The 72,089-nt window shown below is 42.3% G+C and overlaps 2 protein-coding genes across 5 annotated transcripts in view; one reads left to right on the top strand and one right to left on the bottom strand.

The window, feature by feature from the left end:
- LOC147879982 (isoprenylcysteine alpha-carbonyl methylesterase ICME-like) overlaps positions 1–18,659 on the top strand; it is a 42,487-nt gene extending 23,828 nt beyond the window's left edge. For 3 of the 4 annotated variants that reach the window (XM_087371522.1, XM_087371521.1, XM_087371525.1), the window contains 9 exons: positions 4,530–4,599; positions 4,801–4,881; positions 7,107–7,181; positions 7,278–7,379; positions 7,470–7,649; positions 16,781–16,846; positions 16,928–17,071; positions 17,157–17,247; positions 17,608–18,659. In XM_087371522.1, the coding sequence (XP_087227648.1) occupies positions 4,530–4,599; positions 4,801–4,881; positions 7,107–7,181; positions 7,278–7,379; positions 7,470–7,649; positions 16,781–16,846; positions 16,928–17,071; positions 17,157–17,247; positions 17,608–17,769 (971 nt within the window). In that variant the 3' untranslated portion in view covers positions 17,770–18,659. The remainder of the gene's footprint in view (positions 1–4,529; positions 4,600–4,800; positions 4,882–7,106; positions 7,182–7,277; positions 7,380–7,469; positions 7,650–16,780; positions 16,847–16,927; positions 17,072–17,156; positions 17,248–17,607) is intronic. The other variant, XM_087371523.1, reaches the window with a different exon arrangement.
- A 30,284-nt stretch (positions 18,660–48,943) lies between these two features.
- On the bottom strand, positions 48,944–61,000 carry LOC147879981 (small COPII coat GTPase SAR1A). Its single transcript, XM_087371471.1, has 3 exons — positions 60,748–61,000; positions 50,663–50,794; positions 48,944–49,609 (listed from the first exon to the last, which is right to left on the bottom strand). Exons 1-3 carry the CDS (start codon positions 60,874–60,876, stop codon positions 49,289–49,291), a joined length of 582 nt encoding a protein of 193 aa, XP_087227597.1. The 5' UTR covers positions 60,877–61,000; the 3' UTR covers positions 48,944–49,288.
- Between the last annotated feature and the right edge of the window lie 11,089 nt (positions 61,001–72,089).

Raw genomic sequence — 72,089 nt, 5'->3', positions numbered from 1 at the left:
GCAGAGACCCGTGGAGAGAGTCAGATTTCAGCAGGACACCTGGCAGCCTCCTCTTCTCCTTTGGACAGAGGAAACACGATGGATTGCTTGAGAGACTAGACCGTTTCTATGTTGGGGACTGGGTAACTACACAGAGGCGGCTCTACCGGGATTCTGGCAGGCACCACGATGTCAGACCACTCTCCAGTAGTACTTCACTTGGATCAGCCCTGCCGAGGTCTCCCCTAGAAGGGGGTCCGCATTCTAGAGGACTTTCTGCAGGACGAGGAGATCTAGCAGGTCATGGTAGGGATTTGGGAGCAGTCAGAGATGACACCGTGCGAGGGCTGGGCTGCGTGGGTGGCCGATGCGATTCAGAGGAGCAGTGAGGAGTTGTAGGCTCATGCCCTTAGGTGGAGGAGTACTCTTCAGGAGCGTGAATGTAGCATCGCGGCCCCCCAAAACATGAGAAATTAATTAATGGAGGGGTTTTTGCACGGTAGCGGGCTTTAAGGAGAGACCTCGCCTCCATCAAGCGGCTTAGGGAGTAGGACCCAGGTTCTTAGTGGCTTAGCGACAGGTTCGAGAGCGCTCGCCTTGAGCTTCAGGACACGGAGATTCAGCGAGCTGAGTTCTCCTACCACTCCTCCTGGGCTTGCTGGGTGCAGCAAGGGGACAGGATGACGAAGTAGTTTTTTCAGACCACTCGGCCCCGATCGACAGGCACACAGCTGCAGTGTCTCTGGGGATTCGTAGGGCATCATGCAATGGCCCGCAAGAGATTCTAGACCTGACCATGGGTTTTTACAGCCAGCTCTTTCAGATGGAGAGGATGACCCCAGCTGGTCTTGTGGCTCGGGATGTAGTTTGGGATCACGTTTTGACAGTAGTCTCGCAAGATTTGTGCAGCAGACTGGAGGAGCCTTTCACAGATGAGGAGCTCTGGGAAGCCCTCAAGGCTCTCATGACCGAGAAGTGTCTGGGTGAGGATGGCTTGACTCCGGCCTCTTCCAAAACTTCTGGGAGATTATCTCCAACCCTTTCCGTTTAGCTTGCCAGAAGATATTTGACACAGGCTCCCTCCCTCAATCCTTGGGTAGGGGGTGGATTTGGTTGATCCCGAAAGGGGGAGATAGGTCAGATATCCGACAATGGAGACCGATCACTCTGCTTGATACTGCATACAAGATCCTTGCCAAGGTCTTGGGCTTGCGGTTACGACCTCATCTTACCGACATCATTCACGACACACAGACCGGGTTCGTCGTCGTCCAGGAGCGCAGCATCCTGGACAACATCTTCATGTTCTGGGAGGCAGTGAATTGGTCCAGGGAGGAGTCACAGCCGTTGGCCGTCCTGTTGGATTTTAAGAAGGCCTATGACAGGGTGGAGTGGTCCTTCTGGAGAGTATTATGCGGAGATTGGGTTTCTCAGACAGATGGGTCAGAGGAGTTTCAACGCTTTATGCGGGGAGCTCTAGTTAGATGCTTATCGGAGGACACACGGGCGAGGCCTTTCCTCTCTCTCGCTCGGTCCGCCAAGGCTGCCCACTCGCTCCCTTCATCTTCTTGTTTGTGGCGGAGGCTTTGGGCTATTACTTGAGATCATAGGTGGCAGGTCTCACAAGATTGAGGCTCCCAATTAGATAGGAGGAGGAGCTGCTTGACTCGGAGTTTGCAGATGACACGGCTTGGTATGTTGAGGGCACCACAATGAGTCTGGAGAGAGTCAAGGGCGCCCTGCGAGGCCTCGGGTGCACGGACCAACTGGACAAAATCCATAGGTTTCTTCACAAGCTTTGAGGAGACACAAGAGATTTGTGAGTGGGGGAGTGACTTTGGCTTTAGATGGATACCACGGGGCTAGACAGCGAGATACCTCAGATGCCAGGTTGGTATTGACATTACAACAGAGTAGCAGATCGCCCCAGTCCTTGAGAGTGTTCGGCGCAAGCTTCTATACTGGAGCTCAGCCAAAATCTCTCTAGCAGGTTGCGTCTTGGTGGCAAACCAGGTCCTTCTTGCCACGGCCTGGTATATCGCCTCCTGCTGGTGCTTCCACAGAGGATGCATTGGGCAGCTCCGGTTGGTTCCGAAGTTCCTTTGGGCAGGTTCGGACGGCACAAGGAACACTAGAGCCCGGGTAGCTTGGCAGACAGTGATCATGCCGCAGGCACTGGGAGGCTTGGGTATCATTGATCCGGAGATGCAGAGCATAGCCCTCCTGGGCAAGTTGGTGGTTCGCAGCCTCACCCTAGGTGCAGAGCCTTGGAAGCTCCTCTTACAACAAGGGTTTATAAGGAACACCCCACGCATTGGGGGACAGTGGTAGCCTTCACACAGATGGATCTTCTCAGAGGCCCCCCTTACGGGGAAGGGTTTCCCCTTGATGAGGAGCCTTCATAGGGTCTAGTAGAGAGACTGGTAAGGGGTCTCATTTGTGCTCTGCCCAGATGCAGAGAGCAGTTTGAGTGTTAGCCCGTCATGTGGCACCCATAGATCAGAGATCAGGAGGGGCGTATGCTCGGAGAGCGGACTCACATTGGTTGGGCACAGTGGGACAGCGGTCCGGCAGGGTCCTTTGGACGTTGGAGTAGATTACCCATGGAGGCAGAGGCGAGGCTTGATGCCCTAGTGCATCTGCGAGGGACAGGGCAGCGGATGTGCGAGATTGACTTAGCCATTCCTGAGTTCTGGTGGGAAGGACTTCGTGTATGGAAAGACAATAGATGGTTGGGGCAGTTTTCCCGTACTGGTGTTCTCTTGAGGATGTTGATGCAGCGAGGCAGCACACACCTCGGCTTCTTTTGGGTAGGACCTGGAGGTCTACTTCAGCCACTCACTGAGAGAGATCCCGAGATGGATGGGAGTCTTGATGGGATTCACTGGCAGATGATCAGAGTGGTGGGACGGTTGGGGAAGGAGTGGCACATTGACCCTCCCAGTATCTCAGAGTAGGATGCCCCTAGATGGCGCCTTTGGCTGTGGGAGGGTATATTCTGAGGGAGGTCCAGTGGGATCCGGGAGAGTGGTTGTGGCCTTCCAGGGGCAGCCTAGCCGAGGAGGTGGATGAGGTGTCCTTTTCCTACACCACACGGATTGGCAGGAGGCTTCAGATGGACTCGTTGAGGTGGACCCCCTCGAGGGAGAGGCACTGGGTGACTCAGAGAATGCCCCGGGATGTTCGCTCCAAGTTTTGGGCGCGGTTGTGGTCAAGTTTGTGGCCGAGGAAGATATCATACTTCTTTTGGTTGGGTGCCCATGGAGGCTTGCCCATCGGGCCGTGGTTGGTAGTGGAGGGGCAGTGCCACTCCCCCCGACAAAATTGGCAAATTGGATGCCCAGACAAAAATGTAACTTGCCCATATCTGTCGTAGTAGCAAATGATTCTGCAAATCAGCTTTGCTCACCGTTACGTCTTCTAACAACATGTTGTCAGGAGATGTAGCGGTGAGATACACTGTGCTGTTTGGTCTCTTATCTTGCCCCATGCTCGACATAACTCTGTAGCATCATAGCCCTGATCAAGTCTGGCAAAAGACCAGCAGTGGGTTTAGACTTCTTCATTCCTCTTCTCTTCCTTATGCTCACCCTGGAACTTCCTCTTCTTGTGTGAGCACTCAAAAGCCCTATGGCCCTCCTCCTTGCAAATGTAACACTTGTTGGCATCATAAAGGATTTGTTTTTCTTCATATGACATACGTGTATGACGGTACTTGCCTCTATCCTGCAACAAACTTTGCTTTCATAGGCTGCAAGAACTTTCTGAACTTCTTAGGAGATTCCATCTTGCTACCCTTTGACTTTGGTGTCTCCTATTGGCTACCTTTGAATACAAATACCCTCCCTTGCATGAGTGCATAAGCCGTAGTGGCATTCTCAATCAACTGGGACATGTTGGAGACCTTTGTCTTTGTGCGTAGTAGTCCCGAATCTCCTTTGGCAGCCCGCAGCAATACCTTTCAATTTGTCCGGACAGCGGTACATGCCTATAAGAATTCACTGGCAACAAGGCTTCCCAAAACTTCTTATTGTAGTCTTCCAAATTTTTGCAATTCACCGCATCTAGCTTATACCAAGCAGTCATGATATCACCTTAGGGTTTTATGGTTTGGTCATGTAGCCCTCTTATACTTCATTCTTGCAATATCATTTTAGCATAGATCTGCGTTTCTGGTGCAATGTATGCCTTCTATACCTAACAAAACACCCCTCCTTGGTAGCTTGGAGCTACCTTGCCCTCGAGCAATACACAATAGTTATTAGGAGATATGTCACATTTACTCAAAAAGTATGCATGCAACTTTTGTGATGGAATTTAATAAAGTTTACACGAGTATGTCTTGTATTCTAAATCAACAACAGGTCGAAGTTTGCTCACAATTATTTAATAGCTCCGAACAAGGTTGCCCACAACTTTGTTATGATAGTCTCACATAGTATTTTGATTGCTAGTTCATGTGTGCTAGAAGGTAAGCTGACTTCGAGTTTTGGGGTTTTATGTTGTAAGGTATGAGTTGGTGCTAATACTTTCTTGTTGAATGCTCTCAGTTGCTTGGTGCTACTTTTTTGACAAGCGAATTTACCGAAGTATTGTCTATGGACCAGAACCAAGAAACCGGTAGGGTTTTCAAGGAAGGAAAAGAAAGAGAGGGTAACGAGTTGTCTACACATAAGGGGAAAATTAGTTAAAATTTCTGCCTTAACTTTGTTCATATCTCTTATTTGGCATGATGTGCTTGGAATTAGAAAATCTATTGTATGCTTTTTTCTGAATCTCTGCAGGGCTGTTGAGGTGCTTTAGAAACTTTTGATTTGTCAGGTTGGATCTTTACTTACCAGAGAACCTTGAAGCTCCAAGGCCGGTGGTAGCGTTTGTGACAGGTGGAGCTTGGATAATTGGGTTAGTTTGTTACCTGATGTCAACTTAATGTGCTTGTTACTTTTATTCTTGAGTTATAAAGATAAAAGAATGCCCTATCGTTGCTCTGCCCACATCAGATATACATAGCATCTGCAAGGCCATTTAATCGCATGGCAATAGCTGTAACAGAGAAATTGTATCTTCACTTGACAATTTGAAAGTGTACTTTTCCAATAAGCAAGGTATATTACTCACAAATGTAAAGCTTACAGATAGGTTCAAACACTATCTAAGTTGATATTGAGAGGTTAATGCACAAATGAAATAAAATCCCAGTACAATAGGTACAGGGATCAAGAAGGGGACACCCTTGCCCAAGGGATCAAGTCTCTTTTCGGGAAAATAATGAAAAAGAAAATTGGGCCTCAGCTAGATGGCCCCCACTTTGACTTGAAATTTGGTTTCTAGATGGAACCATTGCAAATCCCAAGCTTTACCCTTTTCTTCGCAAATCAAACCGCCTTTGGATGGTGGTTGATAGGTTCAACAAATACTGACATTTTATTCCTTGTTGAAAATTGCTCAAAGCCCTGGAAGCAGCTCCTTGTTCATTAGTTATTATATTTTCAAGCGTCATGGGATTCCTTAATCAATTGTGTTATATAGAAACAGTAAATTCACCAGTATTTTTTAGTAGGCTCTGTCTAAAAACTTAGGTGCAACTCTATTAGCCATGAAAAGAGTCTTCCATTACTCCGCTACACTGTTATCAATGCCAGGAGGTTACAGCTCAGTGTTAGGGGATATGAGCTCTCCAAAGTCTCTCACTAGTAGAAGTTTCAGGTTTTTGTAGATTTGCAGAATTTTTTTAGGAGAAGGCTTTGGAAGTCTCTTAGGAATACAAAAAGTACTTTTTCTTTTTCATGAAGGGATTGTAGTAAATGGTGGAGGTCCAGGTTTGGGGCTTCCTCTTCTTGTCCACATTGCCTGTCTGCTTGGGATTGGGGACTTCTGAGTACATTTTCCCCCTCCCTTACTTATCACTCGGGGCTCAGTGTCTTGGCTCTCTCTGTCGGGGCCTGCTCCTCTTAGGCTTTTCGGTTAGACATCATTTGGTTGAGTTATGCTCTCTGGATGTTGTTCCATCCTCTCCCCATTACAGCCGTGCACATGCCTTAGTGGACTGGAGATCATAGTGAGTATTTCAGCCTGGTATACCTGGAGATCCACATGCACAAAGGCAATTGATGGTTCCCAAGTCCCCACCATGGCCATATTGGGACAAACACTGCACACATGGCCATTTTGGGACAAACACTGCACACACCTTTGATGGTCATTTGGTCGAGTATGTAGGGGTCTTGCAGGGCTGCATTTGCAGGAGGACTTTTTTCATCAAGGAATGGAGAGGCTGTCACTTCTTGTCGGAGGTCACTATAGGTTTGAGGTGGCACTTTCAGCCTCAGCCTTGTACCAGGCTTTTTTGTTGAGTACAGGTTGGCCCTCTCTCATTTTATACTTACTAGAATTCTGTTTCATTAACAAAAAACAACCTTAGGCACAACATTGAATTTTCTTACATCATTTCATCCACACACAAACTAATGGTCCACATGAGATCACTAGTAACACTCTGCTTGATCTACTCATGTTTATGAGCAGTAGACTATGTGAGAAACATATCTTTCTATGGTTGAATTGGCTTGCAATAGCATAGCAAAAATAGGATCTACAACAAAAGCGATCGATTTTTCAATTTAATGTTTATATTCTCTTTAAATCTGAATGCCACACAATTTGAAGGTTGCACAACAGATGGGAAGTTCCTGGGAGCAGCAGGCCATAAAGCAGAATTTAGAACACTGAAACTGTTCCAGTAGCTGAATGACTAGATAGCATGTGTTCACTTTATTTCAAATTGCAAGCATGGAAGGAAATTTGAATATAAGCTGTATAAATACCTGTTTTATCGGTGTTAGGTTTTTTGTCCCTTGGGGAGGTAGGCTGTCCTGCCTTGTTAATTATAGATAGAGGATCTACGAGCATGGACCATACGATCGGTTCTGGACATGAGAACATATTGATGCAGATGGACTCTTGAGACATCACTAACAATAAGTCAACCGTTTTCAATTCTTGCTTGGATTGTCTAAAGAGATGCATGTTCAATGTGCATGTGTGTGTTTTTGCACTTTTTGGAGAATCTTGACATCTTTGTCCTGCAAAATTTATGTTCACGTTTTTGTATGCATGCTGCTTTGCAGGTACAAAGCATGGGGCTCTCTTTTAGGGTTACAACTAGTGGAAAAGGATGTAATTGTTGCATGCATAGACTACAGGTGGGATGATTCCTGGTCTAACAACTGCAAGTCTTGAAGCAGTGGGCTTTAAGGTAGGGGCATTGGAAATGACATCGATTTGGCATTTTTGGACAGGAATTTTCCTCAAGGTACGATCAGTGAGATGGTGGAGGACGTCTCTCAAGCCCTTAGCTTTATTTGTAATAATATTACAAGTTACGGTGGTGATCTTAATAGGTATGTAGTTCTCCATTTCAACGGTAGACCTGCTTGCAGTCATGGCCTTTATCTTTAAACAATGAGATTTACAGTGGCATTTTTTTTCAGGCTATATTTGGCTGGACAATCCGCTGGAGCACATTTATCAGCTTGTGCATTGGTAGAGCAAGCAAGAAAAGAGTGTGTAACATTCAATTTGGGAAAAGAAACTGGAGAGCTTGGGGGGGGTCAGGCAAAATTGACATGGAGAGCTTCTCAGTTTAAAGCGTATCTTGGTATTTCTGGTGGGTAAGTGCTCCAATTGAGTTGGTCACATGCCAGAATATCTAACCATGCAGTTTCTGGATTCTTATGCAACTCGTCTAGATTGCATCATGCTAGGGAATCCTATCTATTGACGCAAAGAAAACATCATGCACAAAAACTAAGGGTCGTTGCTTGCTATAGGCCAACTCTCTCTCATGGGAACATTAGCCCGGGATAACAATGCACTAGATGAAAGACACAACTCAACTGTTTGTGCGTACTAAACAGTAAAGAAAGCAACACAGATCTGGAAGAGAACGCAGATGCACAAAAATATATAAAGGTAAATATCAAGTACAATAACTGCGGATAGATGTGCCAACACCTTCAGTAAATCAACCATTGAGGTAAGGTACCAAAGATCTAGAAGAGACTGAGACTGTTAGAAGTCATGGACCCACCTATGAAACCCCAAATGATGAGGAATAGCATTGGCTGCATGGGAAGATCAGCCTAGAATATCTAAGATGGTACAGGAGAGGACTGCGTGGCAGCAGGGCAGCAAAACGGCCCAGATATGGGACTGCCAGGGCCTATATGTAGCCCTGGCAGTGGGTGTCTACATCTGCAGCAGGAACCAAGTCAACTTGGGTCAAACAGTGGAGTTACAAGTTGGCAGAACAGTGTATAGAAGTTGGCTGATCTGGCAGCCTAGTCAGGTGGTCTGACAGACCCAATCAGCTGACCATTGGCAGGGTCCAGCCTATTGTCAGCAGGGTGATCAAGTCAGCAGTTGTGAGCCACACCTGGCCCTGACCATGCATCCACTCTCTAAAAAGTCCATGGCTGGGTGGAAACATGGCAAGCAGCCCTCTTTGTTGGTGATGTAATACTACAGCATGGATGGTGACCATTTGGACCGTGATAGCCTTGATGGTGGCATCTCTGCGGTGATTTTGATGGAAGAAGACGGAGGTGCTCGTCTGTGTCGTAGTACTTGCATTGCTATTCGTTGCCATAGAAGTCCTTGTTGATGTGTTCTTGTGTTGCTATGCCTCCTATATAGGCTGTGTTGAATCTGCTTGGTGTTGAAGCTATGGGTTGGCTTGCGCAGTTATCTTTCCTGCAGCAGTCGTCGCTTTCTTGAATTGGGGATTTTTTTTGCCTTTGCTCTGTGTGAGTTTTTGTTGTAGTTGAGCTTTCCAGTAGCCTCTGTTGCAGGGTGTTGCTTTTCTGTTTGGCTATGTGCTAGCCTTGCTAATTGGTCGCGGCTTAGTTGTGGCTGCCTCTCATTGCTGCTCTGGGTCTTTGCTTTTAAAATGCGTCTATTGGGTGTTCACACTTTTATTCTATGTTGTTTGTGTTTCGACTTTGCAAGAGGAATCTTTCTTCCACAGCAGTTTTTCCATAGCAGGTTTCTTTGCAGAAAACTTTCTTCGTCCCTGAGCAACAACTCTTCTTTCTTGCAGCTTTTCTTCCACAGCAGTAGTCGTCTTGCACTCTCTTTCAAGCACTCCTCTCTTTGCACCAGCAATCTGTAGTTTCCCCTTGTTTCTTTGCAGCAGCTTTTTTGAGCAGCAACTCAACAACCGCAGCACCACAACAGTCAAATCAATATGGGCAGCTCCGTTCTTCAAGGAACATAATGACTAAACTCACACTAATCTACAAATCTAGACTTAGTGGATAACGTACAGCTTTGATACCATGCCAAAATCTTGGAAAGGATCGCCACTAAGCCTAGTCTAACACTGAATGAGCATAAAGATCACGAAGGGTCAAACCATATAAGAAAAGCCATAACGGGAGAGACACATGATTGACAACACTCAATCAATGTATTCCAATGTCATTTCAATCATACAATGAGAGGCTTCATTTATAGATAGCCTTAGGATCCACTTTACTCATCATCATGCCAATTTTCTACCTTATCTCACCTCATCCTTATCCCTTTGCAACTCATCCTTATCTTCTAGATCTTTCTCACGTCTCTAGACCTTGTTCAAGCGCTCTTGTAGGCACCATTCTCTCAACACCAAATGAGGAGGACAAGGGGTCAATAGCCGCGATGATACAGGAGAGGACTGCGTGGCACCAGGTCAACAAAACAACGTGGACATGGGACAAACGGGGCGTATTCATAGCCCTGGAAGTAGGTGTCTACACCCACAACAGTAGGATCCAGGTCAAAGTCGCGTCAAACGGTGGAGTTACTAATCGGTAGAATGGTGTGTGAAAGTCAGCTGATCTGGCAGACCCGTTCTCCCCCCTAACGAAATCTCCAGGCAGATCGTTGCTTGCAGCTTGCTTTGGGATTCCGCCTTCACTGCTGCCCACTCCTTTCCTCACAATTCTCTTTCCCTTCCCTTTGGCCTTCAGAGCTCCTTCACTCCACATCCTTCATGGTAGATTTAGTAGACCCCGAGCTCGCTATGGGTGATCAAGATATGAACTACCATGGAGAAGATGACCAGGGCCTCTACGATGATTTGATTACGAAGTCAGCCTTCAGTGAATTCACCACTGCTCTTGATGGAAAGTTTGAGCAGGTTAACACGAATCAAACGGGGTTGACACAGCAACTCCAAGGGATTCAGACTACACTCACACTTTTGACTAGCACTATTCAGGCGCTCACGCATGTGGATGCCATGGCCTCAGTGTTAGGTCCGAACATCACTCCAGATCCTTTCTCCGAAGATCAGAAGTCTCGTACCAAGGAGGTTGTTGACACTTGGTTGCACAAGTGGCAAGTACACTTTCAGTTTCATTCTTACCCAGATGACAAGAAAATACAGCTTGTAGTAGGGTTTATGTCAGGAAAGGCTTTATTGTGATGGAAGGAACTCCAACCCAAGCCTGCAAAATGGATAGAATTCAAAGGGGTCTTCAGGAAAGAGTTTCTGAAGGAGGAAGATTACGATATCGTAGGCAAGCTTTAAGTCCTCGATATGTCCAAGTTGAATCTGACTTTTGAGGTTTATCTTCAGAGGTTTCGGGATTTGCAGACCAGAGCTACAAAGACAGATTCAGTGACCTTGTTAGGTTTCTTTGTGGATGGTTTACTTGACTCGTACAAGTTACAAATCAAGAACAACAAGTGTACCACTTTGCAAGAGGCCATGAATTACGCGCGCATCTATGATGATACCATGGCCAGCGCAAAGGGAACCACAGTTGCCGACATGGGTGGGAAGAACAAGAGGAAGTTCTTCCAGTCTACCACTAGTACCGGGGAGTCAAAGTCTATAGATAATGCCTCCAAGAACCATTCCACTCAGGCGAAGAATGGTCGTGCCCGTTTCCTTCGCACCCTGAAGCTAAAGAAAGAAGGACGTTGCGTCATATGTGAGGAGCGGGGCCACACTAGGAATGATTGTCCTAAGCGCAAGAACTAGAAGCAAGCGTCGGCCTGGCTAAGGGAGCTAATCAAGTTTCGATGATAGGTATTTTTGTAAATGTTATTACCACTTTTAATAATTTGTTATTTGGTTTCCATGATCTTTTCCGAGTTTATGTAGAAGTTAGGGACCAAAGAGTTCACATTCTCTTTGACCCGGGCAGCTCTCACAACTTTGTTAATTACAAATTTGTGCAGAAGATGGGACTGTCCACGATACCTAGCGATCACACCTACGAGGTGCAGCTTCCAGCAGGGAAGCAGTTTTGGGATCGCAAGATTGAAGCGCTTTCTATCCGGATTCAAGACTACACAACGGCTCTTACGTGCTATGTCATGTACTTGGAGCATGTGCAGTTGTTAATTGGAATAGAGTGGTTTAAAACCCACGATATTCGGATTGGATGGAAGGAACGTACCCTTTCTTTTTTGGATAAGGACACCCAATTTGTATTCAGTGTGATAATATTCCCTCTTCTCAGGGACCTATTGTATCTGCGATGCGGCTTCGGAATATATTCAACACTTCTTATTATGATGTGTATCACTGTGTTTTGATTCCGCTTTCTTCATTTGTCGTCTCTGTTAATAACAAGAATGATTTAAGTGTGTTTGAACACCGTGAATTGAGAACGTCGTTAGATGATTTCATAGATGTATTCCCTGCTCAATTGTCGGAAGGCTTACCTCCAGAACGGGCAGTAGACCATCGCATGGATTTAGTCCCTGGGGTTCAACCTATTAGTGTTCCACCTTATAGGATGAGCCAGCTTGAGGAGGATGAGTTAGCTTCACAGCTACAGGATTATCTGAATATGGGCTATATTCGCCCAAGTAAATCACCTTGGGGAGCACCTGTCCTCCTAAGAAACAAGAAAGATACTTCGTGGAGAATGTGTATAGATTATAAACGCTTGAATAAAGTGACAATTAAGAATCGATACCCTCTTCCTCGTTCCGATGATTTGATAGACCGTTTGGCCGGAGCGAAGACCAATGCTTTTGCCACCTTCTAGCAAATGATGAACGATTTGTTCCAAGATTTTTTGGGCAAATTCGTTGTCGTGTTCTTAGATGACATCTTGGTATATAGCCGAACGCTAGAGGATCACATAGGACACCTCCGGATTGTCTTAGTTATTCTAAGACAGCTTTATGCCAAGATGAGTAAATGTGACTTCTTTATGAAGGAGATCATTTACTTGGGACACAAGATTTCTTCCGAAGGTATTAACATTGATCTGGAGCGTATCCAGAAGGTTTTAGAATGGCCTATCCCTCAGACTGTGAAACAACTTCGTTCTTTCCTAAGATTCACGGTATTTCTACGGAAGTGTGTACGTGATTATTCACACATCACGGCACCCTTGACAAACATATTGAAAGGTCGTGGACGCAGGTCTACCCAGCCGATTTCTTGGAATGATGCATTGAACAAGGCTTTTGAAACCTTGAAGTTAACTATTAAGGAAGCACCCGTTCTTGCATTACCTGATCCTACCCGGCCTTATGTTTTAGAGGCCGATGCGAGTGATTTTGCGATTGGGGCAGCTTTATTCCAAGAGGGCAGACCTGTAGCTTTGAGAGTAAGAAGCTAGACGACACCCAATATTGTTGGCCAATACTAGAAAAAGAACTCTATGCAGTTGTGTATGCTCTGGAGGTTTGGAGACACTACTTGTATGGTTCGAAGTTTCTTGTATTGACCGATCATCAGTCAATCAAGTATGTGTGTGATGGGTTTGAATTGAGGGGACGGAAGGCTAGATGGGCAGAATTAATGCAATATTTTGATTTTGAAATATGTTATCGAAAGGGTTCACTGAATACTGTGGCGGATGCCTTAAACTTGATTCAAGTTTGTAAATGCTATGTCATTTACGGAAATATCCTCAGACCTATTTCAATCCTTGAGAGGGCTTTGTGCAACTGATAGTCATTTTAGTTCTTATTGGCAGAGAGTCTAAGATGGAAGCTCCATGGTTGGCCAGGACTCAGGGATTGTGCCACCTACGGTACAGGCGGCGGGAGGTTAGTGGATGATTAGGAACGGCTTGCTATTTCGGAATGGAAAGATATGTGTGCCAGATGTTTTGGATCTTCGATCCAAGATTCTCTTAGAGTGTCATGATGCTCCTAGTGCTGGACATCCAGGTATACATCGGACTCTGTCTCTTGTGAAGCATACCTTTTATTGGCCTAAGATGCGTGTATTTATTGAAAACTATGTGGTAGGTTGCCAGGTTTGTCAGGTTACTAAGGCAGAACGCCTTAGAAGCGCGGGTTTATTACAGCCATTGCAAATCCTAGGTAATAAATGGGAAAGTATTTCCATGGATTTTATTACTGGTTTGCTAAGAACGCGCAAGGGTCATGACTCCATTTGGGTCATAGTCGACTGTCTGACAAAAATGGCTAGATTCTTATCTACCAGAACAACTATTTCAGCTGTTCAGCTGGCTCACGAGTTTGTGGACCACTTGTTTAAGCTGTACGGTTTGCCCTCTGACATAGTCAGTGATAGGGACTCGAAGTTTACAAGTAACTTTTGGACACTTGTTTTTGAGAAGTTAGAAACTACTCTAAATATGAGTTCCTCAAATCATGCACAATTTGATGGCAGTACAGAGAAGGTCAACCAATTGGTTGAAGATATGCTTCGGGCATATGTTTTTAAGAGACAGTCTTCATGGGAAGATTATCTCCCCATGATAGAATTTGCTTATAATAGTGCGAAGCATTCGAGTACTGGTTACAGTTCTTTTATGCTTATGTACAGGTTTCAACCTAAGTCACCAGTTATGGTTGGGTTAAAGGGAATCCAAAATGATGCTACAAAGACATTCTTGCAAGACATGCAAGAAATGTTGCAGTTTGCCAAAGAGTCTATTCGAAGTGCCCAAGATCGGGACAGATTTTATGCTAATAGACATCGTTCACCTAGAGAGTTCTTTGAAGGAACGATGGTATATTTGAGAATTCCCAAGGAATCCAAGAGCCTAAGTACTGGTTTGGTTCCGAAGTTATCCCCCAGATACTGCGGTCCGTTCAAGGTTATTAAAAGAATTGGACGAGTTGCATATAGACTAGAATTGCCTCTTGATGTATCATGTCAGTAGACTGAAAGAGTTACTGGGTGTGGATGATCAAATTATTTCTCCTTAAGAAATAATAGAAGTTACAGATTTGACTTTTATTCCACACGAACCTGAGAGTATTCTTGAATTTCTGGATAGACAGATTCGTAATAGAACTATCACAGAATACAAGATCAAGTGGAAGGATCGTGTTGAGGAGGATGCAACATGGGAGACATTACAGAACCTCCAGAGGACATTCCCGGGGTTTTTTAGCAAACTCAAGAGTGAGTTCTTAGAGGAGGGGAAGTACGTCATGTGCACGGATTGGTATCTGACGTGTACTAGGTACGCAAGACTAACTCAGGTAGCCTGGGGAGGCTTAGAGCTAGGTAGGCTTGATTCTTGGGTTGAGTGGCAAGGGTACGAACCAGTTAGAGGTCTTTGCTATTTTTGGCGCTTGGGGCCCGAGTCTATATAAGGGGCCCAGAGGTTCAGTTCTCAGAGAGCCGATGGTAGCAAGTCTTGTTCCCAGGTGCTAGGTCTGATCTTGGATTGAGTCGCGGACGCGCGCCTGCATCATAGCGTAGCCCAAGGCCCAGTAGCAGATCCTAGGCTTCATAGCGCCACCTGGTGGTATGGGACACCAGGCTGCAGTAGCTCAGCTCGTGGCTCGAAGGGGACATCTCCTGATTCAGGATCGCATCCCGTAGATGTCATGGTTGGGTGGTGAGCAGCCTGCTCAGATTCCTCACGTTTGGTGTGTTCTTGTGTTTGCTTGCAGATCAGAGGTTTCAGGAGTGCTGGGGTCGTGTCACTTCTGGCTGGTTGTTTGCTCAGCCCATTTGCTCTCCCTAGGCCCTTGTACTAGACACCATCCTTGTTATACCTTCCGACCAGTACCTAGTGTATCTGTTGTACTTCCTATGTAGACTCGTTATACTGTTGACCTGTACCTTCTGTACAATCTTGCTGTGCTGTACCTTTGTGCTGCCCTACCCTAGTCCTTTGGCCCAAACTCTTTCCAAACACGTAGCCCAAACTCAGCCCTTCATGCTGAATTTGGTGGCCTCATGGGATGCCCTAAATTCATTTCAACAAGGATGCCTATGTTCTGCTTATGTGGCAACCAATATGATGCCCACATTGCAGCCCTAAAAGAAACCCCTTTTTCCCATCCTATATTGTACGTCTTGTCATATGGGGGCTCACAATTGGCGATGTGACCCTAATATTCCAACACCCACTCTCACTGACCCACAGTGGGCCCACACCTACATGTCGATGCAATTGCTCCTCTTGCTCCCTTGGACAAGCTCTCTGGAACAATTCAAGGTCGACTACTAATTCGGGTCCATGACTCCGCATCTCTTGCTCCATTAGTTAGACTCCAAACATGCAAACCAAACAAACTAAATGCAAACCAAACAAACACACATAAATGTGGAAGCTCCTTCCTTCTTGGCAAGGAAACCACTCTTAAAGTTTGGAGTTGGTCCCAGTCTTCGGGCTTTGAATCTGGAGCAAGTCTATCTGTGGATGGCAACCTTGGACTTTGATACAATGTGGGAAAACAAGGGGTAGTTGCTTGCTATAGGCCAACTCCCTTGCAGTGGAATATTTACCCCGAGATAACAACGCACTAGAAGGAAGACAACTCCCAACTGCATGTACTTACTGAACGGTAAAGAGAGCAACACAGATCCGGAAGAGAACTCAGATGTACAGAAAAAACGAATATATTTTAAGGTGGATACCAAGTACAAAAGCTGCCAACAGATGTACCATGTTCAATAAACAACCACTGAGGTGAGGTACAAATCTGGCTGTGATTGCTGCACCTCTGAACTGGACTTCTCAGACAAAGATCCCTTTAATGCACCTACTTATTCTCTCAAACAAGGTGTAGGTCTGCACTAGGTATGCTGCGGAATGCTGGGACTCCTGTTCCTGCAAGCACTCCTCCAGTGTTCTGAACTGCCCCCACAATTGTACTGCTGAACTGTCCTGCTGCGCTGTGCCTTTGTGCTGCTTTGCCCCAGTCCTTTGATCCTGACCATGGACACTTGGATGGGCTGCACGCAGCCCCAAATTCTTCCCACACAGTGCACTTTCTGACAAAGGTGTATCAAACCAGTTTGCCCTAAGTTCATCTTGAGTTCATGAACGTCTATTGGTTAAAGGAAAATTCTTGGAGTAATGCCTAACTACCATGTCAACAAAACAGGGTCTTGATTTGCCTTGAAAAATCCTCAGCACAATTTCTTGACATATCTACATTGTACAATATTAAAACTTGATTTATAGAAAACTTGAATGGTTCTAAGTCAAAACTTGTGCAACATTTTGCTACAATAAGCAAATTCTTGACATTTTCAAACATTCAACAATAACGAATCCTTTAATCCAAATAGCCTTATATTTGTTAGTGCATAATTAGAAGCTAAGTATCTTTTAAGTGGGTCTTTGTCTGTGCAACCAATGATACAGCTGTCATACCAACAAGTCCTGGCCTTTTTTCTCCATGCAAAGAAGTCTTATAAACAAACAGTATCAGTTAGGCCTTGTGCAAGTCATTCCTTTTTGTTCCTATGGTAAATATCTTTAAGTGTGCATAGAGATAGCTGATTTGGTTCTCATTTATTGCAATTTGGTAAAGCAGATTTTAATAATAATCACGTTTTTCATTCCAGGTACAATTTATATAAACTAGTGGATCATTTTCACAATAGGGGATTATATCGCAGGATATTTTTAAGGTACAACTGAATCTGTTTTTATTAAAAAAAATGAGATTAGCAGGATTGGAATGCAATCATGTTTTTAAATTATGGCTTCAGCATTATGGAAGGTGAGGGATCTCTTCTCCGCTATTCCCCAGAGCTTCGCGTGCAGAGCTTTTCCCTTGCGAATGTAGATTCTGTGCTACCCCCCATCCATTTGTTCCATGGGACAGCTGATTATTCTATCCCATATGATGCGAGGTAATGTTGACTGTGTTCATGATCCTTATTATGGAGATATCACTTTTCTCTGCAAGAAACTTATTCGATACTTCTGCCATTGCAGCATATCTTTTGCAGAGGTACTGTCATCTCTTGGAATACAAGTAACAACCAGATTGTATGAAGGAAAGACACACACAGACTTATTTCTACAGGTTTATGACTCTAAATAGATAGCCAGATGCCGAATTTGTTGTTTGTTATTCTAGTCCAATGGAAAGTTTGCACCCGACGGGCAATATGTGTGTTGTGATTGGGAGATCATGTTCCGGCTCCATCATGTTCAAATGGATTTTTAAATTTTCACTGATATAAATGTATAATATTACACTTTAAATGTGTTACAAGTGTCTGGACTCTTATTTGCATTGCCTTGGTGTCAACTGGAGATTTGTAAATAACTCAGCATTTTTTCCAACGTCTTTGAAAGTAACCCATTATTGTTTCCTTGGTATAAAAAAAGGTGCATAAAATGCCTTGTTCCCAGGTTGCTTATGGAACCCTTTTTCTTGCAGGATCCTCTTCGAGGTGGCTATGATGCCCTGCTGGCAGATATTCTTGCAGTTGTGTATGCAGGGGATACAGAAGCCCAGGCCAAGGATGCTTCTACAAGCTTACGAAGAAGATTGGTTCCAGAATTTCTACTGCAATTGGCTCATAGAGTCAGCCCTTTCTAATCTGGAGAAATAAATCCATGGGTTATGGATCAGTCTTTAGATGTCTCCCCTTGCTGTCATAAGAGACAGCAGTATGCCATGGTGTTGCACAGGCCAATAGTAACAATTGTCCATGTAATTCTAAACTGTGTCCTTTGGACTCTGTGTGGCTTGATGCTGAGTTCTATGCAAGGGGGAAATTTCCTGCACGACAACATTTTACACATTATTAGTGAGGTAATCAGCAATGAGTTGAAGTGCAGGTACTTGGCTAGACACATATTAAATTGTGGATGCGATTAGTTTCTGGGAATGTTTCCAATTCTGTACTAGGATGTCATTCTGAGAAATTGGGAAGATTGATTGTGAGATCCAGAGAGTTCAGTGGAATTGAGAATTCTCTCTTCGATAATTTTTTGGCAATAAGCAAGGAACTTAGAAGAGCTTGACACATGGTGCATACATCCTTGCATTTTGCCGGGGTGATTATTTCATTCTGAGTATGCATTATGGAAAGCAATGCCATGCAGGATCTGAGAAAAGCACTCTCACTAGTTGAAACATGACTGGACTGGCAATGTTTAGCTTTGAGATCTTTCAAGTTAAAGCAACAAAGTAGGCCATATTGCATGATATAAGTAAACGGCACCAATTGATGTATTTACAAAGGGTGCAGCTTCTCAGGAAATCTCCAAAAATGTGAGACGAGACAATTGTGTTCTATTGGGCATTTGCTCTCAGTCAGTCAGTTACTTCAGCTTCCCATCTAAATACAAGTTGTATGGCAAATTGTATCATTTCCATGTATGAATTATATATTGTTCTAAATGAAGTCACAAGTGGGACACTAGTAGTACATGCAGAGAATATTTCTGGTTGGTTTTGGTTACCAATGTGACAAATGTATAGAGCAGGAATTATATTGTTGTATATTTGTCCATTGTCCAATTGATATTTACAGGGAAACTCCTTTGATTGGGGTCATATCTTGATTACCTTTGAAAGTGAGGGCCAAGGTGTGATAACTCTTTCTATTCTTAGCAGTTGATTGCCACCAGCTGCCCTTTCCAAGATTTTTTATTTGAAACTATTTGTATGGGAGAGACCGGAGAGAATGAAATGAATTAGCACGGAATTTTAGCTTCGGTGAAGAGGATGTGTCGCAAGTCTTCATCTCAAGTGCTAGATTTTATCATAACTAAGTCTGTCCACTGCCACCAGAAACTCAGTACAAGACGTTTAAGGAATCAGAATATGAGTCCAGGCTGCCTTATTTGTAAGACATTGTACATTGTGTATTTGAGCATACAGTCTGAGCATAAGGGGACTTTATGAGCAGATTGAATTTTTTACAAGTCTTCATCTCAAGTGCTAGCTTTTATCATAACAAGTCTGTCCTTCACCGCCAGAAATTCAGTACAAGATGTTTAAGAAATCAGAATACAAGACCAGGCTGCCTTATCCACATTGTGTGATTTGAGCATACAGCCTAGAGTTCATATGTTTTACTTGAGCATAAGGGGAACTTTATGAGCAGGCAAAACTGACAGAGGAGGTGTAGCTTGTGGGCATAAGTTCTTTGGAGGTGCAGCTTGTGTAGAGGAGTGCATTTCTGGCATGGGTGCTAACGTTGAGCATTGCAGTAATACACATATGATCTGGATACATATGTCCACGCCTTTATTCAAAAGAGTTAATAATCACTATTGCATGTGATTAAGCATTCATGACCTATCATTGAGTAGGATGTGGAAACAAAAGTGGAGGTTGGTATTGGCAATTAAGTGCACATGAAATCGAACATTGACATGGAAAGAGAAGATGTTAGTATTGGCAATTAAGTGCACATGAAATCAAACATTGACATGCAAACAGAAAATGTTAAAAGGGGGTGTTGCAAGTAGCAGGTGTCCTTATGTCAAGGAACACGAAAACATGACGTTAATGTTAGATGCTACATGCCTAGCACATCACACTACACACAAAAGAAAGGGAAAGTCTCAAAAGTATGTGGTTTGGAAAGCAATGTATATTGGGAGGACCACCAAACATGAGATGGAGGACTTTACTTGAGAATGGGACCACTCAACCCGATTACAAGTCGTGATGCAAGATTTCCTCTAGTTGATCTTGCTTCATAATTCTATAATGCTATAAGATGCAAGTAGTAGTTTCACAAGCTCAAAGCTCCTTGTAGAGTTCTAAAAACTAAAAGTAGCCTAGAGGTAAGTTCTCCTTTTTTTAGGCCTCATGAAGGCATGTGTCACAATCGCTTAGATGTTAATCTTCATGAAGAGCTAGTGGTGGGTCGTGTGGATTTTTAGGCAGGTAGCATTGTGACATAAAAGTGAAATCTGACCTCTCATGAAGCCGCGTGTCATTTCATGAAACGATGTATTATTGGCAAGAAAATCTTCCAACTTCCAACGTAATTCTTCCAACGTCTCGTTCTTGTTTCGAGGTATGATCCCATCTTCGTCATCACCATTGCCATCGCCATTGCTTCACCTGTGCTCTCCCATGCTTCTCTCAGTCCAAGTCCCTCACCGTTCTTCCTTTTTCGTTGCTCGTTTCTTGTTTTCAGCATTTCCTTCGCAACTCTCCTCTTCTCCAGATTCAGACGTCCGCAATTTCTTTTGCAACTCTTCTCTTCTGATCTAGATTCAGACGTCCAATAGTCCTTGCAAAATGCAACTCTCCTCTTCTCTAGATTCAGAGGTCCAATAGTCCTTGTAGATTGCAACTCTCCTCTTCTCTAGATTCAGACGTCCAATAGTCCCTGTAGATTGCACATTTTATTTCTATGTGGACGAAAATTTACAATCTGATCTCTTCGTCTCCTCCTCGATTCTTTGCCTCATCGATTCTTTGAGATCAAAGATCTTCGACACATCTGAAGTTCTTTGCATACCTCCACAGTTGAAGTTGTTTGCAGACCTCCGTGCAATCATTTTGCAAAAGGACGAGATTTGGCATTCCACACATCTGAAGTTCTTCCACAAAGTTCTACCGCTGCTCATCACTACTCGTGAAAATCTTCACACTAGGTACTTCGAAGCTCACTCCATCTCCCTCTCCCTCTCCCTCTCCCTCTCCCTCTCCGTCTCCATCTCCATCTCTGCTTCGTATCCATGGTTTACTTTGCTTTAGATTAGACGATTGTGTTGCCTTTGTTTGCCAGCCATAGAAGAGGGTCCAACGAGGAGATGGAAATCGTCGTGGACTTGCATGATGATGACGATGGTAAAGATCGATCGGGGTGAAGGGAGGAGATGAACGAGGAGACAATACTGGGCATTGCGGCAATGCAAGGGGCTTGGTGTGTGGTAGAGTACTTCTCATGCTGCTTCATCCGCTATCCTTGTTTGATGGTGGTGGTGTTTTCGAAGCGCTATCCTTTGCGAGTTTATGATCTTCCTTGCGATTGATCTGTTTGGCTATTGGCTGAAGGAAGAAGGTGTTGCACTACAACACAGAGGGTCCTCTCTGGTGTTGTGCTTGTGAGTACGTCAATTTGAAGGATGTTGCACTGCAACACAGAGGGTCCTATTTGGTGTTGCGCTTGTGAGTATGTCAATTTGCCCAATATTAAGGTAAGGAGCTATCAAGCTTGAAAAATAGATTTAGCGGCACCACTTCCTTAGAAGAATGAAAACCATTTTGTTCCAGTATCCCTACCGTTCGTCTTTCTTAGATCTGCATTGCTCTTGCCGCTTATTTGTTTGTTGTGGTTTTTCTTGATGAAGTCATACATAATGCTCTCGTGTTGAAGATTGTTTTTGACGTCATGCTGCTATTCCTTTTTAATCCTGTTGTTGTTCTTGTGAGGGTTATCGTAGAGGCTCTAGTCAGATGAAACACGGACTGGCTGATGACGTGAATGAACCTTTGCAAGAATCCGAGAAGCCAGTAGAGGGGGACAAGGCAAAGGAAGCACCCTTCCCTCAGCCAATCCCTCCTCCTTCTCCCTTCCACGTGCATCCTCTTTCTATTCCTTCCTAGCTGCATGCTCCACAGCTCCTCCTCCCTCCCACCTACATCCTCTTTCTATTCCTTCCCACTTGCATGCTCCAGCTCCTCCTCCCTCCCTGGGATGCATGTGGGAGGGACGAGGAGGTGGAGCATAGTGATCAATGCAAGTCTGTTTGGGATGCAGGCAGACTTGCATTGATCGCTATTTGCAATTCTTCCCAACTTTGTCTTGCGTTACTTAAGCTAACTGTCCGCAGCCAATGCCTCCAGTCGCCTTCAAATAACCAAATGGACTTGCATTGATGTTCTCGAAGATACCTTGCCCCTATTATCTTCTAGATGCTAGCTCTTATTGGTTTATGTTCTAATCTGATTTACATGCTACCCTTAAATGCAACTTTCCTTTTATCAGCTAATACCTGCTCTGCTAGAATTGCGTCACATAGAAGGATGGATTTGCACTGATACATGGGATGATTCAATCTGCCCTACCTGTAAGTCAGCCTCTCCCTCTCCCTCTCCATCTCCATCTCTGCTTCGTATCCATGGTTTACTTTGCTTTAGATTAGACGATTGTGTTGCCTTTGTTTGCCAACATGGTAGCCATAGAAGAGGGTTCACACTTGCAAGTATGTATATCAATTCTGGGACCTTAGATGAAGTGAAGGTAGTATTTACTGGATATGGTATCCTGGATAGGGACTCCATTTTGGAAGGTCACCTAGAAGATTTTCTTCGAAGGTGCCAAGAGGCAAAAGCTATGACAGCCCTTGCAGAGGAGGGTGCTATTATGAAACTTGCCATGTGTATCAATATTCCCTATTACATAAATTGCTTCAATGGAGCGAGGATTCCCTTTTGTTGGATTTGTGCTTACAAAAGTTATGTTAGGAGGTGGTAAGCCAGTCTCAGAGAATTGAGTGCTCATGGAATCAGAAATGAGCAGTAAGGAAAAGCTCTACTATGTGCAAGGATTTGTCTTTGATGAGGAGAAATCCTATTTAATGCAGTTTTGGACTGATTGACTGCATCAGCCATGCAGAGGGCATTCAATGCAAGCTTCCAAGAATATAATGACTTTATCAGCCATGCAGAGGGCATCCAACACTAAGGGTCCATAGCTTTATTGTGTGTCAAGCATCGAGCTTAGCTCATCACAAAAAGGACTTGACATCTGTGCAGGACATGCCTCCGTTGAAGCATTGCCAGGCTCAAACCAGACAGAATCCACAGATTTTGGGTCTGACATGGGACATAGATGCGATGGAAACAATACAAAGGACACTGCAGAACTAGGCTATCATTTCTTTTTAGCTAGAGAAGGTCAGTTACAACTCCATCGTCTAATGAAGCTGCCCAAGAAGGAAGATCTCATCAAATTCCCACCATCAATTTGGCAAACTTTTGGAGCAAAGATCCAAATGTGTCCTATTCAAACATTGTGATTCTCACGATGTAATATTGAGATGACATTATGTAGAAACTAGTGGATCTAAAGGCTGTCTATATTACACTTTGTAAGGGATACTCTCTATTGTGGATGCATGTACTAGTATCAAAGCCTTTGAAAATGTTGAGTGATTCATGTTACTGTGGTTGGAAATGGATGGAAGTTGGAGGTTGTTGTGAGGATAGCCTTTGTTATTATGTACAACAAGTGCAGGAGCCTAGATGATGTGAGGGTAGTGTTTGAAGTCCATTGGCATGGTGGAATATAATCTCTTGGAGTGCCATGATTGCAGCATGTGTTCATGGCAAAGAGACCCTACATTTGTTTTGTGACATGTAGGATGAAGACTCTGAGCTATAAAAGATAATCATCTTTGTGTTGTGAATGCATTTGCCAACATGATAACCATAGAAGAGGGTCCAAAGATACATGCTACTATTGCTGGCAATGGGGATGTAATTGTGGGGACAACACTTGAATAATGTCATAGGGGATGCAATCATCAATATGTATGGGAAGTGCAAGAGACTGGATGATTCTAGGGATGTTGTGGGAGAGGAGAGTACACACAAAGGGATAAGGAGACACCAAAAGTGGTGGAGCAAAAGCTACTCCAGCTTATTCCTCTATCATATATATATGAGTATACATGGGCACTATACAAGTGGGTGGGCACACTGCCCTTTACCCCAACAACCTCCCACTTAAAGGCAGTGTGCCTTTAAGGAAGTATAGTACACATATAATACAATCAGCCATAGGCTGAAAAACAAGATGACCAGACCGTCATCCTATGCCCATTGGCACTTTACAATGTGCAAAGTGCATAGAGGATAAGCTGCTAGCAGACATCAGGTTTGCGGGATAGAAAATGACAAGCTGTAGATGCCTGTCAACCAAGATCTCATGCCAGATCTCACTGGGAGAGAGTGAACTCTCACCACCACGTGCTCCTGTGCTAAGTCCATAGCACCCGAACTGTCACTGTGCAAAGAAAATGTCTCTGTACCACCTGTGACCATAAGCACATGCCCTACAATAGACCTCTGTTGGTCTACCCAACCTGCATCACCTGCATGCTGCTCCTGGAAGCATAAGGACCTGATGTCCACAACCGCTTCCCTACTGCCAAAATCTGCCATAATCATGCTACCAACTCCCACTGCAACGGAAGCAAGAACCGGAAGTGTAGCCCCAATGGCAAACATGTGAGAACCAAGTCTCAACAGACTCATGGATGCATGAAGTACTATGGCTGCCATATCAACCATAACTTTCTGCTCAACTGATCTGTGATCGTCAAACCTGCTGTGTTTCAAGTATGGAGCCAATACAGGCAATGGAGTACTCAGTAACTTCCCTCTCTCCATACTGAAACAACCAAGTATCTGACAAACATCATCAAGACCATGCAGCTCCCACTACAAAGCATTCCTGTCCATAAGGAACCATATGGCAAGTAACCTTAGAAGGATAGCAACCTCCTGAATACTGAGACCATAACTTGTCTCACTGCGCATCACATCCTGAGCTCTCATAACGGTATCAAATCTATGAAGCCAAGCTCGAGGGGGTTGCTTTTGGCCATGGAGGCACTTACGAAGCAAACATATCAATGATTCTTGCCCATGCGCAATATGATCGGAGTCAATAACCGCAGAAACCACATCTGTCCTGGCATAACCGGCCAATGGATCATACCGGGCATCATTAGCCAAGGTATCCTCCTCACCATGCATAGCCTCATCCTCATCTGCAAGAGGCACTCCGCATCCTGGGAGTAAATTGTAACTGTTCATAGAAGATGCATCAACAATCTCCATAGGAGTATAAACCTGTGGAATACTAGAGACATCTGACCGTCTCTGACCAAAATCAGGAAGTAATCGTGGCTGTCCCGACTTTATAACCTTCTCACTGTGGGAAAAACCTCCCACTCCAAGGGATATGGGCTGTCCCTGCATAGAATTCGAAGGTATCAGTGCACTTACACCCTCCTGGAACACCACTCTCCTGCTATCCACAGTCCTGGGCTGTCTAAACATAGCATCCTCTCTGAAATAGACTTTATGGTTGCGTATCAACTCTCTAGGACTCACTGTATCCAAGGAAGATACACCTCCTCGATCGGGAACCATGAGCATAAGCCTCGCAGCCAAACACACGTAAATGCTCATAACATGGTGCCCTGCCTGTCAAGAAGTCAAATGGCACTCTACCATTCAGAGATCTCTTGGGTGACCTGTTAAGCAAGTATGCAACTGTCTTACATGCCTCAGCCCAATAGCATTCGGTAAGACCTGCATACCGTAGCATGCTACCAATCTTGTCCAATAGAATCCAATTTATGCCTTGTGCCAAGGCATTGTGAGCAGAAAGATGAGGAGTGGTCAACACCCTCTTGATACCAAGTGTATCACATAGATGCTCAAATCTAGAAGAGGTAAACTCTGCATCACCATCAGTCATCAAGCTCAATAGCTTCTTTCTTGACTGATTTTCAGCATTACCCAAGAAGCGCTGAAATGTATCATATACATGATGCTTCTGCCGAATCGGATATACCCATATGTACTTTGTAGCAGCATCAATAAATGTCACAAAGTAAGAGGCGCCACCCAGTGAAACGGTAGGCATAGGCCCACAAACTGCACTATGAACCAACTGCAATGGCTCAACATACCTGTCACTGACTGTCTTCCTCACAAAAGAGGATCCTGACTGCTGACCATCATCACAATCATGACATAAAATTTGAGGGACATCCATAACAGGAATGTATCTCAATGCTGTAAGGGCTTCCATACCTGTAGTAGACATATGTCCAAGTCTGGCATACCATAAACTAACTGATGGCTGCTTACTAATCATAAGCATCTTATCCTAGACACCTGATACATGCAATGCATAAGAGAATCCAACCTGTGATCCCCTAGCCATAACCAGATTCTTCCATGCATGATCACCCAAAGAGACATGATAACCTGCCTCACTTTTGGTCCACCACTTATATATGATAGAGGAATAAGCTGGAGTAGCTTTTGCTCCACCACTTTTGGTGTCTCCTTATCCCTTTGTGTGTGCTCTCCTCTCCCACAACTGGTATCAGAGCCCATGGCGTTCGATCTACGAGGAGCTCGGTGAGAGGAGAACGGGTACTGCTTCGAGAGATCTATCGGGAGCTTTGGAGAGCTCGATTCTCTCATTCACGGAGAGATTTTGGGTAGACATCATCCAGACATATTTCTTTGCCATTTTGCGGAGCTTGTTCGGAAGCCGTCTAGGAGCTTGTTGAGCAGCTGGTGGTGGCATTTCGGATTGCCTGTGAGCCCTTGAGCTCGTTTATGAGAAGGGTTGTGGAGTCGATCGCCTAGCGTTGGAAGGAGACCGTCTATGGAGATCATCGATGATGTCGTGTGTTGCCAGCTTATGGAGCCGTGGAGCAGCCATAGATCCCCTTGCAAGTGAATCTTGCTCGTCATTGGAGGTGAGGCGTTGCATGGAGGGCTGTAGGGAAGCTCTTTGTAGATGCAGCTGCTGTAGATGGCTCGTGAGCCGCTGCGAGCTCTTAGATGGAGTAGATAGGAGTCTCTTTCTCTCCATACCCTTCTTCTTCCCGTGAGCAAAGGAAGAGCAGCCCAGTGATAGCAACAACATCCACTTTGGAGAAAAAGAGTGAGTTCTTTGTTTTTAGTTTGGAAATCTGACACTATTTCAGACAGTAAAAGTGAGCAGAATGCCATTTTCGACGGCAAGTATTTGCAAATCCCTAAGGATTTAGGCTCTGATACCAATTGTGGGAGAGGAGAGCACACACAAAGGGATAAGGAGACACCAAAAGTGGTGGAGCAAAAGCTACTCCAGCTTATTCCTCTATCATATATATATGAGTATACATGGGCACTGTACAAGTGGGTGGGCACACTGCCCTTTACCCCAACAAATGTGTCATGCCACTGCAAGATGTGGTTTATTGGAGTGCCATAATCACTGTGTGTGCCTAGAATGGGCATTGCAAGGAGGCCCTACAAAATTTGTTCAAATGCAGGCTAAAGGCATTAAGCCAAAAAAAATCACCTTCTTTGGTGTTTTTAATGTCTATACCAGTGGCAAGTATAGAAGAGAGCAGAGAGTTTCATGCTACAATTGTTTGCATAGGAAGGGAGTAAGATGTTGTCATGGGAATAGTTCTCATCATTATGTATGGTAAGTGTAGGATCCTTGGTGATTCTCAACTGATCTGGAGCAGCCCCAACTTGCCACATGGCAGTCGTCTGTCTGCTATGTACTGCATCTATCGTGTAGGCCCTATGGCAACTTCGAATTGGCTGCCAACCTGCACTACTGTTGAAGACTTGTATTGTTGATACCAGCCACTGTCCATGCTGATGCTAGGTGACCATGACAACTCCACACCAATTCTTTTGGATATTGAAATCCTCCTTAGCTAGTAGCAATAAAAACTAAGATCCCGAGCAGCAGTGGATATTAAATATAAGACATACATAGCATGCAGCCAGGCCCGCATGGATGAAGCTTCTCTTATCACCAGGTCCTCCACATCAATTAATCATTTGTTGCTTGGGATGGTACCCCTCCCCTTCCAAACCAGTCCATAGTGTAGAGAGAAGTTTTAGTGCCAGCCTTTGATTTGGCATCTAGAAGTTTGTGATCAAGAGGGGCACATGCTTGATCATTGCACTCTCCATCAACTGGGGCTCTTGATGTCGCCCAGTGCAAGATCTCTAAAGTACTTTTGACCCCCTGCCTAGGGCCCTTTATATAGGGCAGTAAGCCCTCCAAATGAAGCCAATTGGCCCGCCAACATACTATTCAAGAAGATTCTCAGCCCTCTCCATTATTAAAGGGCAGTTTTTCCTTTTCATGAGCAGTACTTTTGCACACAGCAGCAAGTAGTGTTGGTCCTCATCCTAGCCCACATCCATAGGCTCTTTCTTGGGAAGTTGGTTCACATGGGCATGTCTTGCATAGATGTCAAGTCTTTTTGTGATCTCAACATGTCCTCCAACATACTAGTCAAGCAGATTCTCAGCCCTCTCCGTTATTAAAGGGCAGTTTTCCCTTTTCATGAGCAGTACTTCTGCACACAGCAGCAAGTAGTGTCTAGCCCACATCCATAGGCTCTTCCTTGGGAAGTTGGTTCACATGGGCATGTCCTACACAGATGTCAAGTCCTTTTTTGATCTCAGCATGTCCTGCAACATACTAGTCAAATAGATTCTCAGCCCTCTCCATTATTAAAGGGCAGTTTTCCCTTTTCATGAGCAGTACTTTTGCACACAGCAGCAAGTAGTGTTGGTCCTCATCCTAGCCCACATCCATAGGCTCTTCCTTGGGAAGTTAGTTTACATGGGCATGTCCTGCATAGATGTCAAGTCCTTTTTGTGATCTCAGCATGTCCTACAAATGGATCCCTTTCCAATCCCTTTCTTGCAATCTGACCATGTATTTCTCGGAGAATCTGATGGAGGTCACTATTGGTGAGGGAAAAACAAGGTTAGTCACATAAACTCTAGATTTGGAGGATCTCAGCTATTGAGGTAGCCAAAGCATAGGTCTCTGTATCTGTCTTTGTGTCTGCTCTACCTCAGCTATTGAGGAATCCAAAGAGCAGTTTGAATATGAGGGATGCTATTTGTTTTAATGGCCAACAACCGCTGTGCCGAAACTTTCACTAAGGCTCCATGCTTTATCCTTCATAGATTAAATCAAAGAGCTCCTAGAAGCAACCTGCCCAAACACAGTTTCATGCACTTATCTGATCATCAAACTGCCTAAAGGATTTCCTTGCCTATGATGTGCAATACGTTGATGACGGAGGGGGTTGTTGCTGTCCCCACTAAGCGACTACTTCCAAATGGAGTTGAACAGTAACAAGTTTGCTTCCTGTGCTGCCCTTTATTCTTGCTTGATTGCTATGGCCATGCTATCTTCAGCAAAAGGCATAAAGTGTAAGCTTGCATTTTCTTCATTAGCAAGTCTATACTCTCTGCAAAGAGTTTTCTTGACATCCCCATAAAGCATCCTCTGAACTTCGCATCAACTAAGAGCAGAGTCACTTTGCAATATTTAATGTATACAGGGCAGTCTCCCGATTGGGTTGGAATCTTTATGCTTGGGAGGGGATTGAATGCAGAGTCTTGATGTTCCGGTAGTGGGTTTCTTTTTGTCATTACCATGATTGCACCATTTTTTAGTACTCCTTTCCTCATCGAGGTTACCAAGATAGACTATGTAAGACAAGAATTCATGCAGCAACAATACAACAAAGAGTTCGGTGAGGCACAGGGCAAGGGCAAGGGCAACTCAAGTGAGCTAAAGCATGAGGAGTCTTGCAAATGAAGAAGAAAAGGGGATGTTGAGTAGGAGAACAATGATGGTGCACAGCCTCCTACATTCAACAAAAGGAATGGAATTGACTCAGATCTGGATCTCACATTGTGTGGAGAGCTTGATGGGCAATTCACCCTTGCAGCCATAGCCAAACATGAAGGGGTAGTACATGCTGCAAGAGATGAGCAAGAAGATTTTAATATGGATGATGTCAAACCCATCATGTCTAGGTTAGTATCTATTGAGCTATTATCAATCGAAGTAGGCAACTTTCAATAGCTTGCATTGAAACCATTAGTTAGACAATGGTGCCATCATGGGCTACGCATTGCCTCTCTCTATGAGAGGAATCACATTTCTAAATGGGGGAAGAGACGAGAGCAATGGACTATGGACTCTTTCCCTGTAGAACATCTGCAAACGTGCCCTAGATGCTGCACAGGTCTGCAGACCTGCTTGCTGCCTTGTGTCCTGGAATAGACAGCCCTGCTTTGCTGCCTTTGTAGCTCCCAACATACCTTGGGTGCTGCAGTCTACTTGCAGATCTTTGACATGAGCTTGACAACTTTGCATTGATATCTTTCACCACCCCAAGGTACTCCTATAAAGTTGTAGTTATCTGCCAATGATCTTTTGTGCAATTCCTGGTTCCCACATGGCAGCTAGCATGCTGCCCATGTTGCATCCCTACCAATGCTGTCAGTTTTTCCCCCATGCATGGCCATGTTGCATTCTGACCCTATGTTGGACACCTCACCCATACTCTCCCATATGTTGCCAACAATAAAAGCATGGATCACTTGACCTTTCTCTAAGGCTGCTATGCTAGCACTGAGAACACATACAAAGGTTACCTTGTCTGGCTTCACACCTTCAGCCTATTTTTGACCGAACAGTTGTAGGGCTTCCTTGCTAAACCCGTTCTGAGCAGATATTGAAATTATGGTATTCCATGAGACCACATTTCACATAGGCATCACTGCAAACACAGATCTTGAATCATTTAGACTCCCACATTTGCCATACATATTGACAAGGGCTGTCTCCAATTTATAGCCAACAAAACTAGCATGTAAGTGCCCCAATTTTCCAAGGCTTTTTCTTTGGTGCACACATCCAAAATGCAAATGAAAATGACCTTGTTATGGTCAATGCTTTCAACCTGCATTTGACCAAATAGTTGTAAAGCCTCCTCGCTATGCACTTCCTGGACAAGCTGTGATCATGGTGGCATTCCACGAGATTGCATCTTGTAGTGCAATCTTTGCAAAAAAAACCATTGAATCATGTAGACACACTGTAATCATGGCATTCCAAGAGATTGCATTTCGAAGTGGCATCTATGCAAACACAGCCCTTGAATCATCCATGCTATTACACTTAACATACATATTGACAAGAGCTGTCACCACCACCACATCTGACTACCATCTGTTGCCAACAATAAGAGCATATATCTCTAGACCTTTCTCTAAGGCTACTACACTAGCACATGCATCTAATACACAAGTAAAAGCTATCTTGCTTTTCTAGACTTGTATTTGAATTTCTTCAAACAATTGTAAAGCTTCTTTGCCAAATTCATTTTGACCACGTTGCATTCTGACCCTCGGTTGGACACCTCACCCATACTCTCCCATATGTTACCAACAATAAAAGCATGGATCTCTCGACCTTTCTCTAAGGCTGCTATGCTAGCACTAAGAACATAGACAAAGGTTACCTTGTTTGGCTTCACACCTTTAGCCTACTTTTGACCGAACAGTTGTAGGGCTTCCTTGCTTAACCCGTTCTGAGCAGATATTGAAATTATGGTATTCCATGAGACCACATTTCACATAGGCATCATTGCAAACACAGATCTTGAATCATCTAGACTTCCACATTTGCCATACATATTGACAAGGGTTGTCCCCACAACAACATCAAATTCCAATTTATAGCCAACAAAACTAGCATGTAAGTGCCCCAATCTTCCAAGGCTTTTTCTTTGGTGCACACATCTAAAATGCAAATGAAAATGACCTTGTTATGGTCAATGCTGTCACCCTGCATTTGACCAAATAGTTGTAAAGCCTCCTCACTATGCACTTGCTGGAGACAACAAGCTGTGATCATGGCGGCATTCCACGAGTTCGCATCCTGTAGTGCAATCTTTGCTAAAAAAACCATTGAATTGTGTAGACACACTATAATCATGGCATTCCAAGAGAGTGCATTCCGAAGTGGCATCTATGCAAACACAGCCCTTGAATCATCCATGCTACTGCACTGAACATACATATTGACAAGAGTTGTCACCACCACCACATCTGACTACCATCTGTTGCCAACAATAAGAGCTCTAAGAACGAAACAAGGATTTCCTCATTCAAGCTTTCAGGATAGCAATCATAATTCCTTGCAAAGCCAATCTGATTGTGCCCATCCGATATATGTATATGACAAGGGTTTCTAGTTTTTAGCTCCTTAAGCACCTTCTTTGCAACCTTGGACCACTCACAATTCCTCCGTACTTGCCAAAATTTGATTTCGTATCCCTCAACAAATGGATCTCAATACAAGCTTTCAAGAAGATAGAAGCGAGTGTAGAAAGAGGGAAAGAGGAGTCCGAAAGTAAGGAGGAAAGGTGTGGGAAATTTTTTTCCTTTTCTTTTCAAGAAAAATAAACATCAACAAAAGAGTACGAGAGCATATTCACAGAGGTGAAGGGCTAACTATCAAGGAGTCATCGATGGGCAAGGCGCTCTTCAAAAGTCATGTCATGGCCGAGTAGCCACACGATGACTCTTGCGGGATTTGGAAACCTCCAACATGGTGTGATTGTAGGGCATTCGTGCATATGAACCTCACGACGAGTGCATAAAAGAGAGGTGATAACTCATCAGGAGATTAGAAATATACAAGTGAGATAGGGGGAAAGTGGAAAAAAAAGGGACATGTAGGAAAATGAGGGGGAACTTGGAAGAGGAGGACTGGGGGAGGAGTTTATACATCATGAGACTATGGGGAGTAGGAGGTGGGGAAAGGAGAGGTATGGTATGAGCATCATGGAAGAAGGGGGAGAAAGAAGGAGGATATGCACACTAAGGAAGTAATGAAAATGGCTTAATTCTCCAACATGGTGGCTATACAAGTGAGGAATTCCCACATGAAAGAGCCCCCCCCCCCCTTTTATAATCAAAGGGAAAGGGCTTCACATTAATTGTCCCTCCCCCATATGCATGGTGTGGAAGGGTCATCTTCCATGTGAGTGCATGGCGGTGGGCACCCTCAGTTGCAATTGACAATTTGAGGGTTGCAGACTCCAAACCCATATCCCTAGTGCAAGATAAACTTTCATTTTCTCTCTTATTTAATATTCACATGGGTGGGCTGGCACCAAAGATTCTTTCCACCTCAACCATTCTCACACATTTTATAGTCAAGCTCCCATTGACCTTGCCCTCACCTCATTCAATGCTACCAAGGTGGAAGCATGGCACATGGGGGTATGCTCCCACATAATCTACTTTACACATAAAATATAGCAAGTTGCATGGACTATATGCCTTATTTTCAAAGATGCTTCCAACATGCAAGGGTGGCACATGGACTCCCTTGCCACCTCAACCAAGGTACCTTGACTACTCAATATATTATGTGACTATTGCCACATACACACATAGTGCTTCCACTTATTACATTTACATTTGAAAATTTTGAGCAATAACAACACTTGCAAAAGCAACTCTCATTCTATTTCAAAATAGTCTAAGCATTTTTTTTACCAAATCAAATTTCAAATTTCCATGGTACCTCAAATGTAGCTAGCCACCAAATCTCCTATTCTGAACGCATGTTGAACTACCTTGCATCATCAAGCTCAACTTGAAGTTCTAGTATTATGTTCATCAATGTCGAAGTTGATTGACTCTTTCTAATTTTTTACCTTTGACAACCTCACTTTCATCAAGATTCAGTACGATCTTTAGTTGACCATTGCATTCTTCCATAGGCATATCATAAAACTTCACCATCGCCTGCAAAACTCTTTGAACATCCATCACAAACTTATTGTTGATTGTGAGTTCTAGTTCTTTGGACTCTCTAGCCTTCCCTTTCATAGTAGCATACTACATCCATGCCGAGGCTTGCCAACTAAATCAAGTACACCCAAATTGAGAGCATGCCTTGCTTTATCAACATCAATTGGTTTTGGAAGTGGGGCTTCAACTTTTGTTACTACAGAAAGGCATGCTTTCTTTAAGCTCTTGAATATGAGATGATATTTCCTCATACTTATCCCTGCAGTATCACAGAGTCTGACTCCATGTGCATTAGTTCCATTGAATTGTTCCACAACTTTGCTCTAACTCAAATGTTATCTCTAATTTTAGAGTTTTGAATTTGGGATGATGTATAGCAGACTCCAACATTTTTTTTGTAAGCACTTCACCCATAGCACCGGAGTGTTCATCATGGATAGACTTGAGTTCTAAAACAGTCACGCAAGTTCTTCCTTGATGCTTCTAGTGACCACCTTTTTTGGATATTTCATCCATTAGACACAATTTCCTCTTACGAAGTCTTGGACCCATAGGAGTATCCTTCATGAATGCTAATGTTTTTTGCAATTTCTTGATCTCATCTTTAAGAAAGGTTTTTTGCATCTATAAGTGAATTACATTTAAAGTGTGCTCCCAAAAACTTCTGAATGAGCAATCTTGATTCTCAATGGTCCCTCTTGTATTCTAGGAGGCTGAAGTTTATGGATATTGCTCCAAAGCAAATTATATTCTCCCAAACACCTGGAAATCTATTTCAAACAATCTTTTGCAAAAAACTGATACATTGTAAAGTCATAGAAAACAACACTAATATCACATACAAAGATATCACACAAACAATAGATAAATTGACTTGCATTTAGCAAATTTAGAGTCACACTTGACTTCAAAATTCATAAATAAACAACACAAATCACATCTGAATACTACACACATAAAAAGTACCAACTCAGTAATTGTTGAGAGCCTCATGGAGCAAAAATTGAATAAAAGAGGTTCCATTTATAACAACACAATACTTATTGAGAGCCTTCAAGCCCAAAAGATTACATCTAGTGAGGATAACAACTCAGTCCTTGCTAAGTCATTATGAGCCTCCTTGAGCAAAAATTGCAAAGAAGATATTTGTACAACTCAGTATTGCCACTGTGTCCAAAATTTTGGGAGTTGATGGAGGAAATGATGGAGAGGCCAAAGACCATGCAGAAACGTAGGACTCAGAATCCCATAAAATGGAACAATTTTATGCAAAGTTTATCTGGATGACAAATGTTTTCCTTGTATAGGAGGTACATATACACTATACCTTTGGGATTCTATAGAAGAAAACACTACATTTGAGGATAGACACTGCAACTCCATGAATTGTTTAAGATTGTAGACGAAGTGCAGCCCACCTACCCATGAGCATGCCCTAAAAATCATTATCCCTTCGTCAATGTCTTCAGGGAATCCATAGAGCATAACCATAAGGAGTTCAGCTATGTGCATGCCATCCAAGGTGGTGACATGAAGATGTCGGGGGAATCAATGGAGATTATGAAGACTGTCCACAAGAGTAGGCATTTCAAGCCTGGCGAGTGCAACCACAATGACCTTGTCTTCATACAACCTCTGCCTCATTTCTTCATGAACCAGCAAGGAGCTTACCTCCTTGAAGATTGGCCTTTCACTCATATCACCAAGAGTGCCATAAAGTGACATATTTTTTACTATTCTTCTCCTTTATGAATAGGATGGCTCACCAACCAGTTGTAATGATTCTTTGTGTCTTTCATCACTAAGAGTAATGCCACATAGTTGAGGAAGTCAGAACCTTCATCTAGTCATAGAATTCTCTCAATTTCACTATACTTGGAGGTAGGGACTTCAAAATAATTGCCTTCTTATCATCTTCCTCCACCCCTGACCCTAGATCATGCAGCTATCTCAGGAGTGATTGCATCCTATTTAGAAACGTCCCCAAGTTGTCATTTTCATTTATTTGCAAGACAAAAAGTTCTTTTTCATGATTGCCTTGGAATGTTTCACACGAAGTCCGAACAAAGTCTCCAAAATCCTCCAATTCTCCGCTCTGTTGATTTCTTCATATACACATGATGAAAATAGTCTAGCCCAAGAGGTCATCCAATTAGTCCCATCGGCTTATCATTTCTTTGAAACCATGCTATACTGAATCTTGATCACTATCTGGCCTCTTATCTGTACCATCAACAAGACCCCAGTGACCCTTTTGCAACAATCATATGTTTTGTATTTCTTGGAGACTCCATATCCACTTTCTAGAAGCCTTCTATCAATGCTCTAGAGCAAGCATCGGCCAAAATATCAAGTGGCACTTTCCTTCTATGATGAGCTTTACTTCTCAATTTCTTATGATCTCATGGAAAGACAAGCCCTTTAGAATCCTTTTGTGTTGACCTCTTTGACATGCATAGCTAATATACATGACATGCTACAGAGTTCCTCATGAACCTGGTACTCTGATACCAATTATTGGAAATCTGGTGTCTCAATGTTCATGAATTGAAGGTAAAGCTAAAGCATGCAATGGCAATATAAACCGAAATGCTATATTGTTAGGGTGTTGGATTTGAGCTCTTAATTTTTACATAAAAATATTCATAACAAGATGCATTGAGATGTAAAGAATTGATGGGTTAAAAGAACACAAGGTATATGTAATATCTACTTCAACGATGGAAATATGTTCAGCACATATTCATGAGTTACAAGAAAATTTGAGACCAGATAGATAGCATCTAAAGTTCCAATTTATTGAATTTTGACAGACTCAAATACTTAGGACTGTAGCTCACATCGACTAGCTTTGTTGTGTTACAAGGACATGACCCTCCTCTATGGACTCCTACAATGACCTCCTAGAATAAGTACTCTCAATCATGACTATGAACTGACATAGGACCTTCAATCAACTCTCTTGGACAAAGAGATAGACATCAACATCACAACATGAACACACTTTTGTAGAAGTCCTCATTGCCACCCCATCTCACAGCTGGCATCTTAGATCTCTAAAACCCAAAAACCCTCTGCATGATAGCCACCACACATAAGACATGCACTGTCAGCCACTCCTTCAACCTATCAGCTTCCAACTTCTTGCATGGCCCAATCAAAGGCAGTCAACCAGCTTGGTAATGAGATATCGAGCTCCATTCGTGATATGCCAGGGTGACCATTGTGCATTCATGTCATTGACTTGTTAGCTACAGATGTCGTTGGTACACCGCCCATGAATAATAGCTGGATGACAACTATCTTTATGTACTCTAGTTAGTGGCTCAGTTAGTATGCCACCTTAGTTAGCTGAGTTTGGCTTGAGACCCACATATAGGGTTCACCTATTCTTTTGTACTTAGAGTTCTTTTGGCTTTCACAACTAAGAAGAGGAAAACTATTTTCAGCCTCCACCTTTGTGTATATTTCCCCATTGTGTATGTGAGAAAGCTGCAAGTGAGACTCCTTCCTTCTCTCCCACTCTCTTCACATGGTATTAGAGCTCGGTTCGTGGTAAGGATGACAAAACATGTGTGCCTCAGGATCTATGGAGCACTCTAAGGTGGATGAAACCTGTGTGGAAACATGATGAAGAGAGTGCTCATGACATGTATCTCAAGTCAATTAGGTTCCAAGATAGATTAGCTTGGACTCATAAAGAGAATCTTGAGATAGTGCAAAGTGCTTGATTGAATTACTTCAAATGAACCTCCCTTTTATAGGTGAGGGTACTTACATCCATTTGCTTGCTCACATGTGGGATATCTCCTCCATGCGATGTGGCAGCTTGTCCTTTGCTCATACCTTTGCTCTTCATGTGCTCATGGCACCACAACTCTCAACACCTCCCCTTGGTGCCATAATCCTTTGGCTACTGCAAGGCGGTCAGATGTGAGTTACAAATCCATCACCTCCCCTTAGTGCATACATTGCTACTTAAGGTGGTCAAGTGTGGCTTTTACATGTCAATACCTCCCCTGGGTACTTTCATAGCTACTCTCAGGTGGTTAGGCTTGATTTACAAAACATATAGGCAAGGTTGGCAAGGTTTTTGCTTTTCAATACATTCCATTGATGTCACCTTTTGGCTCATCGCTTGATGATGACTCCACGTAGTTGACTTGTTGATTCTTCAATCTGCAATCTTCTTCCATGTCCCTTAATGCTTTCTGTGTGGATGCCATGCTTTCTGCTATGGTTCTCTCATGCACTTGTGCTTCTGGCATGATTTTTGCATTCATGCGTTGCTTTTTCATTTGTTGCAAAGGTCTTACCAATTGATTTCTTTCAATATTGGCAGTGTCTAATTGCTAACAATAATTTTGACTTGACAGGTGCGTAGAGCTAAAAAAGATGATCACTTTTCCTTTTTGGAGCGTGTACAAATTCTTCCTGGATTGGAAGTTATGGCTTGTTGAAGCTTTTGTGAAGAAGAGAAGGCCTTTGCTAATGTGGCAGAGGGATTCACATGTAGAATTCCATACTGTGCTTAGCAAGGGCCTCTGTGCTTAGGTGGCACTGTGGTGACCTTTTAACCCAGCTTAGTGAACCCAAGGTAGAAATTTTAACTAAGGTTATCTTTTGACCTAACCATGGAGCTAACCCAAGGTCAATCTTGACCTAAGATTAAGTGGCTTATCTGCCACGTGTCTTCGTCTTTGGCTGCCATGTGTCCTAAGTTCCAACCTTAGGAAGAAAGATAGAGAAAAGAAGAAAAGCTTTGAAGTGAGGCGTCAATGCGCTGCGGATCGGATTCATCGATGTGCTGCGAATTCGTCTATCCTTTTGCTGGAGACATCTCCGTTGGCTATGGACTGCTGTTGGCAGAAAGTCTTCAGTAGCCCACGATGCAGTCTTGAGCCCATGCGCTCTGTGAAGGAAGGATTTTGGAGTGCGCGCGTCGCTGACAGAGGCTACTGCATTGTTTGATGCGGCTAGAGCTATGAGAAGAAGTCGACGGACATTGCTGGGGCTTGTAGAAGTGTTGTGAAGGTGCGCGAGGCTATTGGTTAGGGGCTCATAAAGAGCACAAGCCTGTTGATGGTCCTTCCTTTGTGGAGGAGGTCCCCGGGTCTGTCGTGCTTTGTAGAAGGGAGCCGCTCGGGGCTACAGAGGAGCCGTGGTGCCTTGTAGAAGGCTGATGCAGAGAGCTGCTGCTTAATTTGCTGCTGTTGCAAAGCTTGGGCAGAGCGCTCTTGTAGATGAAGCCTTGTCTCTAAACTGTGCTGCACCTTAGGAGGTCACCCGTGAGGAAGTTGCACTGTGCGTGGCATCTGCTGTGGAGCTAGCATATGCTGGAGTAGCAAGGTTGCGTAGGGAGAGCTTAGTTGCTGGGCACAGTTGCATGGAGCTCGTCCATTACAGAGTCGAGGAGCTGGATGCGCTGCTGTTGGTCAAGGATTCTTGTAGATAGGGGCCTGGAGCTGTCGTGGAGCCTTGCAAGAGGACCTCTTTCATTGGCGAGGCTTCTTGCTGCAGGGAAGAGTCATTGAGCCACTCCAACCTCAGTTGATGGTCGTAGAAGCCGCTAGGGAAGGCCGTGTACAAGGCGTTGATGGAGCTTGCAGCCAAAATAAACTCTCCAATCCTCTCTCTCTCTCAAAAACTGATCTTTCTGTGAGCTCTCTCAAACTTAGATCTATCCGTTACTCTATTTCACAAATCTTTCAGTCTATCTATCTCTTTGGAAGAATGAGCAACTCACTCATAATAAAGAAACAAGATCTCTCTATGTCATAGAGATGAATGGAATGGACGGAAATTTTCTTACAATCTAAAAACTAAAACTAACCTAGGAGAAAAAACATGAGCTCCTAAGACATGCCTACAACTAATCTAGGAATGGAAGCAATCCTAGTGAACTACTAATGAGCTAAACTAGGAGAGCTAAACCTATGCTCTGATACCATGACAAAACATGTGTGCCTCAGGATCTATGGAGCACTCTAAGGTGGATGAAACCTGTGTGGAAACATGATGAAGAGAGTGCTCATGACATGTATCTCAAGTCAATTAGGTTCCAAGATAGATTAGCTTGGACTCATAAAGAGAATCTTGAGATAGTGCAAAGTGCTTGATTGAATTACTTCAAATGAACCTCCCTTTTATAGGTGAGGGTACTTACATCCATTTGCTTGCTCACATGTGGGATATCTCCTCCATGCGATGTGGCAGCTTGTCCTTTGCTCATACCTTTGCTCTTCATGTGCTCATGGCACCACAACTCTCAACAAAGGAGCTCAAGAAAGAAAACCAAGTTCGCAATGTCCTAGTAAGAGGATCAGTGTTGCTTTCCTTTTTTTTTCGAGTTTAGGAGCAAATCTCTACATGTAGCATAGTCGGAAAGAGCAAGAGTGCACTGTCTCAGACTAGGACACCCTTCGTGGTGTGGCAAGAGGGCAATATATGTTACGAGAATGGGCAAAGCCCTCGATGATGCTATTTTTTTTATTCGAGGCCATTTCGAGGCCCGTTTTGGTGGCGGAAGTTTTCTGTAGGCACTCAGGAAAGTGCCATGTTTTTGCTGTGCGACCACTGTTCCGTAGGTCAGTGAAAATTTATCATAGAAATTACATCGTATGCCTGTGCACAGAGATATTGGGAGTGATAGAATCATTCTTATTGCCTGTTGATGCATAATCGTCACTAGGAAGTGACTGTGTGGTCAAATACCACTTTCGTCAATTTTGCAGATTTGCCCTTGTGAGGCAGAAGTTATTCTAGGTGGTAATGCCAATTGTTGTGCTCTTGACCAAGTTCAATTGATCAAGATCATGGCAACTGGCAATAGAATCCTATGCGATGACGTGCGGAAGAAGCATGTGCAAAGTTTAATTTCTTGTCTTTGGTAACATTTTTCTTTAATGACTTTAGATATAAGTTTTAATTTTGTGTGTGTGTGTGTGTGAGAGAGAGAGAGAGAGAGAGAGAGAGAGAGAGCTTGTGATGAAAGTGCATATAATTATATTTCAATGGCAAATAGAAAATGATATTAAAGCTTACTTTATATAGTTTGTCTTTGGTAACATTCTTTTTTAACGACTTTAGAATTTAATTCGATGCATTTAGGGATTGCATAGTGTTTTAAATTCCAAATTCCAATTGATGCATGATGCTCGGCACATCAAGCCTCCTCTTCAATCTCCTCTTGCGTCAATGGACGCTTGCCTGCTCTTCTGGAGATTTCCTCCTCCGTGTGCGGAGGAGGAGTATCCTCTCCTTGTGACATTTTCAGATAGTGTAGTGCGGATATTGTACTTTGGATAGCATAGTATAGATAAATGCTCGGAGTGCAATATGCAAAGTTTGCATGCATCAAATTCAACATTTGTGAGTTCATCTTGTGTGAGATAGGACACAAGATGCAAATGTCATGTGCAATATGCTCAATGAAAGATGAAGATGTTACATATGCTATGCAAAATGTACATTTTGCAATCTTTACATAATATAAATGGCCGTACATCCATAACATAAATGGCATATTTTTGAATTATAAATGCTTTCAAGACCAATAGTTTTGTTTTTGAACAAGAAGTTTATTATGATAAGTTTGACAGACACATGGTGTCCCAAAAATATTACAAGGCAAAAAATGTGGCTTATGTTGCAAGCCTAAGGGCAAGACGTTTGTGCAGTTCTTTTCTTTCATATTACTTTCCTATATCTTGCACGACATTGAAGGAAACCTTTCTTAATAGGTAAATCTGATTTCAAGAAAGCTAACCCCCATTTGACAATGTTATGAACCTGAAGATGAGATGTAGTATTAAGGACCACGATATGTGACATATTATCCGTTGCATTTCGACTAACCCCTTCACTAGTCAGCTTAATTACCTCCACCATACAAAGAAGATTCTGAGCATATCCCTTAAATTTTCCAAGTGCTAACACTTCTCCTCAGCAAGACAACATCTCAAAATTTTCCCCCTCCATAAAAGTTCTCTTGATATCTTGAAAGTATATCTTTGGAACAATTTCATCTCGGTCCCAAAGAATTCTATGTGCTTGCATATAAAAAATGTCACATTGTAAGACATCACCCAATGTTTCAAATTCTCCATGTGGATATTTTAAATGCACTGCAAAAAAAAAGGAAAAAGGAAACTAAGAGAAAAGCAACAAAAAAAACAATGAAAATTTAAGGACACTAGGGAAATTTTAAGAAAGGAAAAGTAATAACGAAAAACATAGAAAACTAGAAGGAAATTAAAATAGGAGATAAAGAAGAGATATAAATATATAAAAATACAATAAAATTGGATGATAGAAAAAACAAGAACCAGAGAAGAGAAAAAGTAAAAATTGAGAAGAAAGGAAATTAGGAACAAAGAAAAAACTAATAATAAAGAAGAAAGAAGGAGAAGATTCATAGGGAATTACGAAATTAATGAGACTATTAAGGAAAATAATTGAGAAAAAGAAAAGAAAATAAAGGGGAGGATAAATGAAAAATTAAATATCAAATATCAAAAAATAAATTAAATAAAATAAAAATGGGGGGGCTGGGGGGTTTGAGAGAGAAGGGATAGAAATGGATTGTAGATGATTAGGAAGTAAAAATGAGTTGGATTAGGAAAACAAAGTAAAGGAAGGGAGAGGAGGAAAAGGGGGTGGGATAAGGTGGGAAGATAAAGCAATAAGGGTTTAACAAAAGCAGGGGTAGGAAGTGTATGTGTATGTGGGGAGAGAGAGAGAGAGAGAGAGAGAGAGAGAGAGAGAGAAGTATGTAATTAGGAAGTAATCTCCTCTAACTTAGGAAATATCCCTTGCTTTGTCTGCTCAATCTCAACCCTAGAATGTAATGCAAAAGTCCCAAATCATACACTTTAAACTATTTGCAAAGGTTGAACTTAACCTCTTTTATCGGCTTGTTGTTAATCACATATATTAGATCCGTACAACGAAAAGGTAATATGGGCAATCCAAGCCCTTGTAAGTATGGGGTCACCATGTGGCAAGTCCCCCTTATGGGTAGTTCCACACACATTGTGGGTTGGTGATATGGAAGACATATAAGACTTGGAAAGAAAGTGAGTGAGGATTATCATGTGAGGTCCTCAATCCCTTTTTGTGGGGTGGATAGGTGAGTCAAGGTGTGGGACTCCAGACCACAATCCCAGTCAGTTAGTGGGTGGCTAGGCAACATGGCCCAATCTAGGTTTTTATCATGGTATCAAAGTGAGCATGTCCTTGAACCTGAGCTAATGATGCATGGAGAGTTGCAAGTCTAGAATTTTGCATGAAGGTGACAAGTGGTCGATCGCCTTTTTTTAAATCATGCATAGGCTGTGCAAATTTTGCTATAGCAGAGCATAGATGCAAATTATGATACAAATCGTGATGATGCCAATTAGGCGCTTGCACTGGCTAGGGAACATCTAGTAACAAACATAAATTTCCCACACAATGGCACAAATAGCAAAAAGCATGGCAACGATGGTGACCCTTATGCACAAATGAAGACCTGCATGGTGCACGATGTAATGCAAATTGCATACAATGGTGGTGGTGGCAAATCCTTCCCCTCATGCAGATGATTGACACTAGGCATGCTTGTTCAACCCCATCATACTTGGATTGAGGGAAAGCATTAAAACTTTACTAAGATAAGGCAATGTGGGCAATCCAATCGGTGTAATATGGGGTTGCCATGTGGATAGTCCCACGAACATTGTGGATTGATGATATGAAGACATATCACCCTTGGAGAGAACCTAAAATTTATCAACGCTTTTGAGAAGGGATGTCATGTGTAGGGTAGCTCGGCAAGTCAATTTCTATCGATAGAACTATTTCCCATAAAGGCATCCTTCAAAAAAATCCCTAATTGGGAGTACAGTGACCATATTTTTCATATACGCAACCAAAGTGAAGATGCCCAAATCTCTGGGGCCATAGTTGAGAATCAATATGTGCAAGCATGTATAGAGTAGTTAACGATCCCAATGTCACGGTTAGATAATTACAAAACTAGACTCAATGCAAAGGTGAGAAGCAGGAGCTAGAAGAGTATTAAGAAGCCATAAGAATGGTAGAAAGTATAGCTGCCACCTTATGGAAATAGGAGTTAAACTCAATAGGTTTGAGTCGGGAGTAGCTTTCTCATCATGATACTCTTTTGCAACTTTTTGCATTAGGGCATGCAGATATGCTCTCTCTCTCTTACATATGCCCTCCTCTTACTTCATCATTGAGGGTAAAGAGGTGGTTGAGCCTTGGTCTACCAAATTATGCTCAAGGGCAATCCAATGTGATGGGATCTTTCAAGAGCCCTCCACAAGATGCACTTAAAGGGATTTTGGTAAATGTAACGTAGCATTGATGATTCTTACAATATAGAGTTCCACCAATGATTTTGACTGAAATGCTAGGTCCCTCTTCTATTTTGATGATTGTGCCCATCTATGTACTTGCCAGTTTACAAGAAGGCCACAATATCTGCATACCAACCAAGGGATATGTCAATCTGAAAATTTTTCCTGGTATGGCATTAGCTGTAGATCACCACTTGAGATTTTCTCCTATTGTCTCCCATCACCAAACAATCAACCACTGATTGGAACTTACGGTGTCATCTTAAGTTCATAATTGAACTCTTAGGTGAGTTATAAATACTGATGATAGCACTACCTACTCATCACCTCAAGCATACTATATCTTGGTAGGGAGAAACTTCTCACTACAATAGATAACTCGGTGATCGCTTGATACCAAGCTAGGGGATGCATCAATTTTATGAGCAAAAACCTATGAGCGTGTTTATCCGAACATGTTTTTCAAGAGATTTAAGAAATTATATTTCTTTAGGAAAAATGGTTTTTACACTTTTATTTTCACTAGAACTAGATCCCTTTATCATAAAAATATATAGAATTGTGACTCGTTCAATTTTACATAACATAAATTTTCTTCTTCATAGACATCCTTTGTACCCCTGTTATTACCTTAAAAAAGTGTTGAAATTTAATTCCTTTAAGAAACATCCCTCAGAATCACTCTCAATGTAATAATATTATACATATATAATTACTTATTAAACACATTTATATAAAATATAATAAGAGCTTTCTAGTGTTTTAATAGTATAAAGAACAAGATATTTATGTATATGTTTCTAAAGAAGTTTAAATTACTATAAATAAGTATCAACTTGGGCTAATTTATCACTCTCATAAAATATATGTAATATTTAATACTATATATGCAAGGTTTTTCAAAATAAACCCCATATATGTGCTCAAATGGGGTTTTTCAATCAATTTGAGTGGCTGAATGACTATATTTGGACATTGAATGTGAAAGTTATGCCAGTATTAAAAGTGCTCTCCATGGTAGTCGCAAGCGTGGAAGACCTACTTCAAAGGGGTTTCGCTGGCAAAACTACCTTGATGGCTTACTTCAATGAGGTTTCTTTGGATAAACCCTTTCATAAGGCTAGGTTAAGAGAGGGTTTTCAATGTCACCCCCTATTAAGTAAAAGTTGTAAGAAGGATCATAAGGGAATTTTCATAGAGAAGTCTACTCTACATGTGGTTTTCTTCAAAATCCATCCCATTATGTTACTCACCATTCCCAAAGATTCATGTAAATATTTGTGTATAAAATAGGCATTGCTATGATACTTTGCATATTTCTAAGTGAAACTATGTTTTGTTTCGATCTATTTTTGCCATATTTTTACATAGTTGGAAGCTTTTTTTTTCCTTCGCTCGAATGCTTGGAAGATTTTGCTTAAAAAATGCTTGTCCCCCAAGCTAGGCAGCACGCCATGATCTATGAACCCATAGTAGAAAAGAATCCACAGAGTATTCTGGAGGGACAAGGATAGGCGGACTCTAGCATGGATTTTAGTCCTTGAAAGCCAAGCCTTGCTCCTATGCCCACTCATATGACACATCCATTTTACAGATGGAAGTCGATGCAACGGTTTTCCTTAAATGAAGTGTCTATATCCCCACTCCTTCTAGGAAGCTTTGCACTCAAGTCACATTGGTATGAGTGGGAAGTTTGCATGTGTGTCAAAAATTCTTTGAGTCTAGCAATTCCTCAATAGATGATTAAATGCTCAAGTGTACACCCAGCATGTACTTCTTTGGATTGAGTGCAATTGATCATGACAATTCTCAAAACATTTCTCAAAGCTTGTCCAGATGGCAAGGCGACACCATACCCAAAAGATTGTCCATGAATATTTTCAAAGCCTCAAATAACAAATTGCCAATACATTCATTAATGAATATTTTTAGATCCTCCGAGAATAAATGTTTTTCCTATCATTGGTATGCAAATCAAGACAAATGTGACCTTTAGTTTGTCTTATTTGACCATTGCTAAATGGTTATAAATAGCAAAGCAGTCTATGAAGCTATACAAGTCCACCATGGAATCTAAGATCTAATCGATGCGTGACATGATGGAAGTCAAGAAGTAAGAGTCCAAGACAGTGGCTTTGTTATTATCCTTGCTGGTTGACACAAACACTCACCACTTCTGACCTCGTTTTTGACACTACCACAACTAGGGGGCACCACTCTCTATTGGAGGTCTCCTTCCTAATGCAATGGAGTGGCTTTATTATTCTCCCTATAGTTTGACATAAACCCTCACCGCTTCTGGCCTTTTTGACACTACCACAACTACAAAGCACCATTCTGTACTGGAGGTCTCCTTGATCCAATGGACCCTACATGTAGGCATTAAGTCTTTCATGCTTTGGTGTGCTACATAGATTTATGAGCCCCATGTTTGCAAGCTTCTTGTAGGTTGTCCGCAAATTGTCAGCCTAGTTGATGAGCTGGCCTTGCACCAGGCAATAGAGTGATTCAATGCACCACCTTTGAATGGTGCACACCCTGAAGTCTTAATAGGTTTGATGTCGAAGGAGCTGAACTACCCATAGCCTTTTCTTTGAAGAATTTGGACAGCCGATATGGGCTCTACAGAATTATTGGGAGACACGGGTTCTGCCAATCACTAGCAACAAGCATTGCTCTTATGTCCTTTCCTACCACAAAATCTACAAAAGTGAAACTTACCGTATAAAAGCAAAACAAAGTATGCAGGTTTTTGCTCATAATACTCACATGCAAGATTTGAATCGATCTCATGTACCATGCAAAGTTTAAACAAACCATTGTATAAAGACGTCCTCTCACATGGCCACAATACACCTACCCAGCACACATCAGATCTCTAGCTGTGAAGGCAAGAACTTCCTGTTCAAATCGTTGCACATACTCACTGTTTTAATAACCATAATGCATTCATCCAACCTATATATATACCTTTGTAAGACTAGAATATATCCAATTGTACAAATTCATATTTTTGTTGATCTAAAGTCCAAAATTCTATAAAGAAGATAGAAGAGAAAATGAAAGAGTAGAAAAATGAGCTAACATTTTTTTTTGAAAGCTAAAGCTAGAAATATTTAGAAAGCAAAGCAATGCTTATGTCGTCATCAATGCCCAAGCACAGGCAGTTATCTTTGGTTTCTAAAGACCCGCGGAGTCTCTTTGGCAAACCCAGTGCTTACTAAAATATGTCAAATAAACAAAAGGGAAAGATAGCAAGAAATAGAGTATAAAGAAAGAAGGTGACTAAGCAAAAAATTTTAAAAAGTTTAAGAAACAAAAGAGACAATCTCTCTCTCTCTCTCTCTCTCTCTCTCTCTCTCTCTCTCTCTCTATCTCTATCTCTCTCTCCCTCCTACATTAGATTGAGAGAGTTTAAGATCTAAGAAAGCACAAGAATGTCCTCTTGAAGTGCATTTTAAGTTCACGATAGTGATGAGGATACATTCCTTCTCCAAAATCACAAGCATCTTTGTACATTAAGTCCTAAAGTCAAGAACATCTTGTATGAATAAATCATCTATAAAACGCCTAACTTAGCTAAGCTTATGTAAAATGTAAAATGATAGGGCAAGTATTGATAGAGATAAGACATTGCCTAAACTCGGATTCATAAGCTAGGACATAAAAGTTTGCTAAAAAGACAGCATAATTGGTGCCCATAGGGACTCCTATAAATTATTGAAACCAAGAATCACCTATTGTGATGTAAAGATTATTTAAAAGAAAATCTATCCAAGAGCAAACATCTTCAACACATACGACTTTTGTGTATCTTTACTTTTAGAATCAATGTCATGATGCTTATTATTTAGCCACAAAATGTCAAAACATAAAGGTGTTTCTCAAATTTTAGCACTTTGAATCTATCTTTGTCGAATCTTAGGTTAAAAACTTCAACCATTAGCTTTTCAATTCTAAACTTCAAATCTTGCAGCTCGATGTTTTTTCAAAGCATAGTAAAATCGTAGGTTTTAAGGAGAATAGGACTCTTTCTTGAATGCTTTGAGAGAAATTAAAATGCCGTACTATAGGAATCACTCCTATGGAGTCGTTTAAAATTAGGCTTGAATGTGAAGCAACATTTACCTCCTTTAATAAGTCGCACCAAAAGTTCATGGACAAGCAACATGGCTTTGAATTAGTGGCTTAGATATTTAGAGACATATGCCAAAGTAGTCTTACAAGCAGCTGCAATAAATCTTGGCTTAATTGGAATTTTGTGAAAAAGGGATACTTGGAATGCAAACAAACTTTGAAGACTTACAAAAACTCTGGTGTTTTGAGATAACTCCTTTCCAAAAAGTAAGGCAGGGGCATAAGTTTTGCATATGAATTCACTCCCCTCAGAAGATATTCTAAATTCTAAGTAAAACTTTTTGCAAATAAAAACAAAATTATCAAAACATTTGTCATATAATATATGACAAATTTCCTAAGGAATTTTTGACAAAGAGTTTTACCTTTTTTAGAAAGATAAGTACTTTGCTTAAAGGAATTAACTGAAGAGACTTCTTCTAGTTTCAGAGCAACTTCCCTCAAAATCTTCCCTTTCCATTCCGATAAGATATTTTGGACTCTTAAACTTTCTTCTATTTGAAAATCAAACTTTTAGATTCCATTATCAATAGCTTTTACAAGGCAACTCTCTCTCTCTCTCTCTCTCTCTCTCTCTCTCTCATGTACGGACGAAAGAATGAATGAATGAATGAATCTGAGAAAGTAAAGGAATATGTGCCCCTTCCTACAATGATGAAATATTGAATTTCTTACTTAGAAAGCACACACATACTCAATTTAACTCTCTTTTCGAAACAAACTTCATTTTAGTACTATTCCGGAACTTAAGACAAGACTATCCTTATACATATAATGAAAAGCATATCACAGCACTCACACATGCACATCCCTGTGCACCTGCAACACAGAAAAGGAATTGGAAAAGGCAGGAACTTTATGTAACAGGGATGAGCGCAAAGTAACTTGAAGAGGGTGTTCTGCAGTGCTTTGTTGAGTAAGAAAGCTCTTCCCAATAAATAATGGCAAGAAACTGCTATATTCAACCTTCCAAAACCTTCTTAATACACCAGCTAATGAGGTCGGGCCCCAACCTTGCCCTGTAAATACACATCTCATGCAAGAAAAACCATTATTGCCAAAAGAATGCCGACCCCTACTGTATCTATCTTCCTCCTTTCCCGAAAGTACCATGAATAAAGCAATAAAGCAGGACATTATGAGCTTAACGCTTCCAAGTAAGTTTAAGAACTGTTCAAGAGTTTTCTTTAGCTACATTTCCGCTTACATCAGAACACATTTTGAGGCGTCACATGAGATCACTTTATGTACTGTGATAGCCACTTAAAGCCATCTCCATAACCTGACTTCCGAACAATACTGCACATGAACACCTCAATAGGTCGCACGTTCGAGTCGCCAAGATTAACTTTCCCTTTACCTGTGGTGTAGTTGGAAAGCCCCAAATAATACCGAAGCTCCTCCTCTGACGCTGCATAAGGTATGTCAATCTTATTCCCAAGAATTAAGAAAGGCACACGAGCCAGAGAATCATCTGAAAGGAGCCCATCTAGCTCTTTCTTTGATTCAGCAAATCTCTCTTTGTCAGCAGCATCAACCAAATAAACGATGCCATCAACCTGCATACAATTTAGAATCGTGTAAGCTCAAGAAAAAGTTCCAAAATCATCGAAGCTAAAAACAACCATTGGAAAGTAACACACCCTCTCCCCCTCTCCCCCCCCCCCCCCGGCATACAATCCAGAACCATACAAGTAAACCCCCCCCCCCCCAACAAAGGTTGATGAAGATTGTACGATGCTTGGTATTCTGAGATAGTTACTACCAAAAGAATGGATGATGATCTGGATTTTTTAGATGCTGTCTCTATGTAGTTGCATGAAGAGAGGAGATCAAAATCTCTGCAGCCTGGAGGTGAACCCCCTTATAAAAGAAAGGTTCGAGGAAGAGTAAACGTGGCTGCAAGTATTGTGGTAAGCGAGGCCATGGAGACAAACATTGCTGGAAAAGACAGCTTGATGAACAGGTAAGGAATTCGGAAAAGTGTGTATTGTGGAAGATTCAGCCTCAGGATAGATCTAGGTTGGTATCATTTGTCATGTAGTGAGGGAGTAATCCACTCTGCCAGTGCCAGAGAACGTGCAAACACAAATGTGCAAAAGTGGAGACCTGCACTGCATGTACGCTTGAGCACATGAAGGGAAGATGGCTGCACATATGTGGAACCTCAGAGCTTCCTGCACCTCCAGCGCCAGGAAAACGTCTCTGTCTGAGCAGGGCCCATTCTATCCACTACAGACAAACGAAAGCAGCCTAGATTTATCATCAGGCGAAGATTCAACGTCGTAAGACACAGCTGAATTTGCTGCTGCTGATGTTGGATGAGGACTAGGCAATTTGGAACTTATGGTGCTTATTTTTTGAGAATCGGCTCTAGAGAGTTTAATGCCCTCTAGCACAGCTAGAAATGTCAAATGGACCATGCCCAAACACTAGGATCTAAAGACTGCCAGTCTAAAGTGCAGAGATTTGACAATGTTGTCGCGACATAGATGATTACTAGTCATATGTTTGATAACCGTAACATTTTCAAGCCAACTCTTACAATAATGTTAAAAATATGTTCCATATACAAAGTTTCCAGATGAAAGGAGAAATACAAGACTGTATACCTTGGCATAGTAGTCTTTCCAAACACGACGAGCGATCTGATGGCCACCCAAATCAAATGCTTTGAACTTGATTTTACCGATGCTTAGTTCCTCTGAGGTAGGGTACTGTGTTGGTTGATGCTGGGCCAACCTCTACAAGAAAGTAAGGCGATGTGAACTGTTTGCCTCAAGTGAACCACCAAATACACAATTAAAAGTAAATGCTCACTCAAAGAAAAAGCACATATGCAAGGCCACAACATACCAAACAAACCACTCCACATAATGGAAAGAAAAGATCATGCCAAAATGATTATTCAATCTTTTCGGATATCGTGGGAAAAAGGAAGGACAGACAAGAGGCCTGTTGGGGAACTGAAAGGTGTGTGGGGGACGAAAAGTTGGAAAGGGAGCAAGAGAGTGAGAGTGAGAGAGACACAATAGTGCGGGTGTGAAGTGATGAGTGAGCCACACCACAAACTCACTTAAGTTTTATTAGGATTAGATTTACCCTATGACTGTCTTAAGACAGTCATAGGTGTCCTAACTTTAATTCTTTAATATAAGGGTAGGCAATGTGCCTTTACCCCAACAACCTCCCACCTAAAGGCCAATGTGCCTAAAGGGGAGAAAAGAATAAAAATACAGCAATATACAGTTACTGTATACAAGACCATAAAGTAAGAATGGTCTCATCCTAATCCCATGATGTGGCGGCAATGTGCAAACCGCTCTGTAGGCAAGCTCTTAGTTAGCAAATCTGCAGGATTATCATCAGTATGTACTTTCACAAGCTCAAGACGCTTGTCTTCCAGTACCTCCCTGATGAAATGATATTTCACTTCTATGTGTTTGGTCTTCTGATGAAAGACCGGATTCTTTGCCAACATGATAGCACTCTGACTATCACAATGCAGAACTGGCATATCTCCTGTAATGCCCAAATCTCCCACCAGCCGAGTAAGCCATATTGCTTCCTTGCAAGCCTCAGTGGCTGCAACATATTCAGCTTCTGTGGTTGATAGTGCAACGCATTTCTGCAACCGAGACACCCATGATATAGCACCTCCTGCAAATGTAAAAATATAACCGGTAGTAGACTTCCGGTTGTCTGCATTCCCTGCATAGTCTGAATCTGTAAAACCATGCACCAATGCATCCTGCCTACCATAGCATATGCACAAGTCTTTGGTACCTTTGAGATACCTCAAGACACCTTTCACTGCTTCCCAATGCCGCTTGCCTGGATTTGCCATATACCTGCTGATGACTCCCACCGCAAAAGCAATATCCGGACGAGTGGCAACCATGGCATACATCAAAGATCCAACTGCAGATGCATACGGAACCTTGGCCATTTCAGCCTTATCATCATCTGATCTGGGGCTGTCCTTACTGCTGAGTTTTAAATGTGGAGGTAACGGGGTACTAATGGACTTCCCCCCCTCCATTTTGAACCTCTGCAGTACTTTGTCAATATACTCTTGCTGTGACAGAAACAAAAGTCCCTGGGACCTGTCACGAGTAATACGCATGCCAAGAATATGATTTGCATCCCCCAAGTCTTTCATGTCAAAAGACTTATGCAGTTGTTTCTTCAAAGCACTAATCTCATGCTGAGATTTACTGGCAATAAGCATGTCATCCACATATAGAATGAGTAGCATCAAACTGTCATCCTTTGCCCGTTTGGTGTATAAGCAATGATCGGTCTCACACCGATGATACCCTTGGGACTGCATGAATGCATCAAATTTCTTGTACCATTCTCTTGGCGCCTGCTTGAGTCCATACAAGCTTCTTTTGAGCTTACATACAAGCTGCTCTTTCCCTTTAACAGCATATCCTTCTGGCTGACTCATATAGATCTCATCATGGAGATCTCCGTGAAGAAAGGCTGTCTTCACATCCATCTGACATAAATCCATGTCAGCATGAGCAACAAGAGCCAACACTGCTCTCAAAGTAGTCATCTTGACTACAGGGGAAAAAATCTCATCAAAATCAATGCCCTTCTCCTGCTTAAATCCCTTGGCAACCAATCTGGCCTTATACCGAGGTAAAGCATTTGAATCCACTTTGACTTTGTAAACCCACTTGCATGGCAAAACCTTTCTGCCTGCAGGTAACTGCACCAAGTCCCATGTATCATTCTGAAGTAGGGAGTCCATTTCTGATTGCATGGCTTTCTCCCACTTCTTTTTCTCTGCTCTTCCCATAGCTTCCTTGAAGCTGGAAGGTTCACCACAATCTGTTAACATGATAAAATCAGCCACATTATTGGCTCCTGGAACAAACCTGGCAGGAGGCCGTTGTGCACGGGTGCTCCTCCTCACAAAATGTTCCGGATTAGGCTGCTGTCCAGCCTGTTCTTCATGCATGACGGGTGGCTGTACCACCATATCTGGCTGTTCTACAGCCCCATCTGTTGGCACATCCAGTGGTGCATCATTGGCAAAATTATCTGGCTGATTTTCAGCCTGTATACCCTCTTGAACAGGGTGATCTGCAGCAGGCTGCTGCTGCATATAAATGGGCATTCTTTGCTGTCCAACATCATCATAAATAACCCTCCTGTATTCCACAGGTTGCACGGGTTAACCTGTACCCCATTTCACCTTCATCACCATATCCCATAAAGATGCATCTGATAGACTTTGGATCCAGCTTGGTGCGTAGATCTTTGCGTACATGAGCAAAGCACTCGCAGCCAAATACCCGTAAGTGCTTATATGAAGGTGGCTTGCCAGACCACACCTCCTCTGGCACTTTCAACTCCAAAGCCTTATTTGGTGACCTGTTAATAATGTGAATTGCTGTTTGCACGGCTTCTGCCCAAAAGCCATGGGGTAATGCAGCATAAGACAACATACATCGAACCTTCTCCTGAACAGTTCGATTCATCCGCTCACTTGCACCATTTTGAGATGCATTATGAGGGGCTGTGAGTTCCTGTTTGATGCCCTTAGCTTGGCAAAACTGCACAAAAGCATGTGACACATACTCACCCCCATTATCGGATCTGAGGCATTTCAGCCTACGACCTGTCCGATTCTCCACCTGAGCGACAAATCTCTTGAAAGCATTTAGGGCATCTCCCTTATGCTTCAAGAAATAGACCCACACCTTACGTGTGGCATCATCAATGAAAGTAATAAAATATTTGGCACCCCCTAGTGATAACTGTGGCATCTCACACAAATCAGTGTGCACTAGATCAAGTGGTGCTCTATTTTGGGGAGTTCTCCTCTTATGAGGAGTCACAGAATGCTTGCCAAAAATACAATGATCACAAGTAGGCAAACCTGAAAAAGAGAGAGGCGGCAGATAACCCAAACGTGACAGTTCTTGCATTCCCTTAACAGAGATGTGTCCCAACCGGCTATGCCACAATGAAACCTTTGGTAGCTCGGTTATGGCAACAACATGATTACCCACACTGGAAACATAAAGAGGGTACAAGGTATCACTCTTAAAACCCTCAGCCACTACAGTATGGCCATCAGTAATCACCCATTTGGAATCTCCAAATGTGGTGTGGTAACCACTGTCATCCAATAAGCCAGTGCTAATCAGATTTTTCTTGATTTGCGGCACATGGCGAACACCATCAAGCATAAATGACTGTCCATCAAAGGTACTATCTGTATACTGCCAACCCCTGCAATCTGACATGCATAGTTGTTCCCAAGATGAACAACTCCATGAGTACCTGTGTAGGAAGTAAACCACTCCCTATGAGGTGTAACATGAAAAGAGGCACCTGAATCCAAGAGCCAGGTGTGCATGTCATGGCCATCAATAACCAAAGCATGTGCTATTACAGCAGAAGAGCATAAAACATCATGTATGTCACTGTCACTGTCCTCTGCTGCAACATTCACTGCATCCAATTCAACTATCTTGGCCTTGCCTTTGCCTTTGCTTGCATTTCCTGCATCTTGTGTTTCAGCCTTCTTGGCTTTCTGATCCCGTATGAACTTGAAGCACTTCGACTTCACATGTCCCTTCTTGCCACAATAAAAGCATTCAATGTCCTTTTTGCCACGGGACTGACTGCGGGATTTGGACTTACTAGCAGATCTCCCCTTCTGCTGAGTCCTGCCTCTATCCTGTACCTGCAAAGCATTTGAAGACTTGCTGCCCGCATTATTCTTCCTGCTCATCTCCTCCATAAGGAGAGAGCTCTCTACATCAGCATAAATAAGAGTGGCATTTGAGTTTGACAGGGTGGTCTTGAAAGTGTCCCAACTCTCAGGAAGAGTACACAACAAGAAAGTAGCCTTGAACTCCTCATCAAGGTTCAACCCCTGTGCAATCAGCTGTGTAAAGATAGCATTGAACTCACTCAAGTGTGAGGTCATAGCTGTACCTTCCTTCATGCGAAGATCGACCAGCTTCTTCAGCCAATAAACCTTACTGGCTGAGCTCTTTTGGGCATACAGTTCTTCTAGTCTTTGCCATAGACCATAAGAGGTCTTTTCAGCCTGTACATTGAACACAAGAGTGTCTGAAATAGTGAGCATGATAGCTGCCCTCGCAGACAGATCAAGCTCTTCCCAATCATCAGCTGCCATATCAGATGGCTTGACACCCTTTACCCTTATGGGCTTAGCAATCTTCTTTAACAGAAGAACATTCAAGCACTGTTCTGCCCATAATGCATAGTTATGTGCTCCTTCCAGTTTCTTTATGTTTAGAATTGAAGAATCACCTCCTCCTGATGCCATATCAGATGAGGAAAGTACCTGACTCCCTGGAAGTAAAAAGACTGAATAAAAAAAAGTTCTGATTTCTCAGAAAAAGCCTGCTCTATTCAAGAGCCAGAAGCACTCTCAAAGGTGCTGTTTTTACTGTCAGTAAAATCTGCAGCAAAACAGTAAATGTCCCTGCAAATACTGTACCTTCTGACAAACTGTTCTGAGCTCAAAGAAGGCATAAAACAGTGATTTCAGACTGCTGCTGCTGCTCAACAAGAGCTTAACAGTGCATACTAATCTGACAAAACCATTTCAGACTGCTGTAAACACTGCTGTACTGACTGTACTGATCACTTCTCCCACCTCAGATGAGGTATGTCACTGACTCAAATTGCAGAAATCACTTGACAAACACCCCAAAAACAGTAAATGACCCTTCAGCCTGTCACAAAACCTGCAACAGTAAATGGGATAAATCCCAAGCAATCACCCTTATACCAAGGGGAGAAAATGCAGCTGAAGATATCTGTAGGTAACCCAAGTGTTGTCAAACAAAGTCTGGGCAAAAGCCCCTTGATCTGACACCTGAATCAAGTGAAGAACACCTCAACAATGAGGTAGCATGCAATATGAAAATCTCTCTGACTCTTGTACCTGACAATGTGCAAAGCATAGACTGCCTCTGTGTACTCAGTAACAACACAAACCACAAAGTACAAACACCCAGAAGAAAATCTTTTGAGCACTGTCAACGATGGGCAGTTAGGGACCGAGTAAACTCGATGCGCCCTGACCAAGCGTGGCTCAACTGAGATTTTCAGAGTGTGTACAAAGAATGTGACCTGCAACAAATGTCACCAAATGCACTGCGGAAAGAAAGCAAATGTGTGCTCCCTGGCTACACACTGCCTCAAGGCATAGAAAACACCAACTGCCAGGCAAAAGCCCTATGATCTGCTCACCCGAAAACTGAGATTCAATCCCAGTAAAAGCATATATACACTGTCAGATACATAACCTGATATCTGCTCTATTTTCTTCGAAAAACGAGATTTTATTCTTCTTCCTCCTCGAATGCTACCTAGGCCTGCGTGCCTAGATGCCTGACGCAGCTCCCAAAAAAAAAACGAACTCCTCCCTGTCGCAGTTTCCAAGGAAACAGTACGCCTGTACGGCTATGGTACGGAATCCGTACAACAGGTACGGATTTCCGTACCTGAGAGCGCACTGCGCGCTCTGATCCCGCACAGCCTGCGCTGACCCTGCGCAGGCTAGCAGCTAGCAGCTGCTGTGCCAAAAAAGACCCGCGCCCAGCTCGAGTCGAACGCCTGCGCCTGCGCCTGCGCCCAGATCTGCTCGCCGCCGCCTTGGAGCTGCCCTTGCTGCTCGACGCCGCCGCCTTGGAGCTGCCCTTGCTGCTCGACGCCGCCGCCTTGGAGCTGCCCTTGCTGCTCGACGCCGCCGCCTTGCACCACAGCTCGCTGCTCGAGCTCCGTCCGTACGGTTGTACGGACGACGTACAGCCGTACGGATCTGTCCGTACGGTAGGGGTAGGCTAGGGAGAGGAGGGAGTGGAAGGAGGGAAAAGAAAAGGGATGGCTCTGATACCAGTTGTGTGGGGGAAGAAAAGTTGGAAAGGGAGCAAGAGAGTGAGAGTGAGAGAGACACAATAGTGCGGGTGTGAAGTGATGAGTGAGCCACACCACAAACTCACTTAAGTTTTATTAGGATTAGATTTACCCTATGACTGTCTTAAGACAGTCATAGGTGTCCTAACTTTAATTCTTTAATATAAGGGTAGGCAATGTGCCTTTACCCCAACAAAAGGAAAGCATGGAGTGAACACAAACTGAGAATTCTTGCATATGGAATGAAGAAAGGTGAGGTCCTTTTGTAGGCACCTCTTCCATGATCACTGACATCACTGATGACCTCTGAGCTCCACAATCATCTCCTCAATCTGCTCCTAGATTCTCTCAATCATCCTATGTGGCTTCTACCACCACCTAACAGTGCTTATGGGCACCTTACTATGCCTCTAGCACACACACATAGAAACCAAGGTGTGCCTGGGGCATACACCTTGAGATATCCCATCAAGACCCACAGGCTTGTATCAACCCAAAACTAATTCTTAAAAGGGAACCAAAAAGTGCATCTTTATAGTCAGCCACAATGTTCATTTCCTCTAGGAGATTCCTCTTAAACATTCATGGTTGCCATATCAAAATTACCAAACAAAGAAAACACAAAGAAGAGAGAGAGAGAGAGAGAGAGAGAGAGAGAGGCAAGGAGTGGGAGGAGAAGAGGGGAGGCAGAGGGGGGGAGAAAGAAGGGGGCCATCAGAACAGGAATTGCTGACAGAGAAAAAAATGAAGGTTACTATGCCTTTGGAAGACGAAAATGGCCTATGAGACAAAGTGCCAAACTGCATCTCCCACTCACCAAGGGGAAAGGCAACAATCTGCAAAGTACAGTGCATTCTCATGTAGGCCGAGGTGTACCTTCATCAAGTCAATACAGTGGAGATACATGTCTCCAACCGATCTGCCTCTATGTATGTATTTAGAGAATCGCAGAATGTAAGCTGCGCACCCAATGGGGGACTTGTCACATCGACTTGTGACCCCCTCTATCCGTCTTGAGGACATATCGTTGCCGCCAATCCCTACAGATGCATAAATAGACTTGTTGATGGCTAGATCAAAGTTGTAGAGCCATTGGCATCCAAAGATCATATCATAGCATGATAAAGGCGTGGCATGCAAATTCAGCTTTTTCAAACCTCATGAATACAAAAGGACAATTGTTAGACCCTTGTGTTGCACAACAAGCAAAGCAAATTTGATCTACGTTAGGCTTGCATGCAAATGCAACCATTGTCAATCAAATGATATACCTTTGTAAGACTAGAATAAGTCTAATCATACAAATTTAGATTTTTTGTTGTTCTAAAGATAAAAAATCTACACAGAAAATAAAAGAGAAAATGAAAGAGAAGAAAAAAGAGGTAAACAAAAAACTTTTATAAAAAACAAAAGGAAGACATACTTAGCAAGCAAAGCAACACTTATGTCATCATCAATGCCCAACCATTGTCAATCAAATGATACCTAAGGCACCTCATGTTCGTATAGATGCATAGAAGTTGAGTTGCCAAAGAATGTTCTAAATTGTTGGCGAGACTCGTGTGGTCACTGGTACTAGCCTTGGGAAAAGTTACCTTACTGATTTGAAGGCGATGAATCATCTTTAGGAGTATCAATATCCACTTTCATGCTGAAATTGGCTTGGGTTCACCCTGTTGTGGCTCCCCCGCCCCCCACGAGAGGGCTTATATAGGACACTAGGCCCTCCTAATTTGGCCAATTAACGCTAGGATGTACTGACCAAACGTGGGGCTTTAGGCATTATTGGCCGACCCCACCTACCAGATTGGCCGACCTAGTCAATAGTCCTACAAGAGCCGACCAAAGACTACCTACAAAGCCTATAAAAGGCCTCTTTGTTGCACCATATGCTAGGCCTCAACCTAGCTCCATAACCCACTCATTGGGTATATCCCAGCCAATGTGCCCCCCCAATGGACTTATGTGCAGCCCCATCTCTAAGCAACACCATAATAGTCCGAATGTAGACTAATCTAACCTAACGGTGGCTCATAAACCAATTCAAGTGAATACCCACTTGTTGTCCACACGGCAACCAATGTGTTGCCCACGTGGCAACCTCTCTTTCACTCGTCAAACCCCCATCTCCTTATAGGTTTCACTCCCACGTGCTCTCCTTATATTAGGGCTTACATGTGAGGATGACCCATATTCTCCATTAGAAGGAAGGGTCATCTACTGCGAGCAACAACAAAAGTTAAAGTTGGTATAAGTTAAGTCTTGTTGATCGAAGTCAATACTCTCTGATTGAAGTCAGCGCTTTGTTTCTTTGGTTAAACGTAGTTAATCATTTTGGCCTGAGCTAAGTCTTCTTAATCAGGGTTAGGCTTACATTGATGATGATCAATAAATGGTCAACTAGAACTTTGACTTTGGAGTATTTACAGCTTGGTGACATCCCCTCGGCTTCTATTCAGTTGACCTCAACTGAAAAGCTTTCTTATAAATATCCAAAAGCTATGGATGATCAGATAACATGTCTTCATCCATCCACTTGGCATCCAATGTCGAATAGTTTTTGAATTTTACACATAACCGTATCCTCTTCGTGAAACGTGTGCCTTTTGAGAAGAGCTGTATATCGTTGCGGCTCTTATAAAGGGGTTGTGCCTCATGGAACACGTTTCTTCAAGGAATACATTCTCACAAGTGTCCATTCATCCAACCATTCACAAGTGTCCATTCATCCAATCATCCACAAGTCTTCATTCATCCAACCATCCAGAAGTCTAAGGTTTACCAAAGGAATATGTCAACTAACCACAATCCTATATTCCATTCTAGCTCAGCAATCAAAACTACGCCAATCATGGATCAGCCTTCATCAGGAGACTAATGGAAACTCAGATCTTAATTTTATTTATTTACTTTTATACTAATGGAAACTCGTATCTGAATTTTATATATATAGAATGTTAGAATGAGTAGCGTGTTTGTTATTTTTAAATGTTAGACTGCGTAGCTTTGTATGTCTCTCTCTCTCTCTCTCTCTCTCTCTCTCTCTCACACACACACACACATACAAAGTTACGCAGTATAAAATTCAGGAATAACAAACACGCTACACATTCTAACATGAAAAGTGATTGCAGCGTAACAGTTTGTGGCAACAATTTAAAACCAAAGGTCCAAACTCCGTTCCACACTCCACCTAAAAGTATGAGGCTCAGTACCCCTACTCCCCCTTTCTACAAGGGCAAAGTACGTGTTCACAGGAAAATTTGAAATTTTGTTCAAAATTTCCATTCTTAAGCCTAAATAAAACGCATATCCTCAAAAAGAAGTTTGTCCCACGCAAACGAGCCAGGCTTATGTACAGCATTTCATTAATCGCGCATGATCACTAAAGCTTGCAGGTAGAGAAACTGCTGTGCATGGCAAGATCTGGTATCCTGAAATACAGATCATGGCCACATTCACACGTGCATTCAGCAGCACCCCAAAAGAGTATTGAACGGCAACACCAATTGATGTACTGTGATATCGGTCATTAAAGGGACCAAATACAAACAACTCCATGTCTAAACCCCTTCATTCGAGGTCTTTGCGCAAGCAAAACTAGCGTGACGTGGGCTTAGGATACGAAGAATTTCTTCTTCATATTCTGCCGGCAAGCGCGACTGGAATGAAGCATAGACTCATAGATACAGTTAAGTCAAATAAAGCACGATCGACTGAGCAGGTAAAGCAACCCTAATAAGGCCAGTGATAGGAATCGGAGAAAGGGATCGCGTACCTCATCCTTAAGCATGTGAAGAAGGGTAGTTTTGCCGGCGTTGTCGAGGCCGAGGAAGAGAATTTTGGCCTCCTTCTGCCATAGACCGAGCGAAGCGAGGATACCATAGAACCAATCAAAGACAAACATAGCGATGGATGGAGAGAGAGCAGATCTAGGGATTAAAGAAGGCAAAGGCAAAGGAGAGGGGAAAGAAGAACTGTGTTAAGCAAAGGCTACCGCCATAGCGTCAAGCTTCTAAAGCTTCTCTTCATTTTATACACGACTTTGTCGTCGGTAAGGAATCTTTCTTCAAACCTTTGGTCCTACTAACCTCACCTTACCCCGGTTCACACCATCCCCCTGCTTCTCCACTCTACTTAGAGTACTCACTCCTTGACAGTCCTCTGCCTAGCCGGCTTTTGGAAACATGCATCTCCATGACAATTTGACTCTTTCCAACATCTCCTTTACTTCGGCTTGACGTACATTTTGCAAACTCTCACACCCAATCCCACGCCGGTTGGATCATTTGGGCCAATGGGCATGTTTGGGCATTGCATCGCTCAGCCAGAATGCTAATATTTCAGGATGCTAGGCTGGAGCTGCAATGCTAGCCCAGCATTCTCAGCTATAGCCCTGGCAATGCATGGGGCTATGAAACTTGCCTGCTAATGGGGCTAGGATAGCCCCACTAGCGTACATGGGGAAGCCCTCTTACACACCAAAGCCTCGCCCGCCCAAGCTTGAATGATAAGGCCCTTGGCGGGCAAGGGGTAAATACACACCGCCATGGTTTCACGGTGAGAACTTTGCTCATGTGGTGCACAGTCGTCTACCAACTAAACTTGCATTAAATTCGTTTGAAGAAGAAACTCCCTGCCCAAGCCGAATGTCATAGATACCAGACCACAAATTATCAATATTTTCTCTCATCGTTGCACTTTCAGAATGAAGACCTATAAGTTTGCCTTTAAGGCACAAAACCACGCCTTTCAAAATGAAGACCTATAAGTTTGTCTTTAGGGCACAAAACTACGCCTCCAAAAGACCACTACTGAGCCAGTAAATGTGCAGATTTCTTAGTGACTTGCATAGGGGAGATGTGCCCTTTAGAAATCACAATCGATTCCGCTTTCTTCTTTCCTTGATTCCTGTCGAACATAGGATGCGCCACTAACACAATCTTGGCACCTGAAAAACACATTCCCAAGAGCAAACTAGATAATGAATAACAGATGCAGAAGCTAAAGGAAATGAGATGCCGTAAAAAGGAAAGGAGATTATACCTAGATTGACATATTCATGTCATCTCCTAACTTGAGATGTGGAAGCTCGGTGTATCCTTTAACCATATAAAACGACATATCATAAGATGGAAAGGAGATTATATGCTGTAAATGGTATTCCTTGGAGCGACAAACAGGGACTCTTCAAAGATCAATTGCCCTTGCACGATAGTATGGAATGCAATCATTTGCAGACGAAGCAAATGGTTCCTAGGAATTGGGTTTCCAAGAAGAGCTTTTTGACGCACTCCCCTACTAGCACATATGGTTCAGGATCGGCAAGGGGAGGGAGAGGGAGAAGAGGAAGTTGAGAATTTGCTTTCCGCTTCCAAGTTTCTATCACCGGATGATTCACTATCCCATCTACATGTGTAGCTTGCAGAGTGTCTTACCAAGCATGCTTGACGACTCTTTGAAGAAACTCCTCATTCTCGATCCGTGAGCCATTCCATGTCTTATTTTTGTAAAATCAATTCGAATACGCATTAAATGATGGAAGGGAAAACAAGACGAGGAAACGAAAAGTGAAATGCAACGAGGAGGGGTTTGGAGAGGGCAAGATGAGGGGTTTGGACAGAGGAGCCGGGATAGATTAAAAGGTTAGGGGGGAGAGCAAGGCCTTTGCTTGACGAACTCAAAGAATTTCCCCTTCGATCGGCAGCTGACATACTACAAGACGTTGTAAATCCGATATGAGGGAGAGGAGTAGAGACATAGAGAGAAAGATTGAAAGAAGAGTTTCAAACACAGAGACCTATTGAGAGGGTTCGAGACCATGGCCTGAAGACCTCAAGAACTACGCCTTCATACAGTAAAAACTGATTATCTTGTAGACCTCGAACATGAAGAAGAGCTCGAAGACAAACATTGCAATTCTTCCATGGAGAAAGCTTCGAAGACAAAGAAGACAAGGCACATAATTGAATTTTCCTATAGAGGCCCTACCATTCAAGTCCTGTAGAGGAAGGCCAAAATCTCATATGGCCAATGGTAGGGCTGCTAGCCTACCAGGCGGGGCCGACGCATTCAAGTCTTGCAGAGGCCCATGGATCGATAGGGGAAAAGAGTTCTCCATGAGTTGTTTGACACTAAAAAGCAAAAGCAAAAGGCAGTTTATGTTTTAATCTAAAAAAAGAAGAAGACTATAAGTGCCTCCTGCAAGCTTACGGCACATATTTGAATCGATTTTGCAGAGATAAGACATGGAATGGCTAATGTAATATGTGCGAGACTGGATCGCAATTGTGGATTTTCTTCAAATAGTTGTCAAGCACGCTTTCCAAGACACTATGCAACTGGCACATGGCTGACACATTCAAACTTACAGAGGCCCTACCTATATTCAGGCTATCACCATCGTCTGGTAGGCTAGCAGCCCTACCATTGGCTATCCAAGATTTTTGCCTTCCTCATGGGCTATGGAAGAGCATCCATTAACATCATGAATATGCTATGGAGAAGCATCCATCAACATCAGCCCAATCTCCTCTTTCATTGCCTTCAAGTTCCTACTCACAATCTGTTTGACTGGTTCATCTGTGCTAACACACATCTCATCTATGTTCATTGGCCACCTCCACATTGCTAATAGTCATCTGAGTTTTACCAAGTAGATCATGTGTATATTTACACCTTCTGGTTCACTACAAAGGTTGTCCATTTGCATTGTGGCTTTCCTTTTACACATGACTGCCTGAGCTTGGCTTCTCTAAAGCTTTAGAGCTCTCTTTCATTCATGCAACTCATTCTTAAGTTGGTTGGCATGACCACTAAAACTCTCCTTTTGCTTCTTAGCTATGACAGTTGCCTCTATCTTCAAGCTTCTTTTACTTTCTTTTATAGGCTATTCATGTGTCCTTGAGCTCGCCATGGCCCTACCTTACACAAGGTCCACAATAATCTGCCTATTTTAGCAAATTTGCAAGTTTTCTTATGAGTTTCTTCTTCATTGGTTGCTCTTTGTTGTAAACCACCATCATGCAGCTCTTTGTGGCCTTTTGCATATTATTCTTTGTTGCAACTCTATTTATTGGTGCTATTCTTGTTCAACTTCATGCACACAGCTCATGCCTTATATAGTTTGAAATCTTGCAGCTCCTCAAGTGGCTCTTCTCTTATAGCTTGTTCTTGAGCTTATTCACCCCACTTCTTCTCCTTTTCAATTCTCAACTGTGTCTTGGTTCACAACAGTGTATTTGCACACTTGAGTGCCTATCACAATCTTCTTCACAACTCCATCAGTAAGCTCACTGGCTCTATTTGGTCCTAGTTTGTCATGCCTTTTCCAAACTCCTTGTAGCTTGCCTTTCTAAGTTTTTTTGTTGGTCATTTTTGTGTGCATCTCCTCTTGTTTTGGCTTGCGGGCTGCCCCTATGACTCCTCCTTGTCTCCCTTGATTGTTGTCCATTGCAATCCAGTAGGGAGATGCATTCCTTCAATTCAACTATCTTTAGCAATTACTATAGACTATTTTCTGCCCCATCTTTGAGTTTACTATTGCTACAAGCTTGTTGATCCCTTTTCCTCAAAATGAAGCTTTTCTCTTGGCTCTAGTTTCTTGTATAAGCTCTAGGTGAGCCGCATGTGCTAGGATCTGTTACTAAAGCAATCTTATCATGGCTATTGTATTATTTTAATTCAAGCTTCCTTTCCCTTGGTTGAGCTTCTTCTCTTTGTTTCAAAACCTTACACTTTGGGTTTCTTGTCATTCTCTCGGAAGTGCAATTAGAACCCGAGATGAAGGAAACCTTTACCACCCTTAGGAGCTCAAGACGACGCTTCTCTTAACAACCCTTGCCAAAAATAAAACCTTTGCAAATCTCTACAAACATTAAGAAATTTTGACAACAACTCTCACTGAAGCAACAAGCTCTCACAAGGTTTCAAAAATGAACCAATGAGGGAAAATTCCCAGGACACATTATCCAATCCTAGCACAATGTGACTCACGAATTTCAAAAAGCTGACACACTTCTCTCCCACATGGGGAACTCTGACAAGTAGTCAAAAATCTCACCTACTAGACAAAACCTTACTACTCTGATACCATGTGAAAATGGAACATAGTCCAACTCAGTGATAAGGATGAGAGAGAACACCAATAGTTAATGTACACCCTCAATCATACCAAAAAGATGAACAAGATACACTATATACTGAAGACTAAGGTGTGCTACCCTAAACCCATTAGGAGTATTCACACTATGACTTAGATCCCTTCTAGAGTCCTCGATACTCCTAATAATCGATATAAGATATGAACATGTCTATCCTAGGCATGGGCATGTGGTTTTGCACTGATGTTGGCTGATAAAGCATTCATTGTTACTGAATCCCATCACAATTTGATTTTGTTCATTACAAGAATTGGTTATTATAAAATCTTTATTGGAAACTTGTATAGGCTAATAAGACCTTTGATGATCTTGAAGAACGCACATAAATTTGAATGGACTATGGAATGACAACTTAGCTTTGATGTTTTGATTAGTTATGTGTAGTGAGATACGTCTTGAGTCATTCTTATACTTTAGCAACAACTAAAGATTAGACAAGGCACCTAATAGAATATGTTTTCTTGCAACCAAGTCCCCTGTGTTAGTGTGGTGAAGTCGTGACCTGGATTGTTTGTGACCTTGTGCATCACATTTTTATAAGTGTTTTTTGTGAACCTTGTAGATTTGAAAATCCCTTTTTCTAACCCATATTTTAGGGTTACATGTTTCTAGGGTACAATGCCTATAAATGGTTTCACAATACGTACGAGAGAACTTAGACATTTTCCCAATTTTAAGTTTTTTCCAAGAATTTGTTGTTTCCTAATAGAGCAAATCACAAGCCACAACCTAATGAATATGTCCTTTCTGCTAGGGTGGAAGGTGTTTACAATTTGGGACTTTTGGATAAACTTTCTAACCTTCTACAAATCCCAAGAGTTTTAGATAAAGTTTCTCACCTTCTAATGGTTTTCCGAGAATTTGGGACATTTAGATACAGTTTCTCGTCTTCTACATATCCAACTTCTTGCAATGTGGACCTACAAAGAAAACCCTATTACTTTGGCTGATTTTTACATGGATCCATGATTGGGTCCAAGAGTCCAAATCACTTCAAATTTAATAAGGCAACATTGCCATTTTTTCGTTAATTTTTAGACTAAGTAATGAGCTATGTCTAATAATGTTTGGATCATTAGAATAAGTAATTAGCTATGTTTAGTAATAGTTGGATGATTAGCTGGGTCATTGGACCAACCATATTAAACTAATCCAAGTTAGAAGGCTTGGTTATCTATCAGAAGATTCTTCAATGGACTCCCTTGTAATGGAGGATTTGCCACATGGATATCATGATGATTTATGTCACACCAATATCATGGTATGTACCCCACGTATTAGTGAAGTGGCAACAGGTAAATTCCATTGGTTCTTGCTTTATATGAGTTAGCACCTTGATTATAGGAGGCTCCACAAGCCTACCCCAACTGGAGGACACCTATTGTAGAATCTTTCTAAATACCCTTAAATGAAATGTAACATATCCTCCCCTCTACATTCCCATAAAGGGCTTGTGTAGATGTAGGGTGGAGCTTTAGATATTCACTTGAATCTGACTGTGAGATTTCAAGGATTAGTGATAATGGATGGTGCTAGCCTATGGATGAGGTTCCTGAGCCTATATCAATGATCTCTCACCTTAGCAAAATGGTTCATAAATACAACTAATCCTGAGTCATTTTGGGATTGACATTCTTCTTGCCTTAGACATCCTACTACCCACAATGGACTTCTACCTTGCATTGAGGGTTTCTTCCCTCTATTCCATTGCTTGAGTATTAAGTTTCATCTCTGCCCCATTACTATGTTCAATTAACTTGGGTTCTTGAGAGCACCTTTGATTGTGTTTTTTAGTCAAAGTGCACATCATTGGTATTAGAGATTGGTTTTGGAAAAGGGGGTTGGACATTCCTCAGTCTTCCCATTACTTAGTTTTCCCATTCCTTGCTCTTTCAATTAGCCTTCCCATTTCTTTCCCAGTCCACTCCTATCTCGTTCTCTCTAAGATTCTCTTTCTCTCTTTCCCTTTCAAACTCCATAATGTTGGCCAAGAAGGTTGAAGTTGTTTGTTAAGAGCTCAATGAATTGAAGAAGGGGCATGCAATGTTGAAATATTTACAATCATGGGTGTATTTTTATCCCTCTTCGTTTTTTAAATATCTTGCATCATCATGTACTTCACTCTCAGAAGTACCTATGGAAATGTCCACATGAGGCTTAATCCAACATATAACGAGGTGGCCTAATGTTAAAGGCATATATTTCCTTGAGAAAAGGAAACCTCATTATTTTTCAGGGGACAAGACTCCAAGGAGGGGGACGAGGCTCCAATAGTGGCTATGCAACAGCTTTACAAGAGTTGGGTAGTTGAAATCCCTATAATAGTGGAAATAGTAGAATCCACACAAAAAGTTAGAACTATTGGTCCACTAAGACCCCTGTGTATCCATTTGATGAGAAGAGACAAGTGATGAAGCTGAGGGAGACGTTCTCCCATGGTTGTTCAAGGATAGGGAGAGGCTACTGTAACCTGACCGATTTCCTCCTTTTGGCTTTGTGTTGTGCACATACTAAGCAGGTCATCACGAAGAAATCACAATCCCTTTCTATTAATGGTCACCTAAAATAACCCAAGTGTCTTCTCAATCCCTGGGTGTCCAGCCCATTGTGAGCCATTCTTGCATCAGCCGTTTCCTTAGGCCACTTGTAGCTAGCACATACACACTTCTTTGGTTGAAAAAGATGATCCCTTCATGGATCTGCACATGAGCTCGCTTGGTCTCTTCCTTTAGAATGTGTTTGGCTAACCATTGAGTTGCTTTAAACAGTGAGCCAATTTTAAATTTGCCCAATGGCATGCTAAGCATATAAATTAAACTATTGAAAAACACAATTGTTTCAACCACCTAGATGGTTGGAAAAGCAACATTAAACTATAATAAGGCATAATAGAGGCAAAATATATTGCTGCTTGTTTGTGGTAGACCGTGAATGATGCCATTGTACAGACATCTATGGCTTGTCAATATGGCCCTTTCCCTTAAAGGGGATCCCTCAAGGGCCATATTGACTTTGACCCTATGCAAAACACAGTAGTGACTGCACATGATGTGAAATATATGCAAATTATATATATGTGTGTGTGGCTTGGGTGTTGCAATGTGTGTACAATTAAAACTGCTTCTTCTTCAATCCTCCTCAAGCTACTTTGATTCTCCTTCAAGAATTGGATATGTATTTGAGCCTTTTAGATAATGTTATTTTCCTTCAAGGACTGGATGTGTAATTGGCTTTTCAATGAAAAGTCAAAATCAAGTTTCATAAAAAAGACAATCATACAGATCCTAGAACACTTGAAAGAAAATAGCATCTATGTCTAATTGAAAAGACTTTTAGACATATCCAAATCATGAGCATTTTGCTTGCAGCTACTATGCTAGTTTGTTAACCTGGTGAGTGCCTTGTCATAATACAGAGATGATAGCTAGAAGGGAGTGGTGTGAGGATAGGCAATATATGCCTTGGAGTTGTATGGGCCCAAGTGATTTGTAAAAGAGAGAGAGAGATCCAAAAGAAAGGGTTAGCCCTCCCTTCAAAAGGTAGGATTGTATAGAAGGCCAAAAGGTTGACTTTGGTCTTCAAGCCTCAATTCTCTTCACTCTTGTATATTGAGTCTTGAGCATGGTTCTTGTCTTTCCTCTCATGTGGCCTTGTGATTGCCACTCACCCCATTCCACCTTCCCTCTTCTCTCAATCCCTCTCTTCTCTTCCCCTCTCCCTCTTTCACTCTCATGGAATCACATGCACACAATTAGGTAGCCACTTGGGTGACACAAGTGTAGGCATTTGCTTTGCAAGGCTTCCACAAGGAGTTGCTTTGGAGATGAAACTCTGTTGGCATCCCTCCAAGATCCCCTTCGACACATGGAGTTATGGCCAGATGACACATTTTTGGCACCATTGTCAAGGAGTTAGAGGTATTCTCTTGTATTGTATTTGCTTCCTCCCATCAACCACCCATTACTCAATGCTTCCTATCTTATCTAGTAGTGTTGTGAGTGGAGTTTAGAAGGGATTGAAAGAGAAAAGGAGTGAGTTTCGAGTGTGAAACTCAAAATTGTAAATTTTCATCCATTTCCATCCATAGAGCTAGTTTCTTTCATTTTGACTTGTTTTTTTATTGTTTCTTGTGTTTCAATCATAGTAGTAGCTTGCTAGAGTGATTGCTAAAGGGTATATGAAACCCAAAATGAAGATTGAAGATGAATTTTGAAGTTCTTCTTGACAATGAACAGTCACCTTTCTAGAAATCTCTAATTTATCCTTCAAAAGTTATTGTTTTCTTGCGTTTTTACATTGTAGTTGTAGTTTAGGTTGTAAATAACACCCCCAAACACTCAATTCTTGAACAAAAAATAGAAATCTATCATAAATGCTTAGAACAAAGTCAACAAATCTACGTGTTCTCTGTTTGTAGTTCAAGTTGTATATAACACCCCCAAACACTCAAATCTTGAACAAAAAATAGAATCTATCAGAAATGCTCAAAACAAAGTTAGCAAAACTATGTGTTCTCTGTCTGTTCCTATCCTACTGAGCCAAAGGGATAGCCTACTATCCCACCGCCCAGGGGTCCTATCCCCCTGGACTGACTTGGGATAGATCTGGGAACCAAATTTTCATCCAAAAAATTACAGAAAAGGAAGAGAACGGAATTAGAGAGGAAATAAATATAAAGAGGAGTAGAAGTAGAAGTAGATAAGAATAGTAGAAAAAGAGTAGAAGTAGGAGAGGAAGTGGAAAGTAGAAAAGAGTAGAATTAGAGGTAGAAAGTAGAAAAGAGGACTATCACATCCATTCAAGGTTATAATAGAAATCGCTTATCTCTCAATTGTGAGTAAATCTTCTATAAAAACTTATAACTTTTGTCCAAAATCGTTTAGAAAACCCCTCATATAATTATATTTCTATAAATTTGAATCCAAAAAGTGAATTTAATAAACTTCAATCAAACTCACACGTAGTTATATATAGTTTTGTGAACCCCTTGAAATATGTACAAAATCTACTAGCTACACCTCTCAAGGTCTCTCTTGAGCTCTTTACTTGTTGATCTTTTACTTTGTCAAGTGTCAACCTTCCAAGAAATTGGTAGTATCACATTGCTTGTTTTTAATGCTTTTGAGCTTGGTGCATCATCCTAGTGCTATGATTATGATTTGCAAATGTATGAATGATTTCCAATACCAAACATATGCAAAGGATGGAGCTCATAATGACTAAATGTTTTGGACCAAAAATTTATCCTCAGGCCTTTAAGGTCACGAACTCTAGAATCATATAACCCGACTCTCCTTTCAGTCCTACATACTCAATACTACCTCTAAAAGGTCTAGGGATAAAAGATCTAGGGCTATCAAATCTCCTTTAGAGAAGGTAAGGTTTCCTTTAAGAAGAAGCATTAGGGGGATTTTGGACTCAAGCATTGCCTCTTGCATTAGGCCCTTTAGCAAAGTAGCAATGGGAATGCTTGGGTATTAAAAGAATGGAGGATTCCATATTGACCTCCAATTGGTGGAGAGACCTCCCTTTGTCCCCACTCTCTAAGAATTGCCTCCGTTGTGAATGCCAATCATCCCCCTTCCACTTCACTTGCATTGCTCTTAGAAGTAGTAGCTTGGAAGTGGAGTCTCCATCAACATTCCTCCAAGATCCCCACAACATGTGGAGTCATCATCGGACTACACATTCTTGGCACCATTACTAGGTAGTTAGAGGTATACTTTTACATTGCATTTTCCTTCTCTCATTACTCACCCATTGCCAACACTTAGTAGAATAACAAAAAGTAGTTGCTTTTGGAGTATAGGAAAGGAGTGCGAGAAAAGAGGTGTTTGAAGGTGTGTGTGAGTGATTTGAAGTGGTTTTGGTTGTGTTCTAGATGTAAAAACTTAGGAGATAGTAGCTTAGAAGATTGTTAAGGCATTAAAATGGTCAAAAACAAAAGGAAACTTCAAGAAAGCATGCCATTTGTAGAATTCAAACTATTTTTGGGAAAACTAAAACTATCAAGTTTTTGAAGAAACCCCATAAGTGTGTGTTCAATATTGCTTTTTGTTGTTTTTCATTATTTGTTGCTTTCCCTAGCTAGGATAGGTAGAGAAGTACCCTCGATAGCCCAAGAAATAGGGCAAAGAAACTTGCAAAACTCAAACAATCATTGGATTTTTATCAACTACCTACACAGATTAAACATAGAGTTTATCCTGGTGACCTGCGGAATTAGATACATAACCCGATGACCTGCAGGGTTAGACCCCTAATCGGGTAACCCGTGGTGTTAGCTCACCTACCCTAAATACTACATTTATGATTTGTCAATCAAGCATTGGCCCATAGGAATAGCTTGTATCTCCTTGACCCACGGGGATAGACCCTCAATCTTGTGACCGGCTGGGTTTAGCTGCTGCTATCCCTAAGACCACAGGCTTAAACCATAACCTAGCAACTCGATGGGACACCGGTCAGATCATTGACCATAGAGATAGCCATGTAACCCCTATCCATCGCTGGCATATAATAACACCTTGTTTACTCGCTAGCCTAGCTTTGCATCCATACAATGGGGGGATTCCATCTCCAATTCCTATTCCATGCACAAGCCACCACAAGGTAATCCCTCCAGGTCCAAAGAGTCAGTAAGTTCGGATGAGGATATAGGCCACCTAATGTAAGAGCTTTATAAGGTCCCTACACTAGCTCAACCCTTCCTCACTCTCCCACCCCCTCTATAGGAACCTGCTTGAGGGTCAATGTTTGCTTGGGTGTACACATTTTTGGTGAGGTTTAGGATATTTTTTATATATAGGTATCTTGCCTAACCCATAACTTATGCATTGCTCAATAGAATTCAACAAACTTTATCTTCAAGTTGTAGTGCACATTCCAATCTTGAGCATGAGACCAAAGGAATGAGATGGTTAAAGCATTGCATGTTATATGTTACGTGTGAAGCATG

The sequence above is a fragment of the Dipteris shenzhenensis genome, chromosome 33, assembly GCF_047967505.1.
Source record: "Dipteris shenzhenensis isolate YYH24624 ecotype China chromosome 33, Dip_SZ_1.0, whole genome shotgun sequence".
Classification (NCBI taxonomy): domain Eukaryota; kingdom Viridiplantae; phylum Streptophyta; class Polypodiopsida; order Gleicheniales; family Dipteridaceae; genus Dipteris; species Dipteris shenzhenensis.
Note: the sequence above shows the minus strand (reverse complement) of the source record. Positions and strands in the feature narration are given on the sequence as shown.

What these genes read in the sequence shown, in the direction of transcription:
- LOC147879981 (XM_087371471.1), bottom strand. Translation starts at nt 60,876, where the DNA reads ATGTTTGTCTTTGATTGGTTCTATGGTATCCTCGCTTCGCTCGGTCTA. An exon ending in TTCACATGCTTAAGGATGAG is followed by an intron (nt 50,795 to 60,747) that starts GTACGCGATCCC and finishes ACTTTCTTGTAG; the next exon opens with AGGTTGGCCCAGCATCAACC. An exon ending in GGAAAGACTACTATGCCAAG is followed by an intron (nt 49,610 to 50,662) that starts GTATACAGTCTT and finishes AATTGTATGCAG; the next exon opens with GTTGATGGCATCGTTTATTT.